Source organism: Dipodomys spectabilis, unplaced genomic scaffold (assembly GCF_019054845.1).
Source record: "Dipodomys spectabilis isolate Male_0828 unplaced genomic scaffold, ASM1905484v1 ptg000175l, whole genome shotgun sequence".
Lineage (NCBI taxonomy): Eukaryota > Metazoa > Chordata > Mammalia > Rodentia > Heteromyidae > Dipodomys > Dipodomys spectabilis.
Window position 1 is genome coordinate 18,864,352 of NW_024870852.1, and position 69,978 is coordinate 18,934,329.

The 69,978-nt window shown below is 45.7% G+C and overlaps 3 protein-coding genes and 1 non-coding gene across 6 annotated transcripts in view; 2 read left to right on the forward strand and 2 right to left on the reverse strand.

Moving 5' to 3' along the window:
• Ift52 (intraflagellar transport 52) overlaps window positions 1-10,932 on the forward strand; it is a 28,151-nt gene extending 17,219 nt beyond the window's left edge. The window contains exons 10-14 of the mRNA XM_042694268.1: window positions 2,764-2,918; window positions 6,522-6,609; window positions 7,879-7,987; window positions 9,160-9,305; window positions 10,465-10,932. Of these exons, the coding sequence (XP_042550202.1) occupies window positions 2,764-2,918; window positions 6,522-6,609; window positions 7,879-7,987; window positions 9,160-9,305; window positions 10,465-10,512 (546 nt within the window). The 3' untranslated portion in view covers window positions 10,513-10,932. The remainder of the gene's footprint in view (window positions 1-2,763; window positions 2,919-6,521; window positions 6,610-7,878; window positions 7,988-9,159; window positions 9,306-10,464) is intronic.
• A 7,558-nt stretch (window positions 10,933-18,490) lies between these two features.
• On the forward strand, window positions 18,491-52,908 carry Mybl2 (MYB proto-oncogene like 2). 3 transcript variants are annotated; one of them, XM_042694779.1, is made up of 15 exons: window positions 18,491-18,675; window positions 22,606-22,699; window positions 28,940-29,011; window positions 29,805-29,897; window positions 31,648-31,868; window positions 34,582-34,763; window positions 34,952-34,953; window positions 40,925-41,215; window positions 42,773-43,186; window positions 44,849-44,988; window positions 47,743-47,842; window positions 49,355-49,471; window positions 50,390-50,491; window positions 51,809-51,955; window positions 52,454-52,908. In XM_042694779.1, the coding sequence occupies exons 1-15, from the start codon at window positions 18,656-18,658 to the stop codon at window positions 52,580-52,582; spliced, it is 2,124 nt and encodes a 707-aa protein (XP_042550713.1). In that variant the 5' UTR covers window positions 18,491-18,655; the 3' UTR covers window positions 52,583-52,908. The 3 variants fall into 3 exon arrangements, with proteins under 3 accessions (XP_042550713.1, XP_042550711.1, XP_042550712.1); XM_042694777.1 differs by lacking the exon at window positions 34,952-34,953 and having other exon boundaries at window positions 34,582-34,780; XM_042694778.1 differs by lacking the exon at window positions 34,952-34,953 and having other exon boundaries at window positions 34,582-34,780; window positions 40,928-41,215.
• LOC122120522 (60S ribosomal protein L39-like) lies at window positions 25,492-25,861 on the reverse strand. Its single transcript, XM_042694780.1, has one exon. It carries the CDS (start codon window positions 25,810-25,812, stop codon window positions 25,657-25,659), a length of 156 nt encoding a protein of 51 aa, XP_042550714.1. The 5' UTR covers window positions 25,813-25,861; the 3' UTR covers window positions 25,492-25,656.
• LOC122120558 lies at window positions 28,500-28,603 on the reverse strand. The gene has a single exon (XR_006149725.1). It is a non-coding gene; the product is annotated as a U6 spliceosomal RNA (small nuclear RNA).
• Window positions 52,909-69,978: the final 17,070 nt, after the last annotated feature.

The window sequence follows — 69,978 nt, forward strand, 5'->3', positions numbered from 1 at the left end:
TAGTGCAGAAGGGAGGGATTCACGAAATACCAGGAGAAGATGATGGTATTAAGGTCTTTTTCTCAAACTTTGCATTTACCTTCCAGATTTGAGACCTAGTGAAAAAAATGTACTTTTTTTTGGAGGCTGAGGCAGGAAGATCAAGAGCTCAAGGCCAGCTTGGGCTGCATAGAGATTTCCAGTCTAAACTGGGTGTGGTAGGATATACTTGTAATCTCAGCACTTAGAAGATGGAGGCAAAAGACTTGCAAGCTGGAGCCCTGCTTGAGATCCTGACTCAATGAAATGAAAAATAGGCAGGCATCAGGGTCCCATCCCTATAATCCTAGTTAACTAAGCAGGAGGCTGAGACCTGGAGGATAAAGGTTGAAGCCAAACTGGGCAGAATGGTCCAGAAGACTTCATTTCCAAAGATGACCCACACAAAGCTAGGTTGAAGTGTGGCTCAAATGATGGAGTACCAGTTGATCAAGCAAAACAAACAGGTGCTAGGCTCTCAGTTCAAACTCTGGTACCAGCAAGAATAAATGAGTACACATACACGCACGCACGCACGCACGCACGCACACGCACACACACACACACACACACACACGCACGCACGCACGCGCGCGCGCACGCACACAGTATTATAAGGCTTTGGAAAGTAAAATGCTAATCCAGTAGTATTGCAGAATGAGAAGTGCTGAAAACCTGAATTCCCTGGTTATTTCAGATTAAATCATGTTGTATCAGAATGGGTTTCAAACCAGGAAACATCTCAATTTCAAATGGTATTTAATAGAGTAAAATGGGAGCTCAATAAAGAGCTGTGGGAGTTTACCTAAAAAGTTGAGCATTGCTAGGTGTTGGTTGCTCATGCCTGTAGTTCTTGCTACTCAGGAGGCTGAGATTTGAAGATCCCAGTTCAAAGCCAGCTCAGGCAAGAAAGTCTGTGAGGTTCTCTCTTATCTCTAATTAACCACCAGAAAACCAGAAGTGGAGCTGTGGCTCAAAGCGGAAGAACACTAGCCTTGAGCAAAAGAGTTCAGGGACAGCACTCAGGCAAGAAAAAAAAAAGTTTGACATAAAAATTTGCCAGCAAATCGGAAGACCTGTGATCCCAGGAGCACACAGTTTTTTTTTCCTAGACGCACAAGGCCTTGAGGGCTTCCTGCACCAGGATTTTGTGGGAAGATCTCTGTGCAGAGGGATAGGAGAATCAGCCTCAGGACCTTTGGGACTGCTGGCCCTTACCTGGTGTCTGTGGTGTGAGGGGTATCCCAACATAGTTAAGTTGTTTTACTGTTTTCTCCCTCACCCCATGTTACATTAGAAGCTGAAGTCTTGGAAACTGCCACAGGAAATGTATTGATTTATGTTCTTTCCTTAATTCTTGTTAAAAAAAGAAAAAAAAATTTTTTTTGAGAATCCCCACACACAGTGACTCATACCTGTAGTCCTAGCTTCTTGGAAGGCTGAAAATGGAAGATTATGGTTCGGAGTCAGCCAAAGCAAAAAGTTTGTGAGAAACCTCATCTCAAGCAATGAAAAGCTGGGTGCAGTGGCATGCGCTTGTCACCCCAGCAATGGCACAAATAGTAAGATTGTGGTCTAGACCCACCAGGGCAAAAATGAGACTTTATTTGAAAAAATAATGACAGAACAAAAAGAAGATAATTTGAGGATGAGGAGAGCTTGTGACCCTTGGGCTGTTACATTACTTCTGTAATGCTCAGGCGTATCTTCCCCAGAGCCAGAGGTAGAAAATGCAGGGAACAGCATGTTTTGGGAGATTTTAAAGGACCAGTTTCTCAACTTTTCCCAAGAAGGCCCCATAGCTAAGTGCAGTTCAAAGGGCAGTAAGAAGTAAGCTTGTCAACATACACTTTTTTAGTTTGAGTAAGTAATACATATTCACATAGTGCAGGATTGGAAAGCATACACAGTGAATAGTCTTTCTTGTATCTTTCAGCCCAGCTACTTTGTTACCCTCCAGTGACAACAATCTTAGCAGTGTCCCGTATGTGCTTCCAGAGACATTTTATACTTAAATGAGCAAGTATGTGTATTCTCCTCCCTCCCCTTTTATACAAACTGTATAAATATACTGTGTTTGTATACTGTCCAGCATCTTGCTTTTGTGTATGTTTGTGCTAGTACTTGTGCTTGAACTCCAGGCCTTATGCTGTCACTTGGCTTTTATTTCTCCCTTTTGGTGCTATGTCACTTGAGTCACACCCCCACTTCTAGCTTCTTGTTAGTTGAAGGGGAATTATCTCAGATTTGTCTGCCCAGACTGGCTTTGAAACCTTGACTCTTAGATCTCAGCCTCCTGAGTAGCTAGGGTTATAGGCATGAGCCACCAGTACCTGGCTGTACTTTCTTTATGTTTGCCTCTGTTTTCTTACTAAAATAGAAAATAAAGTCAACCGTAGAGATTACATAAAGCAACTTGTCTTGGATGGTTGTAGTGACAAGTATGCCTTAGAAAGTGGGAACACGAGGGATTAGGGAGGTAGTATGAATTGCTGAGTACTCACAGATGAAAGTTTGTGAAATTAGACCAGTCAGCAGGGTTGTATGCAAGTAATTGGAGAGTTGTACTTAGCTGGCCTTGGAGTTTATTTAGCCCTGTTTATTCCTCTGTGATTATAAACAGATACTCAGATAAAGCTCTTGGCAAGAAGGTATAAATATTAAAAATTGAGACCTGAGAGGCAAAGACTAGAGGATACGCTTTCATTTCTGCTCAGCTAAAAGGAACTCTCTTGTGGCTTTCAGATTTCTGACTACATGATGCTGCCGGACACAGCCACCCTGTCAGAGCGGCTCCGAGTGTGTTTTCAGGAGGGTGATGAGAACCCACGGGACTTTACCACACTCTTCGACCTGTCCATTTACCAGCTGAATACAGCCTCCCTCCCCAAAGTCATCAAGTCAGTACCTGGAGCTCCCTGAGCTGCACTGCAGTCCACTCTGTGTTTGGTGTGAAAACATGAGCCTGGGGGCAGTAGTTAGGGGCTGGAAACCTGTTCTTAGATCTGTGGTGAGGTCAACAGAGAAACGTGTGGGATGTGTGGTTGCTGTAGAGGAACTGCCAGTAGTTATTAGCCCCTGTGTGTTCCACTCTGCCCCCAGCCTTTAGGAGGAGCAGCCTTTTCTGTTTGACCAGGACATTTCTAGTTTTATTATAGAATCCTAAATCCCAGAACTCACTCAGTAAATCAAAGTTGGTGGTTCAGTGCCATTGTCTCTGCTTTAATATTTCAGTAGTGCTCTGAGCCTCATACTCACATGAGGAAACAGAGATTTAAAGAAGGGAAAATAGGGGAAAGATTTATAGTCAGGCCTGGATGACTTTCAGGCTTCTTCTATATTAGTGTTTACTTTTTTTTTTCCTCTCTGGGTGACAAAGTCAAGGAATAACATTTTGAAAAATTAACTAGATAAGCTAGAAGCCAAGGGTGCAGCCACAGACACTTTTTTTCCTACCCTTTACTTATGTTCAGAACCAACAAACACTGAACGCCTACAGTGCCAGGCACTATGCCTGAAATTTCCAGTTTTATGGGGGAGACAGACAAAGTTCTCATACAGACTTATTAGGTAAATCCTAAGCGTGGAAAAAAATAAAGCCAGGAGCACAATGAAGAAAGGGAGTTTGATTTGACTGAGATCCTTCTGAAAGAAAGGCTTTCTTAGCTACACACTTACTACTTCAACCAATACTTTAGAGTCTGTGTCTGCTGTGGATTGTGGGCCTTCAGGGCTGAGTGGGATTTCAGGAGCTGAGTGAGGGCATTAGGAGAGGGTGTTCTGCAGCACAACCTGCTGTGATTAAAGCCTCCCACCACTCACACTTGTGATAATGTTGAGGCTAGGGGTAGCACAAAGCTGAGGACCAGGCCAGATCTATGAAATGGGAGACTAGGAGAGTCCTTCAGGAGAGGGTCGTGGTTGAATCTCTGCTTTTCAAAGCCAGCCAATGCAATTTCTTGCAGCAGTTTGTATAATTCAGTTGGAATCAGGAAACAAGGTGAAAATAATAGTTAAGAGACTTGTGCAGATGAGGTGGTGGAAAGGTGGAGCTCTGGTGATCTCTCTTCCTCTTCAGTTCAGGACTTTCCTTGTAAAAACAGATTTTTCAGGAGGCTATTCCACTAGCCAGTTGCTCTTTGGGCCTAATTCTTTTCTGGTGTGTTCAGACCTGCCCAGGATAAGTGTTTGTAGTTGTTGAATGAAGGATTGCTAGAAACTGCGACTTTTTTAGTTTTTGTAGTCAAATAGTGGATGTTTTGGAGGCTCAGCCACAGCAGAGGGCAGTAATTACTGGTTTACAACCTTGATATGGTATCTTTGGGTATCTTTATTTGCTACTAACATCTTTTGAAAGCAAAATATCTCTTTTCTGCATTTTTTTTCCTTTGGCCCTGGGCTCAAGGCTAGCACTTTACCACTTGGGCCCCAGTGCTACGTCCAGCCTTTTCTGTGATTAATTGGAGATAAGAGTCTGATGGACTGCCAAGCCATGATCCTCAAATCTCAGCCTCCTGAGTAGCTAGACTTACAGGTGTGAGCTACCAGTGCCCAGCTTCTAAGTTATTTTTGTGGGCTTATGTAAACTAGGGGGTGTTTCTCTGAAGTAACCCCCTTCGTTCATCCCATACTTATTGATGCCAATGGGATATGAGGTCAAGACAAATAGTGTGGAATCCCACCCACCCAGAGTTCATGGTCAGGTAGGTAAGGATTGAGACCCTAGGTGGCAAAAGGACATTACCAGAGCTCAGGCTAGAATGTGGAAATTAAGATTCACAAATTTGTATTTAGCTCTTCTATTAATTCTTCCCCATTTCCATAAAGATCAGCCTTCTGAACTAGGCTTTGCTTGGCTTCAAGACTAGTTTCTTCATTCTATATGTGCTAGCTATAAGGTGGTGAGCTGAGTGGAGAAAGGGAAGACTTAATGGAACAAAGCATTTGCTCTCCATAGTCAGCTCCACAGGGGCAGAAAAGAACAAGTTCATGGCTAGATGGCTAAGACTAGTGCTCTGCAACAGAATTCTTTGTGTGTTGACTATGGGGACCATAGTTTACTGTCCCTGTGACTTTTGCTTACTGACTAGATTGAATTTGGAGGTTTTAGTTTTAGGCTGGTGAGATCCAAGCTCCCATCTTACCTCTGGTCCTTACAAACCATGTGGACCTGGAAACTTACTTTAAGTGTCTACACCTCAGCTTCCTCTTCCTGAAGACATTATACCCATGTTCCAGGCTTGTTTTGAGTATTTGAATTGAGTTTAGTACGTAGTACAGGGTTAAGTACCATGTAGTAGGTGCTAGAATAAAGTTACTTGTCTTCACTCATTGGAAATGTGCTCAGCTGATTGCCTTTCTGCAGTCACATATCTCACTCCTTTCTGAAATCATGGAACCTTCCCTGAGCCTTGTATACCCATTGGCATTTACTTTTCTAGCTTACATTTGAATGCCACAGATATGCATCAAATTTAATTTGGGTGAAAATATTTTAAGTTGCTTTACCATCAGAGTCCAGCCATCTTATAAAATTATATACAATGCAAAAACTATGAACAAATAAATGTTAGAGTGAAACAAAGAGAAGCCACCATAGCTCAATATCACAGGGTAAGATTAGCACTTACCTATAAGCTCCCTCCTCCTACCACTTTCCCTGTTGTTCTGTGACAAAATGCCTAGTCTCCTTTCTCATGCCTCTGCCTGGGACACTTTTGAAGACACCACATGACTTCTCTGAGGGCTCCTCTGACAAACCACCCCAGGCCCTTTCCTGTCTCCTGATTTGCTTCTTCTGAATATTGGAATGTTACTGGGTTTTGTATTTACTGTTTCTCCTCCCCTGGAATGTAAGCTTCATGAGGGCCTGCCCTGGTGTCTGTTTACTGCTGCTGTACTTGTAGTGCCTTCTTTGTAGTGGTTAGTGCAGTAGGATTTGCTGAGTGAGTGAGTGAACCAACAGATGTACACATAATACTTGCCAGAGCAGTCTTCAGATTGGATTCCTGTCTCTTTTTTTTTGGGTCCAGTAGTGGAGCCTGAACTCTGGGCCTGGGTGCTGTCCCTCAGCTCTTCAGCTCAAGGCTAGCACTCTACCACTTGAGCCACAGCACCACTTCCAGCTTTTTTTCTTTTTTTTGCTTATGTGGTGCTGGGGAATCGAACCCAGGGCCTCAGGCATGCAAGGCAAGCGCTCTACCACTGAGCCACCTTCCCAGCCCCGGATTCCTGTCTCTTGTTGTTGGAAACAAACAATGAGTCATGGGGATCTCATTGTGCCTCAGGTAAAACCCAGAAGCCTGGTACTTGAAAAGTTCTCCTATCTGTAGAATTGAGGTCTAATGGGATCATTACATTAGCTGGAACAACACATTTTGTATGTTTTATTAAGTAGCATTGAACCATCAACTCTGATGCAGAGCAATGTAGGGAACAGTCAGATATGCTTTGCCATGACACCTTGCCTTGATTCCTACATTTTCGCTCTATTATAAACACAGGGCTCATGAGCAGCTAAATGTGAAACATGAACCGCTCCAGCTCATCCAGCCTCAGTTTGAGACACCGCTGCCAGCCCTTCAGCCTGCGGTAAGCATGCTTGGGGAGTCCTGCTGCAGAGCCCCACCATATGTCCTCCCTGTGGGCCCTTCCAGACATCAATGTGGTGCTCCTCATGGAGTCACAGTTCTAAACTTAAACATGTTCTGGCACCACACCTGTGAGTACTCTGTACAGACTTCGATGTGGGGGTCTCAACTGATAAATCCAGGGCATGGACTTTCCTGGCTGTTCAGCTCTTCCCCTCTTGTGGGGTTAGAGGGCATGTGTGAGAATGCTTGGAGAAAGATGGTGAGGTAGGGGGGTGGGGGGGCTATATCAATAGAGTACATTAAAAAATTTTTTTTGATCTAGCATTAACCAAACCTATCTTTTTTCTTTTTTTTTTTGGGTCCGGTCGTGGGGCCTGAACTCTGGGCCTGGGCGCTGTCCCTTAGCTCTTCAGCTCAAGGCTAGTGCTCTACCACTTGAGCCACAGCGCCACTTCCGGGTTTTTTCTTATGTGGTGCTGAGGAATCGAACCCAGGGCCTTGAGCATGCAAGGCAAGCGCTCTACCACTGAGCCACCTTCCCAGCCCAACCACACCTATCTTATAATGTCCTATTTCAATGTATTTTGCAGTGCTATAAACTATCAGGCTACAACTTGCTAGCTTGAAACTAGCCACGTGGGAGTGTTTGCATCATAGAAAATGTCAAATCCTAGAGCTGATAGTTAAATGTTTACCAGTACCCTGCTGGTTCATGCCTATGCATTCTGACTCTTAAGTTCATCCTTTCTACATGAGTCTGTATTTGCTTCCCAAATAATGTTTGTCCCTGAAGGAGCTCATGATTGAGCTGTGTGTCAAGGTGCACATTATAATCCCAGCATTGCAGAGGCCAAGGCAGGAGGAACCCAGATTTGAAGCCAGTCTTGATTACAGGGTGAGATCCTATCTCAAAGACGAAAAACAACAATCCCCAAACCCCCTCATTATTAAATGAGAAACAGGTTTTATAATCAGATCTTCAAAACAAACCTAAGCCCCAAGCTTTGCATTGTTTGTGAGTTAACTGCCATCAGTATGCTGGCTTGGTTAGTTTGATATTGTAGTTGGTTCCCTTTGGTTGGTTACTGTGTGCTGATAGTCCAGTTTGCTCTACATCTAATGGGTGATGGATGGGGGAGGCAATGGGAATTTGGATAGTTCATCCCATGGGAAGGCCTGAGTTTGCCTTGTTTCCCATGTGTCTCTTCACTCATTATTAGTTATGGCTTTGAAAACATCTTTCATAAAAGACTGCATTTCCTTTTAGGTTTTCCCTCCTAGCTTCAGGGAACTGCCACCTCCTCCTCTGGAACTGTTTGACTTAGATGAGACATTTTCCTCTGAGAAGGCACGGCTTGCTCAGATCACTAATAAATGTGAGTTGGACTAATACATTTCTTTTATGAGGTTTATTTAATCACAACCTCTGAGATAGGCTATCTGACAAAGCTTAAAACAAAGTGTGAAGCCAGAGCTGGGGGCTCACGCCTGTAATCCTAGTTATTCAGGAGGCTGAGATCTGAGGATTGCGGTTCAAAGCCAGCCTGGGCAGGAAAAGTCTGTGAGAATCTTATCTCCAATAAACCACTCAGACAGGTGTGGTGGTGCATACCTGTAATCTCAAGTAGTAGGGAGGCCAGATTAGCTGGAAATATCAATATTTGTCTCAAAGTAAAAAATTTTAAGGGCTGGCAAATTAGTTCAGCAGTAGAAAAAAAAAAAATAAACCACTCAGAAAACCAGAAGTGGCACTGTGGCTCAAGTGATAGAGTGCTAGCCTTAAGCTAAAGAGCTGAGGGACAGCACCCAGGCCCAGAGTTCAAGCCCCACGACCAACAACAACATCAAAAAAAAAAAAAAACACCAAAAACCAAAGTATGTTTAAAGTTAAATTTTTATTCATTGTGCATGAATGATAATAGTTGTTTTTCTTGAGGGCAGTTACTTAGGTGAGTGATTATAGATAAGATATTAAGCAAAAAACCAAAGGTTTCAGCTTTGATCTCTGTAGGCCTTTAATTCTGACCTGTTGAATGACCTTGGCTTCCATCTAGCAAATCTAGATCATTGGTCTTGGGAACAGTTAGATTAGGAAAGCGAGTCAGGAAGTTGGGCGTTGGTGGCCCATACCTGTGATCCTGGATACTCTGGAGGCTGAGACCTGGAGGATCTAGGTTTGTCGTGTGCCCAGGCAGTAAAGTCCATGAGATTCCATGTACAAAATAAACAACAAAAAGCAGAGCCAAAGGCATGACTTAGGAGGTAGAGTGCCAGCTGAAAACAAAGCAAGCTGAACAAATGTGAGGCCCTGAGTTCAAACCTAGGTATCACTAAGAAGAAAGAAAAAGATCAGGGAAGGAAGGAGGGAGGGGAAGAAAAGAAAGACCTAGAATTTGTCAGTGTGTAAGTCCTGTGGTCATATCATTCTAGGAAGAGGTGATTAATCTTGAGAGATTCAGAACTTAACAGGGTATACCTACTAAAATACACTGTGTGTACTTTGAGGGCAGAAGTGAAGGGTTAATCTAACTTTATTTACTGTATGTAGGTACTGAAGAAGACCTGGAGTTCTATGTCAGGAAGTGTGGTGACATTCTTGGAGTAACCAGTAAACTACCAAAGGATCAACAGGATGCCAAACATATCCTTGAACACATCTTCTTCCAAGTGGTGGAGTTCAAGAAATTGAACCAGGTACAGAGTGCAGGAGGCTCACTGAAATGGGGCCATTGAAATGGCAGTACTGTGCATAAGCTGTGTTTTATAACATTCATTAGTTCTGTAGGTACTTATTAAGTATTACATATGTGTACACCAGACAGTCCTTATGCTTATGGAGCTGTAGGCTCCAGACAATGAACAATAATAGAATATATAAATACATCACCTAGCATGCTAGAAGATGGTAAATACTATAGTATACAGAAAGTAGCCAAGCCAGAGGGATCGGGTATGCTAAGTTGGCACTAGTGACTGGTGGTATAAAATAGAGTGATCAATCAAGGCTGGCTTACTGCACCATTGATTTTAGAGCAAAGACTTGAAGTCACTGAGGGATTTAGCCATGCAGATAGCCCAGCTGTAATCCTAGCTACTCAGGAGGCTGAGATCTGAGGATCGCAGTTCAAAGCCAGCCAAGGCAGGAAAGTCCTCCAGACTCTTATCTCCAATAAACCACTCTAAAACCAGAAGTGGCACTGTGGCTCAAGCAATAGAGTGCTTGCCTTGAGCTGAAGAGCGCAAGGATGGCGCCCAAGCCTAGACAGAGTTCAAGCCCCATGACCGACAAAAAAAAAAAAAAAAAGGTAGTGTCCCCTTCAGAAGAGCTATGCAGAGTCCCTAAGGCTGGTAAGGAGTCTAGCAGATCGTCTCCAACTATCTTTGCTAGTACTCATCATGGTGGGTGTGGACATTGGTCAGAAAACCTGTCCTGGTTGTAAAAACTTGATCCTCAGCTGGAATTCAGCCTTAAAGCTAAAGAGAAAGCCGGGCTGGCGCCGGTGGCTCACACCTGTTATCCTAGCTACTCAGGAGGCTGAGATCTGAGGATCGTGGTTCAAAGCCAGCCTGGGCAGGAAAGTCCATGAGACTCTTATCTCCAATAAACCACTAAAAAACGGAAGTGGTGCTTTGTCTCAAGCGGTAGAGCGCTCGCCTTGAGCTGAAGAGTGCAGGGACAGCGCCCAAGCCCAGAGTTCAAGCCCCACGACTGACAAAAAAAAAAAGGCTAAAGAGAACCTGTGTTCTACTAAATGATGATTGCAAATCTCGCATTAACATGCAAAACACTAAAGAATTCATATTTCAAGGTCTATACTGCTAAAACTAAAATTCTGTTTATTCTCTCATCCAGGAACATGATATTGATACAAGTGAAATAGGATTTCCTAACAATTTCTGAGGACTGCCTGTTGGAGCATTTCTGCCTCCTGATTCTCTTTGTATTTTTGAATCATTCCTCAACTCCTTACCAAAGGGTGTATATCCTTTATATCCTCTTTCCTCTATAAACTGTGGAAATCTGTGCCTCTTCTGCAGCAGCCATATAGGTAAGGTTTATAATCCTTATGGAAGAGACATTCCATTTTTTAAAATTAAATCTGTGTCAAACTTGTACTTTTACAATTTATGAAAGTCTGTCATTGAAGTCTTTTCTTCTGACTCCAGGATTTGTTTCTTATGAAAGACCTATAAAACTCTCAAGTTTTGGGAAATACTGCACAACTTTCTGGGCTAGTTAAAAAATAATACGAAATTTAAACTCAGTGTGTTTGCCCCACTGTACCTAAGGAAAAAAATAAATGAGCAGTTACCTTCCTTAGATCGCTCACCATATTGTCTGCCAGCTGTCCATTGAACTCAGCCATCTGCATGCAGGCTGTGGTCTCCATCCACATTTTCTCCCTCATGTGAATTTCTGGAGAACTTGATTATATCATAATTTTGGGTTATAATGCAGGGTTAAATGTGGTGTTCTGTCCCAAGGAGGCTCAAGAGCATTCTCAGGGAACAGTGAGAGAGATGGTTTCCATCTAGCAGGAGCAGTTGATAGGTGGAAATGCACAGTAGTGTATTTGAATATACAGAGAACCATCTCTGGGGGACAAATTGAAGGTGGCAGAGCTTCCAAAAGAATATTTGCTCCTAAGCCGGGCATGGTGGCTCACACCTGTAATCCTAGCTACTCAGGAGGCTGAGATCTGAGGATCGAGGTTCAAAGCCAGCCCGGGCAAGAAAGGCCATGAGACTATTATCTCCAATAAAACCACTCAGAAAACCAAAAGTGGCACTATGGCTCAAGTGATAGAGTGCTAGACTTGAGCTGAAGAGCTCAGGGACAGCGCCCAGGCCCAAAGTTCAAGCCCCACAAACAACAACAAAAAGAATATTTCCTTCTAATCTGGGTGCTGCTGGCTCCCATCTGTTATTTGAAGTTTGAACCAACTGAGGCAGAAAATTCTGAGATTCTATCTCCAATTAACCAGTAAATTGCTGGACTAGAGTGTGGTTCAAGTGGTAGAGTGCTAGCCATAAGCAAGAAAGCTCAGCTCAGGCACTGAATTCAAGCCCTAATATCTGCAAAATCAAAGAGCAACAAAAAAATGACAGGATCAAATTTATCAGGAAACAAAAATAAAAAGTTTTTTGTTTTTGTTTTTGCTGGTCCTGGGCTTGAACTCAAGGCTTGGGTGCTGTCCCTGAGCTGCTTGCTTTGTGCTCAAGGCTAGCATTCTACCACTTGAGCCATAGGGCCACTTTCAGCCTTTTCTGAGTAGTTTATTGGAGATAAGAGTCTCACAGACTTTTCTGTGTGGGCTGGCTTCAAACCACTATCCTCAGATCTCAGCCTTCTGAGTAGTATAATCTACTGGCGGCATAAGCCACCAGTGCCCAGCAATAACAAGGTTTTTTAAAAAAATTATTTATTATTTGTTAGCATTTATTAGTGGTATAAGGAAGGTTAATTGTGATATTTGTTTGTTTGGTTTTTTTTTTTTGGGTCCGGTCATAGGGCCTGAACTCTGGGCCTGGGCGCTGTCCCTCAGCTCTTCAGCTCAAGGCTAGCGCTCTACCACTTGAGCCACAGCGCCACTTCCAGCTTTTTTCTTTTTGCTTATGTGGTGCTGAGGAATCGAACCCAGGGCCTCATGCATGCAAGGCAAGCATTCTACCACTGAGCCACCTTCCCAGCCCTGGTTGTTTTTTTTTTAATGATTTTTTGAGATTAGGTGATTACATAAATTTCACAGTATTATGGAATAGTGATACTTAGGTAAAGTCACAAACACATTTTAACCTTCACAAGGCAAGTTGTCATTATCATGGTCTATAAGCTTTGTGAATTCTATGAGCTTTGACAATACAACTATTTCTTCCACATCAGGTGATACTTACATTTCTTGCCTTTTGGTTAGTGTAAGCTGTTCCCTCTTTCCCACTCATTCCCATCGCTGCCTTTGAGTTGCTTAGCTCATTTTCATCAATGTCCAGTGCAGCTGATGGGCCCCTCTGTTGTATCTTTTCCTGTTTCCCTCTGATTCTGTGTCCTCCTCCTACCTTCCCTCAGATGTGCGCATATATATAGATACCATATATGTGGTCAAGAACATGGACTCATTTAGAAATGAGTGAAAGTCCTTCGTTTCTCGGGTCCTCTTTACTTTGTCTTATATCCTTGCATTATGGCTTTAGTATCCACATATCAGGGAAAACATGTGCCATTTGTCTCTTTGCTCTTGGCTTACCTCGCTCAAAATGATTTGCTCTAGTTCCATCCATTTCCCTGCAAATGCCATTATTTTGTCCTTTCTAGTGGCTGCATAATAGGTACCACAATTTTTGGATCCACACATCTGTAGTGGGGCATCTGGGTTGTTTCCTTATCTTGCCTATTGTGAACAGTGCTGCAATGAACATGGAGGTACATGTGTCCTTGTATCCTGGTTCCTGTTGCTCAGGGTAGAATGCCTAGGAGTGGTATGGCTGGGTCATAGGCGAGGTCTAAATTTAGCTTTCTGAGGTATCTCCAGACTGCTTTCCAAAGTGGTTGTATTAGTGTACATTCCCACTGGCAATGCAGTAGGGTCCCTCTTTCTCCGCATCCCCTCCAGCAATAACAAGTTTTTGTGGATGTGTGTATGGGGCTTGAATTCAGGGCCTGGGGGTGGGGGACACTGTCCCTGACCTTTTTTGCTCAAAACTAGTGATGTACCACTTGAGCCACAACTACTTCCAGTTTTTTGGTGGTTAATAGAATGAGTCTTTTCTGGCCAGGCTGTCTTGAACTACATCCCCCAGATCTCAGTCTCCTGAGTAGATTATAGGTGTGAACCACAAGCCCCTGACATGGACAATTTATTTATTGCAATAAAATACATCTGTGATTAGATTCATTTCAAAATGAAGTGGAAATGACTAAACGCATAACTCAAGCAGTAGAGCACCAGCCTTGAATGGAAAAAGCCCTGCAAGGACAAAAGGCCTTGAGTTCAAGCCCCAGTACCCACTCTAAAAAAAGTGTTAAGAGGAAATAATGAGAAAGGATAATGAAGGTAACAACTGCTTTCTATAAGAATAAGGAGAAACATTTGTGGCATTTCATGATTCATATGTCTTTTTTTTTTTTTTTTTTTGTCAGTCATGGGGCTTGAACTCTGGGCCTGGGCGCTATCCCAGAGCTTTTCAGCTCAAGGTGAGCACTCTACCACTTGAGCCACAGCGCCACTTCCAATTTTCTGAGTGGTTTATTGGAGATAAGAACCTCATGGACTTTCCTGCCTGGGCTGGCTTTGAACCTTGATCTTCAGATCTCAGCCTCCTGAGTAGCTAGGATTACAGGCGTGACCACCAACACCCTGCTCATCTATCTTTTGTGTGGCTTTGCTAAGTTATTTCTCATATGAAACCCAGTATTAGCAGGATACAGGTGGTATACACTCCCGTAACCCCAGCAATATCTGAGGAAGGAAGATCAAGCTTTTAAGATAGCCTGGACTACATAGCAAGACACTGTCTCAAACCTTAAACCAGGCCTAGGAGGTGTGGCTCAAGTGGTAGAGTGCCAGGCTTGAGTGGAAATAGCCTAATGAGTTCAACAGCCAGGCCATATACACATTCACAAAACTAAACCAAAATCAACCAACCAATCAAAACCCTCTACACATTAGAGGGTAAGTGTGTTTTATGTCTTAGATTTGTTACCTAAAAGATTCTAGAGTTGTACAAATGCCTTACTGAGCTTAATGTTTATGTAAGATTTCATCATGGAATTAAAGAATGTTACGAGGAAAGATTTCTACCCTTTTACATCCATCCAATTTCCCTCTGCAACTGATGTGTATCTTCAAGACAGTTTCAGAACAATAAAGAAATCTCCTTGTTGATGTGATATTTAATTTTCATATGTAGCCTAATGAATCCTCTGGGTTTGAACTCTCCCCCACCCTGCACCCTAAGCAGCTCATAATCTAATTGTAGGAGGAAGTTAACCAACAGTCATAAATGGTGACAGATATCAGGAAGAAAACTTGGGTGCTATAGGAGCTGGTCCAGAGACTAGGACCAGGACTGAGCTGTGAAGTCCCATGACCTGTGGTCACAGGCTAGCCATGTCCCCATTTGGTGCTGTCATTGTTCTTTCAGAGACCCTCTGCATCGCCTATTTATAGTGGGAGGTGGGACCTTGGAGGTGCAGGCTCCCTCAGAACTCAGCACCCCAGCTACCAAGCCCACTGGGGATCTGGTACAGTGGCGCTCCCTAGGAACAACTCCTGTGATGCTCCTTGGGAGATCCCTGCTCCCTCCCTGATCCGTGGGCTCTAGCCCCGGCTTCTTGGGCCACTAGGACTTGTTATCAACCTTTTTACTGTTTAATTTTTGAGCCAGGCACTGCTACTCCTCCTTCTGGCTACCACACTTGTTCTGGGTCACTTGCAGGCAGCAAGACTGCTAGATTGACTCTGAGGCCTAATCTTCCCTCTCTTTCCTCACAGAGGAGGGTGAGAACGCTTCCACTTAAAGCCATAGGGATGGCCAAGAGGTGTATCTGGTGTCCACCTGGGTGGATAAGGCCCTAGTATCCAATGGCTATTCCTCCCTGAATTTGTCCCCAAGCTCTCAACCCCACAAGTCCTTACTTCAGTTGTTGGACTTCAAGTGATCATCATACAGAAGAACAAATGAAAATATTAGGGAAAACTGATGCCCCAGGAAGTCCAAGGTAGAGGTCTAGAGCCAGCCTGGGTGTGGTGTGTAAATAAAATTGTTTTCTTACCATTTGAATTATTCCTCTGGCCTTGCTTTCTGTTCATTAGTTTGGAGATGGCATCTCTCAGACTTTTCTGCCCGTACTTACACTTTTTGAACTGTAGCTTTCCAGATCTCAGCCTCCTGAGTAGGATTACAACAGTGAGCTGCTGGCACCTAGCAAGAGTGAGAATTTTTAATATTCCTCCTCTCTGCCATGCAGTGATTGTTCATTGTGCCATTCTTTATATTACTTGTTTTGCAAACTCCTAAATCATTCAGCTCTGAAGAAATCTCAGTGACCCTAACTGGGTGGGTACTCAGCTTCAGACCACTGGGCCAAGGCAGTTTACTTAAAAACTTTGCTCTGTCATCTTATCTTTAAACTGTAGGCTGGGAGTAGCTTTATGGTAGACTAATTGCCTGGCATGCCTGAAGCCAAGGTTTGATTGTTAGGAGGGGAAAAAGAGGGTGGGGATAGCAATTACTTTTATATGTAAAGAAGGTAGAGAAAGCTATAGGTAGATCCTATTATTTTTCATCTGCCAGTGTTAGTTTTGTGTTCAGTCTGTTGCTGATCTTTTTTTTTTTCCTCAGTCCTTGGGCCTGAACTCTGGGTCTGGGCGCTGTCCCTCAGCTCTTTACCTCAAAGCTAACACTCTCCCACTGAGCCACCTTCTCAGCCCTAGGTCTTGATCTTTTAACACAAGGACTAGCTAGTCAGGATCCTGGGGCAGAGCAGATGAAGTGCCTATGTCTAGAGCCTCTTCTACCTCACTCCCATCCAAAGAGGGCATGTTCCAGATAATATTCCCAGCAAAGTTCAGGATGTATGTTACCTGCCCAGAGCTCAGAGGCCACTACCAGGTATGGTTATTCTCTGGATGTTAGGATTCCTCTAAGATTCTTCTCCCTCACAGGTGTCTGTTGGGTAATGGAGAGGAAATATTCCCAGACTCTTCTGGTTAGTGTATTGGGGTTAACTGACCTAGTTCCAGGTTCCAGATGAACTCTCTACCTCCTTGCTTCTTACCTTCAGCAGATGCCTTGCCTAAGCTATGTGCATCATGTAAAGTGGCTTCTTGGACCTTAGAAGACAAGGGTGAGGGCATCTAGGTTCAGAATAGTAATCATAGTAGGGTTAGCAGTGGTAAGGGCTGAGGGTATTACTAAGTAACAGTATGTGGGAGGTCCTGAGCTTAAATCTAGCACCGAAACCCCCAAATTCCTACTAGCAATACAGTACTTATTGCTGGGCCAGAGTCTTCTCTGCTTTTACCTATTCATTTATTTAATAATACAGGCATCCAACAAAGTAGATCCAATAACCAGTATAATGGTTAAGAGCATAGTGTTAGAGCTTATGACACACTACCCCACAATTTGACTAGAGGGAAAGCTCAGTATATCACTCAAAAAACACTGGTATATTTTGAATCAGGTTATTCTGAGAAACTAGACATGTGAATAGCTCCACAAAGCTGTCATTATGCAAAACAAAAACAAGACCTTCCTTTTATCCTGGCACCAATTGCCCATATCTGTAATCCTAGCTACTGAGGAGGCTGAGATCTGAAGATCAAGCCTTGAAGCCAGGCTAAGCAGACAAGTCCATGAGAGTTTCAACTCCACTTAGCCAGCAAAAAGCCAGAAGTGGAAGTGTTGTGCTTAAGTAGTAGAATGCCAGCCTTGAATGAAAAAGCCAAGCATGAGCATGAAGACCTGAGTTCAACCAGTACTGGCATCTACAAACAAAAATCCACATACTTGTTGGGTGCCAGTGGCTCACACTTGTAATCCTAGCTACTCAGGAGGCTGAAAGCCGAGGATCTCAGTTCAAATCCAGCCTGGGCAGATAAGTCCATGAGACTCACCTCCAATAAACCACCAGAAAACCAGAAGTGGCGCTGTGGTCCAAGTGGTAGAGTGCTCAACCTTGACTGAAGAGCTCAGGGACAGCACCCAAGCCCCACGACCAGAAAAAAAAACCCAACATATTTTTACAGATGAGGAAACTGAGGCACAGAGGAGTTAGGTGGTTTGCCTAACTAGTGCAGGGTAGGCTGGGAAAACTTAGGAAGTTAGTCTACTATGTATGCATTACCTTGTGAGGGGAGTGGGTGGGGGAAGCCAGAACTAAGTCTTTTTCTCCTGTGCAGAGAAGTTTGTAGAGGCTGGCTGGACTGTCCCCAGGTGGCCAACAGTTTCTGGAAGAGCCATAAATTGGAGCTAAGAGGTTGAGGTTTGGCCTAGCCTCCCCAGGGTTCCATCTTACAGTTACCTTCCAATCATTACTCCTCCCTGGAAGCTGTGGCGACGCTCAGTGGGGACTTAATAGATGACAACCTGAAGGAGAGAATTCTGCTTAGGAGTTTGAACTCTGAGTTTAATCCATTGGTAAACTCTATTTAGGTCAATAAACCTTTACCTGGGGCCTTCTATATAAGATCTTGTGATGGCTACTGGGAGGAATTAAGAGACTGCTTACGTGGTGGGGGGGGGGGGGGCGGCGGACGTGCAGTGAAGCCAGCAGGTGGGCCTAGGATGCAAGATAAATAAGAATTAGCCTGGTGGTGAAGTTCCAGCTTCAGGTAACGCTTGCCCATGCAAAGGAAGGGAATCTAAATATCCCGAGGGCTCGAGTGGCAATTCAGTTGAGCCCTAGACATTTGATTATGGAGCAAGGGATTTACCTCCAGGAACAGGAGAGAAGTTTAGGTTCGGGAACCATATTTACGTTTTTAGAAAGGGTCACTCGGAAGCTGGAGCCCAAGCTAGAAACGAGCTACGTGGGCAGCTGCGGAGCCGCTCTGGCCTCAGTCACGCAGCAGACTGGCCGCGGACTGCAGCAAGCACGGCGGTGGCGGGTCCCGACGCCTCCCGTAGATGTAACAGGACACCAAGCCCGGGCTGCGGCCCCGCCTCTCCCCGCAGACCCGCCCCAAGCGAGCCTGTCAGCCCCGCCCTTCCACCCTCCCTCAGGCCCCGCCCTTCCCTCCTTAGGCCCGCCCTAGCTTGGAGCCCGCGGACCACACCCCCCGCCGGAGGCCCCGCCCCCCGCAGGCCCCGCCCTCACGCTCGCGCGCCAGGCTCGGGCGGCGCCGACCCGCTTGGCGGGAGATAGGAAAGTGCTTCCGAGCGCGCCCGAGGTGCCTGCAGTTCCTGCGAGCGCGCTGTGGGACCTGCGGACACGCTGACGCCTCCGAGCGCGGCCTGGGGCCCGGAGCGGCGGAAACAGCCGGCGTCCCGTCCCCGGCCCGGCTCCCTCTCCCGGCTCAGCGCAGCCCGGGCCGGGGGGGATGTCTCGGCGGACGCGCGGGTAAGCGGAGCGGGCGGGTCTGGGGTCCCCCCTTCCCCTGCTCTCCTTGCCGGGCGTCTGAGCGGGACCTGGGGCGGGGGTTCTGAGGGAAAGCTGGGTCCTGGGCCTCGCGGCATTTCCCTCAGGGAGACCTGAAGGGCGCGCGCAGCCCGGGGCTGGTCGGGCCCCGGCTCGGGTCCCCGGGTCCGGGTCCGGGTCGGGGGGGGGGGGGGCGCGGGAGGGCCTTGAAGCTGGGGCGGGCGGGCTTCCGGAGACCCAGACCTAGTCCTGGCTGAGGTCACTTCGTCTCCCGCCTAATTTCGGGGCGGGGGTGGTCAGGCGGGTGTCAGCTGGAAGGCCCCCCGCGGGGCGGGGTGCGGCCCCCAGGCGCCGCGGGTGGGAGGCCGCACCCCGGCGGGCCCCGCTTGCCCCTCAGGCCCGGCGGTGGGTCCCGGGTGCGGGTCGGCATCCTGGCCGGTTCGTGGCTCCCCAGCCCGTCGTCCCGCGGAGCCGGGTGCCGGGGTGGGGGCGGGGGGCTCCTTTGTCTCTCCCTCTTGGCTTCTGGGACGACTCGGCCTGCCGTGATGGGGACGCTGGGGCCCAAGGCTCCGACCGACGGTAGGTCTTGGGACCGCCCTGCCAGTAGCCCCCGGGGCAAAGGCAGGAACTGCGGGCCCCATTTTGCTTGTTCCCCTGAGATCAAGACTCAGTCAAGCTTGGGCCATCCTTACACCTGTGTGTGGGGAGGGGGCTGATCAGCCAGTCCTGATCCTACCCTCTCCCAACCCCAACCCCACCCAGATCGTCTCCCTTTTCAGTTGGAGCTGGCTCTCCTAGGATGAGGATGCCCATCTCAGACACCCTATTGCTGGCTATTTTCAAGAGTTTCCTCTGGTCACTTGACACCTTGCTTTCCTATTTAACCTAAGTCAGTTCCAATGCCTACGGGGAAAAGTTCAGGAAGTGTTTGTCCAAAAGTGGCTGTTTCTAAACCACTTTCAGGTCCCAGGACTCAGTAGAGGGCTCTCCTGTGTACAGCATGGGCTCTGCACCTGCAGGCCTCCTCTCCTTTCTTGGCCACTTGCTCTAACTCCTCTGTGCCCCAATGCCCCACTTCCCGCCCAGCCTCTGACTCACCCTACCATGGAGCAGAGCCCAGCACATCCAAGGCCAGGAGAAAAGGGTATGTGCCCAGAAATGTGATCAACTGGCCTCTGCTTTTAAAGCTGGGATTACCAGACTTGAAGTTGTGGAGTTAGGGAAGTTCAGAATGTGGCTATGGATTTGGCAAGTGTCCTAATCCCTTTGTGCCTCAGCTTCCACATGTCAAATGGGCACACTAAGAGTGTGCAGGATGTGGGTGGCTAGCACAATGTGACAAAAGCTTTCCGTGCTGTCTGAGATGCCAGCCCCATTACACAGAGCACTGGAGCACCAGAGCTTGTCCATACAGTTACCTTTCTTCCTGGAACAGACTTTGGCTGAATTTCTAGTAGAAGCTGAGCCTGGTGCTGGATCTGGAGAAGCGCGCGCGTGCGCTTACGTGTGTGTGCATGCATGTGCCAGTCCAGGGGCTTGAACTCAGGGCCTGGGCACTATCCCTGAGATTCTTTTTGCTCAAAGCTAGCACCACTTCCAGCTTTTTTTTTTTTTTCCTTCTGTTTATGTGGTACTGAAGAATCAAACCCAGAGCTTCATGCATGCTAGGCAAGCACTCTACCACCAAGCCACATTCCTAGCCCAAGCCAAAACAATTGTGTCAAGGAGTCTGGGAGCTTTGGATTTTAAAAGCCAGTTATATTCTTTTACTAGGATCTTGTGGACTTTTGCCTCTTGACAGTGGTAGAAGACACATGAGTTAGATTTAAAATGACACAAGTTTGAATTACAGATCCTTCCATGGCTAATGTGTTGCTGGGTTTAGGCACGTCTACTTAGAAATTTTTTACTTAATAATTCTCATGTCTTACTAAGAGGCAGAAAGCTTTACATGTCCATTCATTCATGAATCCCAGTCATTCTCTAAGCAAACATTTCCTCAGGCCTTTCAGTGCCAAATTCCAGGATATGGAGGTGGGGTTGACCTTTGTGGGTACTGTCAAGAGAGCCTGAGGTAGGGTTTCCAGGGTGCTATGGGCATGTAGAAGTAACTGATAGATAGGCTTAGTAGATACCACAGGAAGCTTCTTCCTTTTGGCACAAGGCTTATTTGCCTTGCTTGTTTAGGACTCTCTAGATTTATAAACAGGAGGACTTTGGGGAGCAGCTTGGAAAATTACCGCTTAGTGAAAACCTCCACAATTCAGATAATTGTCCTGATTTTTCTCAACTGCCCAAATGTAGGCCAGGATTAAAAGAGGATATGCTAAAATGAACATAGTTTCTGAGAACATATTTTAAATGTTTTCCTTAGGTAATTAGTATTTCTTAAAAATTCCAATGTTTTACTTTTTTGACCAGTTCTGGGTCTTAAACTCAGAGCCTGGGCACTGTCCCCAAGCTTCTCTGGGCTCAAGGCTAGCACTCTACCACTTGAGCCACAGCACCACATCTGGACTTTTCTGTTTATGTGGTACTGAGGAATCGAACCCAGGACTTCATGCATACTAGGTAAGCACTCTACCACCAAGCCACATTCCCAGCCCTCTCGTGTTTATTAATTGCATATATTATCTTTCAAATATCCAGTGTAAATGTATGTTTGTTATTGGAAGCATAAAGTATGAATCTGGTTTTTAACTTGTTTATTTATATTTGTGTTGCTGGGAACCAAACCCAGGGCCTTGTACATACCAGGAAGGTACTCTACTACTGAGCCAACCCCCCAGCCCTTAATTCCTTTTTTTCTTAAAGCTTTTGAAATTATTAGGATAATCCTGAAAACAAGGGAAAAAGAAAGAATTGCTGGTGGCTTATGCCCATGATCTTAGTTATGCAGGAAGCTGAGATCTGATGAGCCACAGTTTGAAACCATAAAGTCAATGAGACTCTTATCTCTAACCATCAGAAAGCCAGAAATAGAGCTGTGGCTTAAGTGGTAGAATGCCAGCTTTGAGCGGAAAAGCTAAGGGACAGTGCCCAGGCCTTGAGTTCAAGCCCCAGTACTAGCATACAAAAAAAGAAAATGTAAATAGCTAATATCTCCATTTCATTAAAAAATTGTGTCTACTTGTTCTTTGCTTAAAAAACATTATGGGGGATTGAACTTCAGGTCTTGTTTTTATTTTTTGAGATAGGGTCTCACTAGTCTGCCTTCACCTCTTGGATATCCGAGGTAACAAGTGTATACTACCATGCCTGGCTACTTTTTTGTGGGGGTGGGGGTCAGTCTCTAGTTTGAACTCAGAACCTCCGTGCTACCTCTGAGCTTTTTCGCTCAAGGCTAGTGCTGTACTACTTTTTTTTGGTCGGTCATGGGGCTTGAACTCAGCCTGGGCGCTGTCCCTCAGCTCTTCAGCTCATGGCTAGCACTTTACCTCTTGAGCTATAGGGCCAGTTCTGGTTTTCTGGTGGCTTGTTGGTGATGAGTCTCATGGCCTTTCCTGCCCAGGCTGGCTTTGAACTGTGATCCTCAGATCTCAGCCTCCTGAGTAGCTAGGATTACAGGTGTAAGCCACCAGTGCCGGGCTAGTGCTGTACTACTTTGAGCCACAGCACCACTTCTGGTTTTCTGGTGGTTAGAGTCTCACAGACTTTTCTGCCTAGGCTGGCTTTGAACTGTGATCCTCAGATCTCAGCCTCCTGATTAGCTTTATAGGTGGGATTATATAGTAGGATTATAGGTGTGAGCCACTAACAACTTACTGGCTTTTTTTTTTTTAAAGTAGAAGACCTAGTTCTTCAAAGGGGACAAAGATAAGAATTGCTGGCCAGTTGGTTGGCGCATGGTCTACCATGATGTCGAGGTATGTGAAAATACTATCTTTGACCTTTACTTTGTTCTTTCTGAAGTGAGGAATTGGATGAGCTGCACTACCAGGACACTGACTCAGATGTGTTGGAGCAGAAGGACAGCAAGTGCAAGGTCAAATGGACCCATGAGGAGGTGAGCGTCACCTTGGTTCCATGGAATTGGGGAGGAGAGAGTAGCTGGCAATTGGGAGACTGGCCCCAGGTGAGCCTGAGTGGCTTCTTTGGGAAGAGGAGGAAGTGCCATTTTGAAGGCTAGTGAATCCTCTACCCCTCTCCCTGCCCCTCTTCAGCATTCTGGGGACTCCTAAATCTTTAGGTGGAGTAGGAGGTTGTGTTTTGGGAACTAGTCCCTGTGTATGCTTCTAGTCCTTTCTGTTCTAACAATACCAGAGACTGAGTAGTTCATCTAGAATGAGAGTTGATTCCCCTTGCCATTGTGGTGGTTGGGAGATACAAGGTTTGTGGGGCACTTCTGGAGAAGACTTCTTGCTGGCAGGAGAATGCTTGTCCCCAGGCCTCACCTGTGTAGAACATCATGTGGCACATACCAAAATATAGCCAAATTGGCTTTTACAATAGACCTGCCCTCAAGATCTTAACTCTACAATCCAGGAATCAGTAATGAAGGCATGAGGACAGAGGCCTCATGACCTAATCACCTTTTCAAAGGCCCACATGATCACATCTCTTAATACCTCACCATGGGTACTAAATTTCAACATGAGTATTGGTGGGAATATTTGAACAGTAAACACCTTTTTGACTAAAAGGAGTTCAACCAAATCCGTGACTTCCTTTTTGTGTGTGTGGTGGGGTGGGTTTAGTGTGTCAGTTTTCAATGTGGGGCTTGAACTCAGGGCTTGGGCATTGTCCCTTAGCTTTTTCTGCTCATGGTTACTGCTTGAGGCATAGTTCCACTTCCAGCTTTTTGGTGGTTAAGTGGAGATAAAGAATCTTACAGAATTTTCTTGCCCGAGCTGACTTCAAACTGCAATCGTAAAATCTCATCTTCCTGAATAGCTAAGGTTTCAGGTGTGAGCCATCAATGCCCTTTTGCCTTTTATTTGTGCTGGATCTGGACTCCCAACTCTCCATTCTCTTGTCTACTCCTGAGTAACTAGGATTATAAGTAAAACCACTATATCTAGTGCCTCCTTGTTTTAAAAAGAAAAAAATTAATTATATCCCTCCTAAGTTTACACTCAATTGATTTTTTGTTTTCTTTTTAGGTAAGTTTTCAATATGTAGCCCAAGTGGCTTCATCTATTGAAGGATTTATGACTATTATTTAAGTATAATTTACATATAGTCAAACCTTTTTTACTTTATTTAAATTAATTTTTTTTTTTTTTTGTGAAAAAATCTGGGCTTGAACTCAGGGCCTTGCATTCTCTGCTCTGCTCTATTTACTCATAGCAGTCATTCTACCAGTTGAGACTGACCTTCAGTTTGACATTTTGCTGGTCAATTGGAGATAGAATTGCCCCAACTTTTCTACCTGAGCTGATTTTCAACCATGATCCTCAGATCTTACCCTTCTAAGGAACTAGGATTATGGACAGCAGCCTGTTTATTTAAAAAATATTTATTGTTATTACAAAGGTGATGTAAGTCACCTTGCTACACAAGGTAAGGAATACATTTCTCTTTCTCCTCCCTCTCTCATTTTCAATGCACCTTTTTACAATGAGAACAGTTACACTGTCTTGACAAAGGCATAAATTCATGTAAACACTGCTGATCATTCCTGAAGTTCTTTAGTGTGCTTCGTGTTTAAGTGGCTCCAGCTCCAGGCAATTGATGAACTAAACTCTCAGATTAAGTTGCCTGTTCTTGAATGTAAATGGAGTTAAATAGTTGTTCTCTTTGTGCCTTCTTTTGCTCAGTATAATGTTATATGATTGGTCTCTTTGGGAGCACAGTACTGGAGTGTGAATTCATCACCTCAGACAGGCACTCTTCTACCACTGAGCCCTTTCTTGAGTGGTCATTTTTAAGGGAAGTTCTCTCAGGCTTCCTTCCTGGGTTTCCTCCTGGACTTCAGTTTGACAGTTCATGGAGTTTCATTAATTTTTACACCTGGATTAGCCTGAAACCATGATCTTTCTCCCAGTCAGCCTCCCACACAGCTGGATAACAGACATGAGCTATTGATAGAGAAGGGGTCTCTGATATATGTATGCCTGGGATGATGTCTAGTTGTGATCCTCCTAATCACAGCCTTACAAGTAGCTAGGATCACAGACATGAACCACCAGTGCCCAGACACCAATTTGTCCCATTTTTATTACTGGAAGATACAAATTATATGGCTATGCCATCATGTTTTACCTCTTTATAAAAGTTACTAGTACTGTTAATAGACTTTGGCAGTTGTGGATAGCCTAGGTCTTTCTGTTTGTTTTTCTTAAGGGTTTTTTTTTGTTTTTTTCTTTTTGCAGACTTATGTTTCCATTTCTTTTCAAAAGATTCTTGGACATTGTTATGGGGTGGGTGAATGTTTGGGGACAGCTTCTTTTTTTTTTTTTTTTTAATTTAATTTTATTTTATTTGAGAACATACTGTACAGAGGGGTTACAATTACATGGGCAGGATAATGCATACATTTCTTACCAAGCATTGCAGCCTCCTCCTTTGTTTACCCTTCACCTCCCTTCCCAGCCTCCCCCCTCCCTCCCACCCAATCATACCCCCCCTCCCCCCCCCCCCCCGACATTGTAAAGCTGGTTTTGACATGACATTTTGTACTTCTCATTGTTGCAACAGGTCCACCTGGCTTCTTTTTTTTTTTAAGCATAATTCATGCTAAGCACTGAGCTATCTCTACAGTAAGACTTTTTTCATAATTGATGGTTCTATTTTAAGACTCCTACTGGCCTTTTTATTCCACCTCATATTTTTCCTTATGTATTTAGTGTTCTTTTTATTCAAATGTAATGTTTATTACATGTTTATTACTGAGCCCATTATTAAAATAACCAAAGAAAAGTCAATTTAAAAAATGCCCAACTGTCAGTCCAGGCAGTATTGACTTTTCAGCTTGACTGGTTCATGGTAGAGAATAAATATGTGGGCATCTGAAGCAATTCCTTAAAGACCCAGCTTGGTTCTCCTCCAGTGTCTTCTTTTGGAGTTGTACCTGATTTTGTTACCAGTTTTCATATGAATCCACTGGGGAATGGGACGATTTTGCTTTTGTTTCTTGGCCAGAAACCGCTTGATTCTGAAAGTCTTGTGAGAAGACATGATGAGAAGCTCTGGAAGGCACAGTAACCACAATGGCGAACAAAAGCTGAAGAGAGCTTATGTATTTAGTTTTAAGTTTAATTGTTTATGTAAAACTTGCTATATGAGCCAGATACTATATACTTGTCCAAACTACTCAGGAGGCTGAAGTAGGAGAATTGCTTCAGAAGTTGGAGGCCAGCCTGAGCAGCATGGAACTTGCCTCAGACAAACAATCCCCCAAACTTTGCTTTAGGAATTGTAACTCATTCTTCAATCATTAAATTTTTGTTTTGTTTTTAAACTCAGAGCCTGAGCACTGTCCCTCATGTGTTTTTTGCTCAAGGCTAGCACTACCACTTGAGCCATAGCTCTACTTCCTGCTTTTTTAGGGGGTAGTTTAGTGGAGATAAGAATCTCATAGACTTTCCTGCCTGGGCTGGCTTGAAAACTAAATAGCTAGTGTTACAGGTATGAACCACAGTATCCAGCTTAAAGATGATATTTTTTAGACAAATACTAAGCAGACTTTTTCTGTTCATACCATTGTGGTAACTAGGGATTATATTTGGCTCTGGGTTACAGGTAGGGAACATCCATCCTTCTGGCCATAAAGACTTATGAAGTCATTGAGTACATTTGGATAGACAGTGCGTTTCTCCATATGCTTCTGGGTAGTTGACCCAGGTCTGTGTGCCGGTCTTGATAATTTTGCATGGCTTGTGAGTAATGTTATAAATATCCTAGTGGTTCTTGGCAAAAAAAAAAAAAAAAAGTTCCCACCCGTGGTAGAAGAATAAACAAGACCAAATTCCGACCCTTCTGGCTAGAGAGAAGGCTGATTACAGGTCCATGTAATGTTCTGAAATTGTCACTGGGTTGGTGTCCAGCTGCTGACCACTGTCTCCTGGCACAAAGGCTCCTGGCACATGGGGGCACTTACTGTCTGTTGGATGAGGGGATGTTGACATAAAGAAAAGCTACTTTTACCTGAATAGGTAAGGGAAAAGTAAACTGAGAATGTGGCCTTTGAGCTTAGGATGAGGACCTAGAAATTCAGTAGTGAGGAAAGACAAACTGTAGTAAGCCAGATGAGTCACCACAGGCAATGGCTGTAGGTGGAAGAACTTGAGTACAGGAGTCCAATTTGTTCTTGAAGTGGAAAAGTAGGTGATGTGGGCAAAAAAGCAGGTGGACCAATTCCTAGAGGGCCTTAAGTGTTGAGCTCAGAAGATCTAAGGGTATGCAGTTTAGTATTTAGCCAGGGGAGGTTATAAAGCCTTGGAGTGACTACAGGAGCCTGATTTCAAGAGTGCTGATCTGCTGTGTGGGCTGAGGAAAGGCTTTGGGGACAGCTCACTGAGACCAGTGCAGAGGAGTGGAAAGAAAGCCCAACTATACCGTGCTGCTTTGCCTTATGAGCCACTTTTCAGTTAATTGAGTAGTGTGAAGTATTTTCCCATTAGTGTGCACCAGCACTCTTACTTTTTATGTGTGTGTGTGTGTGTGTGTGTCAGTGTCAGTGTGTCAGTCGTGGGGCTTGAACTCTGGGCCTGAGTGCTGTCCCTGATCTCTTCAGCTCAAGGCTAGCACTACCACTTGAGCCATAGTGCCACTTCTGGTTTTCTGGTGGTTAACTGGAGATAAGAGTCTCATTGCCTTTCCTGCCCAGGCTGGTTTTTTCTTTTGTGCAGGTACTGGGGCTTGAACTCAGGGCCTGAGCATCCTTTAGTTTTTTTTTCACTTAAGGCTGATACTCTGCCACTTGAACCACAGCTCTACTTCTGGCTTTTTAGTATTTAATCGAACATATGAGTCTCATAGACTTTTCTTTCTGGACTGGCTTTAATCCCCAGATCTCAGTCACTTGAATAGCTAGGATTATGGAAGTGTGCCACAGGCTTGCAATAGTCCTTTTTTTTGGTCTGAGACTAGGACTCAAACTCAGTACCTGATCTTTTCTTATTGGCTAGTGCCCTACCAACTGAGCCATGACTCCAATCCTTCTTTTTCCTTTTAAGATTGAACAATATTCTATTGTTTTTTGTTTGTTTGTTTTCTCTTGGCTGTACTGAAGCTTGAACTCAGGACCTTGCACTCTTAGCTTTGGTTGCTCTGCTGGTGTGCTACCACTTGAGCAATGCCTCTAACTCTGCTTTTTGCTGGTTATTTTGAAGATGGAGTCTCAGTATATTTCTTTTTTTCGTTGTTGGTAGTGGGCCCTGAAATCGGCCTGGGCGCTGTCCCTCAGCTCTTCAGCTCAAGGCTAGCGCTCTACCACTTGAGCCACAGCGCCACTTCTGGCTTTTTCTGCTTATGTGGTGCTGAGGAATCGAACCCAGGGCCTCATGCATGTGAGGCAAATACTCTACCACTGAGCCACCTTCCCAGCCACGTCTCAGTATATTTCTGTCTAGACTAGCTTCAAACTTTAATCCTCTGTATCTCAGTATCTTCAATAGCTAGTGTAAGCCACTGGCCTGGCTCTTTTTTTTTTGGCCAGCCCTGGGCCTTGAACTCAGGACCTGAGCCCTCTCTATGCTCAAAGCTAGAGCTCTACTACTTGAGCCATAGCATCACTTCCAGCCATTTTCGTTTATGTGGTACTAAGGAATAGAATTCAGGGCTTTCATATATGTTAAGTAAGCACTCTACCACTAAGCCACATTCCTAGCCATGGCCTGGCTCTTAAGATTTTTTTTAAATTAGAAAATATGGAACACTTCATGTATTTGCACATCATCCTTATGCAGGAGCCATGTTGATCTCTGTATCATTCCAATTTTAGTACATATGCTGTGGAAGCAAGCACAAGACTTAAGTTATCAGCATATTCAGAATACAGAATATTTTCTATTTCATGTATAAACCACATTTCTTTTAAAATCAATTTGAGGAGTACTCAGTAAAATTATCACAACCAACATATCTCTAGCAAGAAATGACTTTTTCCCTTGAAGTTTCACTTAGTACATTCCCCTCTCCAGACCACAAATTCTGAAAGGTCTGAGCAGATTTCTTGTCTGCTTCTGTGACTCTCACTGTGCACATAGTAAGTGTTCAGTTTTTGTGACTGAATAGTCAAACAAAGCTGGTGTCTGTATGGCATTGCACACGTATGAACCCTCTGTTTTTGTGACATTGTCAGGATGAGCAGCTGAGGGCTCTGGTGCGGCAGTTTGGACAGCAAGACTGGAAGTTCCTGGCCAGCCACTTTCCTGTGAGTACAGCCCCTCTGTGGTCCCTCTCCCAGAGCAAGAACTGCTAAGAAGATATGGAAGTTCTCCCACAACACCATCTATGTGGGACCTTTCCTCTCACAAATCTGATTCGCCTTGTTGGAAACATCATGCAGCTGCTTCAGCAGTTTTGGTAGTCTAGGCTTAGAGACTACTTAGTCTACTTAGAGCATGGATCCAATCACATGTTGGTATTTCTTCCTGAAAAAGAGGTACACACAGATACTGTGTTTCTACACTGGGCCTAAAGTAGCAGACCTCCTGGTCAGCCCCCTGAAATGCTGACAGTAGGACCACACCTGAATATTAACTTTCCTGACAATGAGGGGTCTCCACACTCCAAAGCTGCAGGTGTCTGGGAGAGTGTATAGCCAGAGCCACCTATCTGGCTAATTCCCTGGGTCCTTGAGGCTTCTCAGGGGTTAAGTCACCTAATTCCTTTGCCCCACTTACCTCAACTCCTTCCATATAATTTCAAAGAATATTTATTGCACTGGAAAATGGGGATCCCTAGCATTTCCCACAGGCTTTTATAGAAATTAAGGCAGTGACCTAGCTGGGTTTGGTGGTAGGAAGTGACTTTCTGTAGGGGAGGGGATTGCCCTTTGTTGCAAAAGGAAAGCCTCCCTGTTTTGGCCTGTGAGCCCTTGTCATGTTGTGTGTGCATGGGACAGAATACACCCACTGAGGTGTGCCTGAACTCAGTGCTCAACCAGAATCTGATCTCCTGGTGTCAGAAGTTGTCACAGATTACTGTTCCTGTTTTCGTTGCAGAACCGCACAGACCAGCAATGCCAGTACCGGTGGCTGCGGGTTTTGAATCCAGATCTTGTGAAGGGTCCATGGACCAAAGAGGAAGACGAAAAGGTAAGAAGAGAAAGAAGACGAGTGGCATGTGGCTGCACACAGAGCTCACCCACTACAGGTGAAGTAGGCACTGAAAGGCTGTACTTCCGCTGGGCAGAGGTGCTCCACTGAATATGGAAGTGAGTCATCCCAATGGTCGGCCTTCATATGGCTCATGCCACTCTAGTCTCAGGTGTTTCCCAGGCTTTCCCCTTATGGGCCAAGAGCTGTTGGGCTTCTAAATCCCTGCTCTTTAATTGGTAACAGCACTCGCCACATAAGAGTTGCGAAAGGTAATAAGTGATGTATGTGTATAAGGAGCTGCCTCAGCCAAGAGCATCTGGAAAGTGTGTATGTCTGTGTGTGTTTAGGGCTTGAAGTCAGGGACTAGGCATTGTCCCTTAGCTTTTGTGCTCAAGTCTAGAACTCTGTTGCTCGAGCCACAGCTTCACTTTCAACTTTTTGGTGGTTAATAGGAGATAAGAATTTCATGGGCAGGGACTTTCCTGCCGGCCTAGCTTCAAACCATTATCTTCAATTCTCAGCCTCCTGAGTAGGTAGGATTGCAGGTATGACCCACTGGCACCTGACCTGCTGTTCCTTTTAATGGTATGATAAGGATCACACCACATGTAATCACAGGATTTAGAGCCTCAGGAGACCTTGCTTCAGTTGGTCCCCATAGTCCTGTGAGGTGGGCAGAAGAGTTGTTATTCCCTTTATATAGGTGTGGAGACCACGGTGCAGAGTTAATCATGTCCCAAGCTAGAAAGGAGCAGCATCATAACCATCCACAGCTGCTTTTCCTGTGTTTCCTAAACTTCCCAAGCCAGCCCAGAATATGTCATTCCACACTGGCAGACAGCCTACAGGGAAAAGGAGGAGATGAAGAGTACTAGCTATTTTTCAGATCTTTTTCTTTCCCAAATCAGAATGATAATCAGTTGCTGTAAAATTTTAAACTGTACAATAATCTGGGCACAGCAGCACATACCTGTAATCCCAGTTCTCAGGAAGCTGAGGTAGAAGGATCACAAGTTCACGGCACCCTGGGTTACATAGCACAATTTTGTTTCTAACCCTAGAGTATTTCCTTTTGCATAGAAGTGTACACGCCCTTTAGTTTGCTGTGGCCTGTGTGCATATGAGCTTGTGTGTCCAGAATTGAGAGGACTCTGGTTTGGCTTGGGTAACTGTTGTGGTTTGTGTTCTGAGCAAGGGTACTTGGCAGAGGGGCAGTTGGTAATTGAAATCCAACCCTGGATAGCCATAGTTCTGAGCCTTTCTAATTTCCACAAAAGTGCTGGAAGGGTTCATGGTGCCCTGAAGTGGGGCTGGGCTAAGAATGTCTTATCTGTTGCCTGCTGTCTTTTAGTTTATTGTGGTTCCATATTGAAAAGTGAGCCATGGGTGTCCTGGATAGGGAGCTTTGTAAGTAGATCCTCTTCTGCCCTTCTCAAAGAGGGAGGCAAGATGCTGGCACTTGGCTTGATCTTTACTCAAAGATTTTAATTACCCTTAGCCTTGATTTATTCTAGACAATGTGTTTAAGATCCTCAGTCACGTAGGCCACACAAAGTCATCCCCAATAACAACCACAGTGGCTCACATGTTGCCTATAGACTGGGTCAGTGGCACCTCAAAGAGGATACCCACTTGTATAGTCAGTGGCATCTCCCAGGGCCACAGTGACAACCCTCTTGGATATGAGGGTGCTAAAGTGTAGTGTGGAGGGGCAGGCCCCTCTGGTTCATACAGGCTCTTCTTCAAGGTCATCGAGTTGGTCAAGAAGTATGGCACGAAGCATTGGACACTAATTGCCAAGCACCTGAAGGGCCGGTTGGGGAAGCAGTGCCGTGAGCGATGGCATAACCATCTCAACCCTGAGGTGAAAAAGTCCTGCTGGACTGAAGAGGAGGACCGCATAATTTGTGAGGCTCACAAAGTGCTGGGCAACCGCTGGGCTGAAATTGCCAAGATGTTGCCAGGGAGGTAAGACCTTCTGAAGGCTTGGAGATTGGAGCAGACAGCGTGAGGTTCCAAGAGGTGAGGGCCATGCCAGGCCTTATGATAGGAATAATCTATTCCCTACTCTTCAGCTGTTTTTCCAGAGAAGGCTGAGTGTTCCAGAAAGGTTCTTACCTTAAAAGAACAGTGTCCAAGGGAAGTTTTAGCTAGAAAGAAAGGCAGGCTGTAGTGTAACCTGTTATTAAAAGAGTTATGAAAAACATCAATCTTTTGTCCCCTTTTCAAGTTCCTACTAAAACATAAAGAATCTTGATAGGTATCCCAAGTTGGCCTTACAAGATCCTCTTTCCTCAGCCTCCCAAGTGCTGGGAGTGTCCCACCACACCTTGCCAGACCCATTCCAAGAAAATTCTGATTTTATCTCCATAATTATAAATAGTTTTTTAATCTTAGTTTTCATCTAGGAGATTTAGTTTTTTTAGATATTACTATTCCTCTTACCTCCCATTGCCCTAATATACTACTATAATTTTTTTGTTATTGTTGAGCTCAAGACTGAGCACTGTCCCTCATCTTTTCTCCTCAAGGCTAGCACTCTACCACTTTGAGCCACAGCACCACTTCTGGTTTTCTGGTGGTTAATTGGAGATAAAGAATCGCATGGACTTTCCTGCTCAGGCTGGCTTTGAACCTCCAGTCTCAGCTCTCACCCTCTTCCTGAGTAGCTAGGATTATAGACATGAACCTCAGCACATGGCTTATTTCCTTTACTGACATTTAATTTTTTTTCCTGGAGTTAAACATTGCCTTGTTTTTTGCTTTTTGGGTTTTTTTTATGCTGGTACCAAGGCTTGAGCTCTGCATTTTGGTGCTATCCCTTTACTATTTGAGCCGTAGTGCCATTTCTGGCTTTTCTGTGGCTAATTAGAAAAGTCTCACAGACTTTCCTGCTTGGGCTGCCTTCAAACCTCAGCTTTTAGCCTTTAGAGTAGCTATGATTATATAGTATGAGCCTCCAGTACTCAGTCTTTCTCTCTCTCTCTCTCTCTCTCTCTCTCTCTCTTTTTGTTGTTGGTTGTGGGGCTTGAATTCTGTGCCTGAGCACTGTCCCTCAGCCCAAGGCAAGCACTCTATCACTTGAGCCATAGCACCACTTCTGGTTTTCTGCTGGTTAATTGGAGATAAAGAGTCTTACATACTTTCCTGTCCGGGTTGGCTTTGAACCCCGATCCTCAGCTCTCAACCTCCTGAGTAGCTACTATTATAGGTGTGAATCACTGATGTCCAGCCCAGTCTTATTTTTTTGTGGAGTAGAAAAACAGTAGGATATCAACTCACAGGACCTAGATATTCAAATACTTGAACCATGCTCCCAGCCCTTTTGCTTTAGTTTTTTCTTGAATAAGGTCTTGCTTTTTGTCCAGGTTGGCTTGTATTACAGTCCTCCTGTTTATGCTTCCAAATCACTGAGATAGGCATTCCTACATTCCTGGCTGTTCCTCTTTTTAGTCCTACAAGTTCTCCTGTCAATTCCTTACTACCTTGTGCCTGTTGTATACTTCATTGGGTCTCATTCTTTGGGCTTGCTGGATAGTCTGCTGTTTCTTCGGAGAAATTTTGTCTGTTCTTCCAGACCCCTGCATAGTGCTCATGCCTGCCTTCTAAGTGATGTGTATCCCAAATGCAAGTAGGTAAAAATGCCTAATTTTCTCCACTAGATGAGCCTATGTGACAACGTTTAACCTGCCTTATTTGCTAGTATATATCCAGCATCTAGGATAAAGCTTGGCTGGCAGTAGGTTCTTCATAAACATAAGTTGGCAAAAGCATGGGTCTCATTCCTTGCAGCACCTCAGATTCTGACCTTGAGGTCAGAAGGGCTGGGAAGTGATTTGGGCCAGACTTCCCTATAGAGGTTAGAAACCTGAGATGGAGAGATTCCGTTACATGGGATTTATAGAATGAAGACTCTGAGAAAACAATTGTAAAAAAATGAGAAGAGGCTAATGAGCAAGAGTTAGGGACTGTAGTAAAATCTACCCTTGACTAGAAACAAAGCCAAAGTGTTTGTGTGAGTGTGTGCCCACACACATGTGAAGCATGTGCATGTGTGAAGCAGAGGTATCTTCGATGTCTTCCAAGGTCTTCTCTGCAGAGAGCGTCTGACTTATGTAGAGGCTGTCAGCAGCAGCAAGCACTTAGAACAGTGGGGGCTTTGGGCATCCTATATCTATGGAGAATCTCAGCAAAGCACCAGCAGCAACCCTTGTCTGGTCAGCACCATATCCTGAAAGTCTGGCATGCAAATGACCAGAAACAGATCCTGTTAGAGACTTACTCAAGCTATTACTCTGTTCTTTCACATTTCAGAGGGAAAACACTGAGCTAGTTCCAAAGAAGTCTGGGTGGAGAGTAAGATTTGAATAGGGGCATTGTGACAGGTGGGCTGGGGGTCAGCATTTGTTCCTAGATGCAGAATGGGCAGCAAGGGGATGGGAGTTCCAAACACATTTTCAGTGTTATCATATCTTCCATAGTCTGAGAAATGCATTGATGTCAGAGTTATGAGGGAGTTCTCTACAACTCATTCTGGGCTAGAAACAGGAAGACTTGATCTTAGAGCATCGCAAAATTGATGTGCCTTCATTTGTGGAAGTAGGAGAACAGCTGAGGTAGTGATGTGCCCAGACTACAATAGCCACCATAGCACATCAAAGGTCTCTGTTTTCCTCTACAGGACAGACAACGCTGTGAAGAACCACTGGAACTCCACCATCAAAAGGAAAGTGGACACAGGTGGCTTCCTGAGTGAGTCCAAAGATTCCCAGCCCCCCTTGTACTTGCTGCTGGAGCTTGAGGACAAGGACAACTGCCAGAGCGCCCAGCCTCCAGAAGGCCAGGTGGAAGGCCAGATGGAAGGTCAGATGGAAGGCCAGGTAAGGCAGCTACCACAGCATCCCTCTATCTCATCAAATACCTTATCAAGGCTACTCACTAGTTTCTACCACAGGGTCTTTGTTTTCTAGGGATGTATGACATACTTATACATAATTAACTCATAATCTGCCTGCGGGAGAATAGCAGATCATTTTGATAGGGACATTGAGACGTGGGTTGAGGAGGACAACTTCTGCCTCCTGTTATTTTCAGTAGAGATTTTACCTGTTGCTCTTCCCATTCCTAAAATTGAAAGAATGTTTGCCATTAAAAACAAGCAAAAGAAAAAGTGTTGGATGCTCACGAGACAGAATTTTGGCTCTGTGCCAGCCCAGCAAACAAATCTATGCCCATACTCTTATCTCCAAATTACCTTTATAAAACAGGAAGTTCCAGTAGGTCACACCTATAATCCTAGCTACTCAAGAATCTGAGATCTAAGGATCACAATTTGGAGCCAACCTGGGAAGGAAAGTCCAGAAGACTCCCAGTTAACCACCAAAAAAAGCCAAAACTGGAGCTGGGCTCAACTGGTAGAGTGCTAGCCTTGAACACAGAGAAGCTCACAGACAGTGCTCAGGCCCTAAGTTCAATCTCTGAAGCAGAACTAGAGGCATGGCTCAAGTGGTATAATGTCAGCTAAGCAAGTATCAGGCCCTGAGTGTAAACCCTAGTACTGCCCCACCCCCAAAAAAAAGATTAATTGGAATGTAATATGCATACAGTAAACTTCGTGTTCATTTAGTGCTCAGCTCTGTGTATAGTTGTTTTAGCCATCACTATCAAGATGTAGAATGTTGACCCTGAATTGTCTATTATGCTATTTTTGTTTCTCCCCTCTTTGCTGTTCTTAGCTCCCTGATTTTTTTCCTGTTTTATCTTTCTTCAAAAAGTCATGCAAATGAAATCATACAATATTATACTACAATTAAGAAAAAGAAGCCAGGGCTGGGCCTATGGCTTAGTGGTAGAGTGCTTGCCTAGCATGCATAAGCCCCTGGGTTTAATTCCTCAGAGCCAGGTAAATAAATTAAAAGATAAATAGAAGTCACATATTTTTTTAAAATAAAACTAGCCATAAGTAGTGTATGCCTGTAATCCTAGCTACTCAGAAAGCTGAGATCTAAGAATCACAGTTCAAAGACAGCCAAGGTAAGAAAGTCTATGAGACTCTTAATTAACCACCAAAAAAGCCAGATGTGAAGCTTTGGCTCAAAGTGGTAAAGTGCCTTGAGCACAAAAGCTGAGGGACAGCACCAAGGAAAGAAAGAAAACCAGCAGGGGCTGGGAAGGTGGCTCAGTGGTAGAGCGCTTGCCTTGCATGCTCGAGGCCCTGGGTTCGATTCCTCAGCACCACATAAGCAAAAAGAAAAAAGCCGGAAGTGGCGCTGTGGCTCAAGTGGTAGTGCGCTAGCCTTATGCTGAAGAGCTGAGGGACAGCGCCCAGGCCCCGAGTTCAGGCCCCACGACCGGACCCAAAAAAAAAAAAAAAAAACCAGTATATGCACACGTTAACTTCCCCATTCCACTCCTAAAACAAGCATTTAAAATATATCTCAGATGATTGACTTATTTTAAAAAATTGAAGTGGTAAGCAAAAATGGCAGATTATGAAGTTCTGATTGTGCTAAGCCCAAGATCGACAATAGACATATTGCAAATACCTCCAGCCTTTTTTTTTTTTGGGGGGGGGGGGGGGTCCGGTCATGGGGCCTGAACTCTGGGCCTGGGCGCTATCCCTCAGCTCTTCAGCTCAAGGCTAGCACTCTACCACTTGAGCCACAGCGACACTTCCGGCTTTTTTCTTTTTGCTTATGTGGTGCTGAGGAATCGAACCCAGAGCCTCAGGCATGCAAGGCAAGTGCTCTACCACTGAGCCACCTTCCCAGCCCCAGCCTTTTCTTTTTTTCCATCTTTGTTAGCATGTTAATGGTAAAGTCTATATTATATGTATAAGGGAAAACAAGGCTTGTCTTTTTGAGTCTGGCTTATTTCACTTAAAAGATGACCACCAGTTCTATTCGTTTTCCTGCAAATATACAATTTTGTTCTTTGTGGCAGCACAACACCCTACTCTGTATATATTTTCCAGTCTTTAGTAAATTTTTTTTTTTTTTTTTTTTGGGTCCGGTCGTGGGGCCTGAACTCTGGGCCTGGACACTGTCCCTCAGCTCTTCAGCTCAAGGCTAGCGCTCTACCACTTGAGCCACAGCGCCACTTCAGGCTTTTTTCTTTTTGCTTATGTGGTGCTGAGGAATTGAACCCAGGGCCTCTGGCATGCAAGGCAAGTGCTCTACCACTGAGCTATCTTCCCAGCCCTCTTTAGTAATTTAGAACAGCTTAGTTTTCCAGGTGTTTCCGGCCCCCCGTGCCCCCCTTCCCCCCCCAGTCTAGGAATTAACCTCAGCCCTGGGTGCTATTCTCTTGAGCTTTTTTTGCTGAAGGCTAGTGCTTTATTACTTGAGCCACAGCTCTACTTCTGGCTTTTCGGTATTTATTGGAGATGAAAGTCTCATGAACTTTTCTTCCCAGGCTGGCTTCATCAAACCATGATCCTTAAATCTGTTTCTTGAGTAGCTATTGTTAGAAATGGCTTGGGATAATGGGTATTGTCACATACTAATGTAATAAGGACACCAACTCAAAAGAAACTCAGCAAGGCAAAATTTACTTTTGTTTGTCACATACTAATGTAATAAGGACACCAACTCAAAAGAAACTCAGCAAGGCAAAATTTACTTTTGTAGAAGGGTGGGGTGTGCCATCAACCAAAATTCTTTTTTATCCCTAACCTAGCAGGCCCTGCCCCTCTGCTGGCAATTGGCTAAACTCAGATTCACAGTCTGCAAAAGGATATGGTGTAATTAATAGGATTTAACTAAAATTCAAGGAGCATCTAACAAGATGTCTTAATTAAACTGTAGCAGGAAAAGGATGTGATGTAACAAGTGCAATTAACCAAGGACCAAGCCAACCGGTCAAAGCAGGAACTTTTCAGAAAAACAATTCTTACAAGATTAGCATAAAAGTAACAAACTACTTTGATAGAAAAGACTATTTTTTCACACTAGGATTACAGGCATGAGTCACCAGTGCTGCCAAGCCCAGCAAGAGCTATTTAGTTTTTAGTAGTAGTGGTTGTGGTGGTGGTGGTCATTTGGGACAAGGTCTTACTAGAATTTCTCAGGCTAGCCTTAACCTCCTGCTCCAAATGGGATTACAGATTTTTTTTTTTTAATTTCCTTTTCACTGATTAGAGTGAGTTCTTTGTACTACTTCTCCATGCCCTACTGGAGGACAGCATAGTGCTTTTGCCTATTTCTTAATTTCCCATCTTGAGGGAGTTTCACAATTCTCTAATGTAAATGTGCCTTTGGGCAAAATGAAATGGAGGCGACCCTTCAAGATGAAAGTATAATGTTGCCTTCCTTAAGTCTTATCCTCCTGCTGTGTGCTTTCACCCTGAGACTTCTGGAGAGGGGAAAAAAATACCCTTTCTACAAAGCAGAGTGGATCAGCACACTGCAGTCTTTCAGCACAGGGTGGAATTCACAGATATTCCTTAGCATCTGAAAACCCACTTTGCTCAGAGTTGGCTATTGACTTGGCCTTTGTCCCCAGCCATTGTACTGTCTGCAGTGTACTGCCTTATTGGACTGAGGCTGAACCCCACACAAGGGCACTGGGCATTCATAAGGCCTTTAGTCCACCATGTGTTTTCAGTCTTACCCACCCATTCATCTCCAGTTATTTCAGTTATTTATTTTTCATTTAGCAGATTCCTTACTGATGAGTATAAAGGTTATTTCTCATTTATTATTTGAAATCAAACTTGGTTATTTTTGTGGCTTTTATCACTACTGTTTTGCTCTATTTCAAGAAATTTCTAAACTTGGACAGAGAATTTAAAAGAAAGAATAGATACATTTTGGCCCATTGCCTGGTATAGGACTACAACCACGCCCAATTTTCCCCACACACTGGTGAATTTTCCTGGGCTTCAAAAGCCACTGGTGGCTCACACCTGTACTCCTAGCTATTCAAGAGGCTGAGAGCCCAGCTCTGATAATTCACGCCTGTAATCCTAGCTACTCAGGAGGCTGAGATCTGAGGATCACGGTTCAAAGTCACTCTGGGCCGAAAAGTCTGTGAGACTCTTATCACCAATAAGCCACTAGAAAACCAGAACTGGCACTGTGGCTTAAGTGGTAGAGCACTTGCCTTGAGCTGAAGAGCACAGGGACAGCGCCCAGGCCCAGAATTCAAGGCCCATGACTGACCAAAAAAAAAAAAAAGAGGCTTAGATCTGACGATTGAGGTTTGAAGCCAGCCTAGGCAGGAATGTCTGTGAGACCCTTATCACCAATTAACCCCCCCTTTCCCCCTATCCCTCCCCCCAAAAAAAGCTGGAAGTGGAGCCTCAAATGGCAGAGCCCTAGCCTTGAGCAAAAAAACTCAGGGACAGTACCCAGGTCCTAAGTTCAAGCTCTAGTACCAGCACACACAAGATAATGAATTTTTTAATTGTTACTATAAAGAGATTACAGTTACATAACTCAGGTACTCAGGTAATGAGTACATCTCTTTTTGGATAGTGTCACTCCTTCCTTCATTTTCTCTCAGTTTTTCCTTTTGGTCCTCCCCCCCCCCCCCCCCCCCCCACACACACACACACACAAGTTGTATAGTTTTTCAACATAGTGTCTAGCATTGGTTATCATTTGGGTTTTTTTTGGGGGGGGGGGGGTTGGGTCTGGTCGTGGGGCCTGAACTCTGGGTTGGGTGCTGTCCCTCAGCTCTTCAGCTCAAGGCTAGCACTCTACCACTTGAGCCACAGCGCCACTTCCAGCTTTTTTCTTTTTGCTTATGTGGTGCTGAAGAATTGAACCCAGGGCCTCAGGCATGCAAGGCAAGCGCTCTACCACTGAGCCACCTTCCCAGCCCTTGGGTATAGTTTTAAAACAAAGAAAACAACAGGATGTATTTGCCAAAATTTATTGCTAAGGTTCTTAATTTGAAATGGGTTATATGTTATAGTCCCTTTTTTCTGCCTCTCAGATCTTTCCTCCTTTTTTGAACTTGTATCTTCTTTAACCATTTTCCTATTGTCACTTGTTACCATTTCCATCAGTTCTGCAATGAATGTCAGATTCTTCTCAGATTAGCATGTTGTGTGGTTAATTTTATGGATGTGGAGTGGTTGAGTCATGCTGTGTGGACAAATGAAATATTCAAAGCATGGTGAAATCAACACCTGGCTGACTTTCTAGTTTTTAACATTAGCTCAGAGGTTTTTTTTTTTTTATGTCTTAAACCATTAGAGATTCTATTACTACATTTTTACTTGTTGAATTCTTTTAGCATGGATTTCCTAAGAATAAGGGCATTTAGTTTATATACCTATATCGCTATGGTACAGCTATGTCCAATTCAGGGACTTGAACAGTGATTCTTAGAAACAGATCATCTTGTTTCATGCTCCATTTTTCCTCATGATCTATCAAGAATCAAGCTCCCCTATTTGATTGTTTTGTTTTGTTTTTGGGTCCGGTTGTGGGCCTAAACTCTGGGCCTGGGCGCTGTCCCTCAGCTCTTCAGCTCAAGGCTAGTGCTCTACCACTTGAGCCACAGCGCCACTTCGGGCTTTTTTTTTTCTGCTTATGTGGTGCCAAGAAATCGAACCCAGGGCCTCATGCATGCAAGGCAAGCACTCTATCACTGAGCCACCTTCCCAGCCCCAACCTCCCCTATTTGAAAGCTGCTGAAATCCATTGCCCTTTCCATGCTGGTACCCTGTGTGGGTATAGGTATGGATATAGATGTGGGGTGGAGGGAGCAAAGGAAGGAGGGAGGAAAAGATCAGAGGTTGAGATCAGGGTCAGGAACTGTTGCTCAGCTTTCTTGTCCACCAGCACTCTACCACTTGAATCATATATTAAGCATCTACCTATTGTGTTATTTTATCTCTTGAAAGTTACATTTTTTGTAGGGTAGGTCGTGATGATTTTATAGAATCACCTCTCAGTTTGGGTTTGTCTGAGTGTCCTTACTTTTAACAATGATTAAGGTATGTTTTTTACCTGGAAATGATTGCCTAGCCTGTAATTCAGCAAAAATGTACACACAGTGTCCTTGTGTGTTAGCAGGGAAGTCTTGTGACCAGCTGGCCCTCAGAGCCCATTGAGATCAAGGAAGAGGAGGTCAGCGAGGAGGAGGCTGCCACCACTGCCCCTAGTTTGAAGCAGGAGCCTGTTCCTGCAGAGCTGGATGGAGCAAACACACCGGAACCCTTGGAAACGTTCCCCAAGTCTGAAGACCAGGAAGATTCCTCCACAGAAACAAGCCTGCCCTACAAGTGGGTGGTAGAGGCAGCAAACCTTCTCATCCCTGCTGTGGGTTCTAGTCTCTCTGAAGCCCTGGACTTGATCGAGTCGGTACGTTGGTTACAGCACTTCATAATGGGCACCCGAAGCCTTTGTTCCCTCCCCAACATGGAGTACTTGTCATCCACTTCTGTTTACTGACCAGTGTGTTACCTGGTCCTGAGCAGGGCCCACTGCATGCTGTTGGCCCTCAGAAGTCCCCAGTGTGAGCAGCAGGGGTGTGCAGAACAGTTCTGATCCATGAGTACAGCACAGGATGAGGTGGACAGCCTGGCATATGAGGGCACTGCACTGTTGTCAAGGGTGACAAGCTGTAATAACACTGCAGTATGTGATGCCACATGGTTAGATTTCCCTGGAGAGGGACCCAGGAAGTGACCGGTTGTGACTGGTTCTACAGTGACAAGTGTTTTGCTACTTAGGGTGAGTAGCCTGTGTACTGACCATTGCACACAGGGTAGATTGTGCCCCTTTGTCATGGGCACTCCATGGAGCTACCCCCTTAGTGTAAATGACATCCAGCTCCTTGCTGCACTAGCTTGGAGTCAGACCTCCCTGTCTGGCCCAGAGCTCAGACTCTTTTCATAATTACCTTCCATCCCTACCACTGAAGGTGGTTGCTTCATTAGCAGAAACTTGCTTTCTCCCCCATGGCATCTGCTCTAGGCAATCTTTTTTTTTTTTGTCGGTTATGAGGCCTGAACTCTGGGCCTAGGTGCTGTCTTTCAGCTTTTCAGCTCAAGGCTAGCACTCTACCACTTAAGCCACAGTGTTACTTCTGGCTTTTTTCTGCTTATGTGGTGCTGAGGAATTGAATCCAGGGCCTCATGCATGCAAGGCAAGCACTCTACCACTGAGCCACCTTCCCAGTCCCTGCTCTAGGCAATCTTTACAAGATGTGAGCTGTGGCCAGCTCTGGGCAGGCCTTAACAGTGCCCTGCTCCAGGGTCTGGCAAGTCCTGAGGACCAGTGTCACCAGTAGAATCCACTCATGGCCACACTTCCAAGACCAAAGTGGATCTCTGTTTTCAGCAGCCTTTGGGCTTGCACTGTGATTTTCTGCATAAAGTTGAATGACTCTCAGGTTTGTTCTTAGAAGCTCAGTGGAGGTTCCGTGGTTAAGAAGCTGGAAAAGGGCAGGGAAGGTGGCTCAGCGGTAGAGTGCTTTCCTCTCATGCATGAGGCCCTGGGTTCGATTCCTTAGTACCATATAAACAGAAAAAGCCGGAAGTGACACTGTGGCTCAATTGGTAGAGTGCTAGCCTTGAGCTGAAGCGCTCAGGGACAGCACCTAGGCTTAGAGTTCAAGCCCCATGACCAAAAAAAAAAAGGAAGCCGGAAAAGCCATACTGCCCAAGCAAGACTGGTATTAGAATGAGAAACAGCTTATAAAGTGTCCTCTGGAGGAGGCACCACATGGGCAAGCACCATTTCTTCCTCTGTGCTGTATCTTGACCTATTAGAAGCATAGGTGGGTGGGTAGGCCCAAAAACTGAGGGAGTTCCTAAGTGATTTACCCTGGGTGGGGGGACCATGTTTGACACTCGTATGTTTCCTTCAGTGTTTGAGCCTGAACTTTGAATATTTCTAACTTCCTTCTCTGGGTAGGACCCTGATGCTTGGTGTGATTTGAGTAAATTTGACCTTCCTGAAGAGCCCTCTGCAGAGGGCAGCATTAACAGCAGCCTGGAGCAGCCCGAAACGTCACAGCAGCAGCAGGTACTGCCGGTTCGGCAGCCCACCACACCAGGGCCCAGTGTGACTGAGTACCGCCTCGATGGCCACACCATCTCTGACTTAAGCCGTAGCAGTCGTGGTGAGCTGATCCCCATCTCCCCCAACACTGAGGTTGGGGGCTTGGGCATCGGCACACCACCCTCAGTGCTCAAGCGGCAGAAGAAGCGACGTGTGGCCCTGTCTCCGGTCACAGAGAACAGTGCCAGCCTGTCCTTCCTGGACTCCTGTAACAGTATCACCCCCAAGAGCACACCTGTCAAAACCCTGCCCTTCTCACCCTCCCAGGTATGTGAGCCTCCCACTGTTCATTGGGTTCTATTTAGACACCTAGTGCCCAGCACATACGCTATGGGCCTGTTCCTGCCTCCTTTAACTTACACTGTGACAGCAGAGTAAGAAGGCTCAGATAAGTGTGATAGATGGTGTGAGGGGAGAGGGTTATGATGCTGTGCATGCTACTAGCTGGGACTCAAGTAGGGGAGAAAAAGGCAACTTGCACTGAGCAAATGGTCCCTGGACAGTGAAGGGGGCAGAAGGCTTGGCTACATTTTTCTGAGAGAACTCTTTCCACAACCACTTGTTTAAAGATGGAGTTGGGACAGGCTTGCCTGCCCTTGAAGCAGTGGCCAGTGCTGGGAGAAGGCTTCTGATAACTGGCCAGAATGGAGTGCAGAAAGCTATGGGGAAAGCAGGCCCTGCATCATCCATAGCATCCTGGGCTCTGGGTCCAACGCTGGAGCTCTGTAGTACATGTGTAAGAGCTAGGCAGGCCCCAGGAGGAGCTCAGTCTTCCTGGAGAGCTACATGGAGCAGGCTCTCTTTTGCCTTGGGCAAAGATAGGGGAATTAGGAATACTGAGTAGGGGAGTGAAGTTTGGCAGAGTGGATGGGGGTGGGGCACATCTTTGAGATATGGATAATTTAGGGTCACGTACTGCCCTGAGTCTGTGTGAAGATTGCTGCAGCCTGGTCCTGCTGCTCCCGTGTCCACGTGGAGGCTTTGGTTCTTGTTGGGTTTGTTTTTCCTGTGTTTCTCCTGGCTAGGGCAGAAAACAAGCCTCAAGCTGGCATGTTGAAGATGAAGGTATCTGCGTGGAATGATTGAGATAGCTCGTGGGATATCTGAGAAGACTGTCAGTTTGCTAGGGCCACCACACCGGTACCAAGGTCTAGGTGACTTGGGCAACAGGAATGTATTCTCACAGCTCTAGAGATTAGAAGCCCTGAGATCAAGGTGTTAGTAGCCTGGAGTTCCACAGAAGCCTCTTTCCTGAGGCTTCACTTGGTCATTCTTTAAGTAACTTTGTCCTAATCTCTTACCTTTTGTAAGTACTTCCTGGTATAATCTCATAAGGACTTTAGTTAATGGAGTTTGGGCCCACCCTAATGATTTCATTTCCAAATGTCTACCTCTTAAATTTTTCCACACCTCCACCCTGAGATTGATGGGAGTTAGTACTTCAGTGCCTGAAACTGAGAAGGGCATTGCAGGTTCTGGGCTGCTGGTTAAAGAAGGAACTCAGCTCTCAGCTGCTCTCTTTGGTTCTGAATGGCGGGTGGGGGTGGCTGACCCATCTCAGAGGCCTGCCTTGGGTGATAGGCCTGAGGCAGTAAGCCTGAACCCTTGGGTACCTCGCCTTCCTTCCGAGCACTGTGTCTTACGTTTCCATAGGTCAGTTAAAAGGTGCTTTTATTTCATTTGATCAAGAGCTGTCTCAGTTTTTTGTTTTTGTTTTTTTGTTTTAACCACCCTGAGGCAAAAGCTAAGTGCTAGAATTGACAACCCTACTTTGGTGGGCTCCTGTCCATCTCTCTAGCTGTTTGTTCGTACCCCACACATCAGGAGAGACCTCAGCCTCACAGAACAAATGTATTGAGAGGGACACTTAAGGGTCTCTTCTACCCTTACGTAGGCTTCTTTGTCTCATGTTGCCTCTTTGTCTGGCAGTTTCTGAACTTCTGGAACAAACAGGACACCTTAGAACTGGAGAGCCCCTCGCTAACGTCCACTCCAGTGTGCAGCCAGAAGGTGGTGGTCACCACGCCCCTGCACCGGGACAAGACGCCTCTGCACCAGAAGCATGCTGCGTAAGTGCAGTGACCCCTGCTCTAGCCCCAGTGGGGAAGAGTTCTGGGGAAAACAACTGATGACGGGTTCAGGAGCACATTCTCCTTGCTATCCACCACAACTCTTCATTTCTGTCAGTATTCTACTACATTACCTTCTTTGTTTTCAGTTTTTAAGTTAATAGATTTATAATCTTAGGAACAGAGTACAGATTGTCACACAACAAAACCCCATAATCTTCCCCCTTTTTATAAATGCTTAGTGCCAGTCCATTCATTTTGAGCCGGAAGGTAGTTCTGGCCTATTGGCCCTTGGGTTTTGATCCTGCCTTGGGAGTTAGAGCACACAGATTCTCCTGTGGCCTGCTGGCAGCCTGCTTTTTGAAAGGTTTCAGTAATATGTTTGCATCCTTGTTTGGGTATGAGACTGAATTTCAGATAGTTGCTTCACTGCTCCTCTACTGGTTTTGCCGCAAGAGAAGCATTGCTGTTACTCCATGAGTATGATCTGTGTTCGGGAATTTATTTAGCCCCCTGCAATGAAGAATTAATGTATATATACAAAATTAAGAAAAGTGAAGGAAGTGGTGGATTGGGAGGGATAGGTGAGAATGAAAGAGGAGCCATTGATAAAGGTGCATTTTATGTATTCATCTACTGCTTTGTAAAATGGCAACTCCTTTGTATAACTAATTAAAGACAATAAAATGTTTAAAAAAAATAAAAATAAATTTAAAAAAGGAAACAAAAATAGTTAGGCTCCAGTGGCTCATTCCTATAATCCTAGCTACTCAGGAGGCTGAGATCTGGTTCGAACCAGCCTGGACAAGAAAGTCCTTGAGACTCTTATCTCCAATTAATCACAGAAAAAGCCTGAAGTGGAGCTGTGGCTCAAGTGGTAAGAGTGCTAGCCTTAAGCAAAAGAAGCTCAAAGACAGAGCCCAGGCCCTGAGTTCAAGCCCCAGGACCAGCAAAAAATATAATTCTGGCATCAGCTAGGACGCTGTTTGGAATGAATGGAGTGAAGAGCACAGAAGGACATAGTGGATGAGAGGAGCTTCAGTAATATCACAGAGCTCCAAAGTTCCCGCTGCTTCAGAAGAGCAGGCGAAAATAGATTTATTTTCTGGGTTGGTCAGTTTTCCTGAGTTCTTCTCAGCATTCAGGTGAGACTTCGCTTTCTGTGGTCTGGTCTTGTCCCACGGTTTCTTAACAACTAGAGCTAGATACAGAAATCTGGAGGGAAAATAGTTGTGATTCAAACAGTAGTCAAGGCTTTGTTTTCTCAGAAGCATTTATGTTGTGTACAATTCCCTTATCTATCCAGCAGCTTTCTTAACAAGAGGGTTTTTTTTTTTCATTTTTTTGTCTGTCTGGATCCTTGTAGATTTTTTTTTCCCTTTTAGTTATTTTTTCACATTTGTCAAGCTATTGCAGGTATGGTATTTCTATTAACTTTTTAACTCCTTTCTCCATCTTCATATTCCAGTTTACCCATTTTAAGTCCTTTTTTTGACCTCTGCAAAAAAAATCATGGGATTTTTTTTTTTTTTTTCCTTTCTGCCAATGCCTCTCTAGCCCTCTGTCTTCCAGGATTGTATTTTCCTTTTCCAAGAAATCTTCCGTGTTCCTTTTCATGACATGTTCCTGAGGTTTGTTTTCAGTGCAGGATATGGAGCCTTGGACCTCATACACACTAGGCAAGTGCTGTACCATTGAGCCACAGCCAGCCTCTTCCTGATTTTGTGATGTTATAGATAAAAGGCTCTGGAGTTTCCTCTTGTCCCCATCCCCTACCCCCAGATGCTTAATGGAGGTTCATATTCTCCCTTTGAACTGTGTGTAGTCTGAACTGAGGTGTTTACATTTACTTGTGTTTTTCTTTGCTGTTTCTGCCCAAGGGGAGGGAGGATCCCTATGGGAGATAACAAGGATTGGGAGATTATAATCTGTGGATTACTACTTGGTCGCCAAGAAGTAAAATAGTCTGCATTTGTTCCACCTTTTTTATCTCCCCACGGAGATATCTGGACTGCTAGGTATCTGGGACTTTGTCTCCACTCCCAGTGACCCTTTCTAGTGCTTTGTCCCTTCACTGTTCTAGTGATGCCTTGAAAGTCAGCTGAGAAGCATTTCTAGGTGACCATGCCCAATTAGACCCTTACAGGGGTCATGCTTAGGGATCTGACCTCGGTTAGTAGAGCTAGGGTTTGCCATAACCCTAAATCCTAATGCTCTGGTACACTGTTCCTGCCTCTTCCTGCTTCTGAGTCAGCTTTTCCAGTGCAGGCTAAATGCTGGTGAAGGTTTATATCTGCTTTAGAAGAGGCTCTGGTTCTGCTTTTGAGCCATGCTGCTTCCATGTTTCACATCGCTAAACATTCCTTCTGCCTTTCTGCCTATACTGGGGTGATTTGAGGAGACTTACTTGGGAGATCTTCCTGGATCTCCCCTGCCCCATACTGGCTTCTGGAAGATGTCTTTGCTTCTGGAAGATGTCTTGTTGAGTCTGACCATGACTGAGCAGCATTCTCTTTCACCATGGATGGGTGGGCTCCTCTTAAACCCTTTCTTGTCCTTTCTGTTACTGAGGATGGCCCTTTCTGTGCCCATGATCTGTATCTGGGAACAAGGCAGAGTTGTGGGCTGTTTCATTAGTGCAATGGGAAGAGTTCTCATGTGTGATGCTTTCTAACACTGGGCCTGGAGTTGGGAAAGGAAAGCGGGGAGTCTGCCCTCTCCTGTTGGTGAGCCACTTCCTTCGGTGCCTGGCAGGTTTGTAACCCCAGATCAGAAGTACTCCATGGACAACACTCCCCACACGCCAACCCCGTTCAAGAATGCCCTGGAGAAGTACGGACCACTGAAACCTCTGGTATGTGACTCAGTCACTATGTAGGTCGCTGTAGCAGGCTCATCCCACATTGGTGTTTTTCAGAGCCTTTCCTCTGGATTTCTCTCTCAGGAGAACATGCAGACATCTCATTTTAATAAGTGGGCACCTCAAGACTGGTACTTGCTACCACCTAATTGACATTTAAGTGTGACAGGCAGGCACTGGCTGGTGGTGGAAACAGTGGTATTCTGGAGCAGCAGCATGTAGGATGTTGGAAGCAGACATTAAACACATGACACAATACTCAGCTGAGAGGGAAATGGAGGGTGCTGGGAAAGGGCTGCTGGCTGTCTCAGTCCTTTGGTGGCTCCTCACACCAGAGCCTTTTGACCAACTCCAAACTCTTAGAGAACGCAGGGAAGCCACTTGGGGTCTGCAGTGCCCGGTGAGGACACCCTGGGGCATCTTGCTCTGGCAACACACTTCCTCCTAGATGATGGGATGACTGTGCTTGCCTGTTGTCTCTGACACAGGCAGAACTGGGGTGTAGGTGGAAGAGGAGAACAGCAGGGCTGCAGAGCGAGTTTCAGTTGACTGCACAAGCCTCCGTGGTGCCTCCTATCTCTGCTGTGTGCAGTAGAGGGGTGGACTGGGTTTCTGGTACCACAGGAGTGGACTCAGTTCAGAAGGGTTTTAGGGACTGCTGTGGGTGACCAAAAACTAGTTAGTGCAGGCGGCTCTTTCTTGTCAGAACAGAGGCCTTCATGCTATCCAAACTTGGGCAACTGAATGTAAAGTTACACAGCCTTTTTGGATGACACTTGAGATGTCACTTTGCCCTAAATATTTCACTCAGGAGCCTCCTACCTCCCCTGCTCTCCGCTTTCTGTGGCTACAGAGGTAACTTGGAATTCCCAGATCTCGTCAGGGCAAGTGAACCCCTGCGTGTCCCTGTTAGGTGGAACTGAGGGAGCCTGAGCTTTCAGCAGCTCCAAGTTTTTTGTTTTTATTTATTTATTGTTTGAAACTTCCTCTGAAGTCTCATGTCCTTGAACTTGCTATGTAGCCCAAGCTGGCCTTGAACTTAGGATCCTTTGGCCTCAGCGTCCCAAGTGCTTGGATTTCAGCTACCCTTTTTTGAGATAGAATCTTAAACTACTGGGCTCAAGTATTTCTTTTGCCATAGCCCCTCTCTCACCCCACTCCCATACATAGATGGAATTTCAGGGCACAGAGGGCTTGAGAATTTAGATTGCCAGGACAGCTGTGGCCTTGGGTAGGCTCTTGGTTTCTGAGCCTGAATTTCTACTCTGCAAAACCAACAGTTATTGCATAGAGCTGTGTGGGGTTACTGTGTGTAGGGGTCTGCTGACCAGGCAGATCCTTGTGATCAAGTCTACTTGTCCAGAGCTGGACAGTTAATTTTGTGAATGATGCACTAGAGGTCAGCAACTGGCACATGCCTTCCCCCTGGCTTGCCCAGTATTGCCCAACAGTGACTAGTCTGCCCTGAGTCCTACACCTACCCAGCTTCACATGCACTGCCCATAGCCCCAGACCCCACACCTGGAGGAGGACTTGAAGGAGGTGCTGCGCTCTGAGGCTGGCATGGAACTCATCCTGGAAGACAATGTTGTGAGACCTGAGAAGCAGAAGAAGAAGCCCGGGGTAAGACTGCAGAGCTGGGGAGCCCCTATTGCTAGTCAGGTCAGTTCAGAGGGGAGACATTGGAGCCATGGGGAGAGGCATGGCCTGGGGAAAGGAGATAAAAGTGAGGTGCCTTATTGACAAAACTGACAGTCAGGCCCTGGTGTCTTACCTAGACCTCTCTTCTTCCCCCTTGGATAGTTCACTTAGGTATCCAGCATTGTGATTAGGCCTTTAGAGTGGCCCCTAGGCTGGGTATAGCCAGTGCAACCATGATTAGGACCCAGACAGTCCCTCTTAGAGTTAAGCAGGTAGAGACAGACATATATGATAGACATCTTTGACCATCTGAGTCACATGGGATGAAAGTTGGTGAAAGGGCTTTCTTTACCTGGAGGAAGAGCTAGCCATGTGAGTGGGTGCAGGCTGGATGCTTAGACTGTGGGAATGGACTTAGGTGGGAAAACTCATTCACCTGAGGTAAAGTTGATAAGGACATTGGGATTAGAGGGGCAGGAAGGGACTGGCACAGATGCCAGACTTCAGAGTTTGCTTTATCTCTCCCAGTCTGGGTGGGCTCCTCATTGGCTCCCTGAGTGTTACAGATGTCACTAGGATGATTATCTGCAGGCATCTCAAGGGGTATGTTTGTGATAGAGGCTTTTCAGGGGTGAAGAGCGGTTTTCTTGGTGAGTGGACATTTGTGTTGGGTCCTGCTTGCTGCTGCAGTTGGACAGAGCAGGAGTCTGTCAATAGCAGAGTTTAAGGGAGCTGAAGTACCCTGAGTCCCCCTGACCCAAGAACAGTCTCGAGCTAGGCTGTTAAGTTTCCACTGCTGCAGGGCCTGGTTCTGAGATCATCTGCAAGCATGATCATTGGACACTGACCACAGGAATCCCCAGTGCCCTGTAAACAGCCTCCTTCTTCCTCAACTCCCAGGTACGGCGGAGCCCCATCAAGAAAGTCCGGAAGTCTCTAGCTCTTGACATTATGGATGAAGATGGGAAGCTGATGTCCACACTGCCCAAGACACTGTCCATGGTAAGGGGCCAACTGTGACCACCCTGCCCCAGGACTGCTGAGCCATCTTCTGCCCTGGGGAGCATGGCTCCCTGAGCTATCTAGTTGTAGAGAGGATTCTGGTTCTCCAGCTGCTCTTCAGAAAGTCTGGGTCCCTACCCCAAGTTTCATTCCTCAGTTCTGCTGTATTTCTTTCGGCAGTTGTATTGCTCTAACCATGGTTTAGAGACTCAGGTGATGAGCCTCCAGACATAGCTTGGTGGTTGGGTACCATCAGATCCACAAGTGTTTGCAGTGTGGGCAGGAGGGCACTGCCTTCACAGAGTAAGGGTACCAAATTCCGAGCTGTGCGGCTTCTAGGTGCTGAGCATGGCTGTCCTGGTGCTGCTCAGTAGGGAGAAGTGAGGAATGATGGGGTCATGAACAGGGGTGTGGATTGCATGATCAAATTTTGAAAGTAAGACCTGTGTCCTCAAGCTCCTTGGATAGAAACCTCTGTGTCTAGTGACCTGACTTGTTCCCCCCCCTTTTTTTTTTGAGTATTGAAAATGGAATCTAGGTGTCATACATGGCTACACATACACTCTGCCACTGAGGTGAACATGTGAAGTAATGATCAGAAAGCAAAAAAGTGGTGAAGAGGATCCTAAACTGGATTTGAATCTGACATCACCACTTGCTGCCTAGAATCTTAGATCCAAGTTTGTTGGCTGTAAAAGGTCACTGAGCATAAGATGGTATAGGCTTGTAATTATTCCAGCTACTTCCTTCCAGAGAGAAGGAGGGTCTTGATCTAAGGCTCGCTCTGGGCAAAAACAAAAGGACTCAGTATGGCTTGAGTGGTAGAGTTGGTCCCTAGCAACTGTGAGTCCCTAAATTCAATCTCCAGTATCCCCAAAAGGGGAGAAGGAAAGTCACCAGTGTCAGCAATGGAGGCTGGACAGGTGTGAGCTGTGACTCCTCAGGATTTTGGGTCCATACTACATCCCTTTTCGTGTATGTGGATGCTTCTAGGATGGACTGAGCTAAGGAGCACCCTGACTCTGGACTACATGTGAAAGGAGTGGACACTGCTAAGTGTGTACTAGGAGGTGCTGGGCTCCAACTCTTAAAAAATATTTACTTAATTCTTTAAGAAATAAAGTGATCTTGTTTAAAATCCTTTAGCATTCTGCCCAAACTTCAATAGCCAAGAGGTAGTACTGAGAAGTGTTTTGTTGTTCCCTCCCTACCTCCCTTCTGTACTTCTCTCTGTACTTCCCTCTTTTTTCCTTTTCCCTCTCTCCTTTCCTCTCCCTCTTAAAATGTTGACTGACTTGATTGTGATTTTGATTTTAGCCAGCAAATGTCCCATCTAGCTCTTCCAGCCTTACTCTGCCAGGTATCAAAGAGGACAACAGCCTGCTGAATCAGGGCTTCCTTCAGGCCAAGCCTGAGGTGACACTAGTCCAGAAGAACCGGAGCCACTTGCCAATCCCTGCCCCTGTGAGTACTTTCTTAGAGTTCTGCTTTGTTGTCCATTTCACCCCAGGCCTTGGCACAGGCTTTTCTGTTGCCTTCTTGCGACTGTGTTTGTGTGATTAACTTTCCTATGATCTCAGTTCAAAAGCCACTAGGGAGGCCTTCCCTGACCTCACTCTGGAGAGATGCCCCAACCCTGGTTCCCTGGCTGGGTCTCAGTTGTTACTAAATCATTGTCTTTGGTTTGTGTGTCTGTGTGAATGTTTGCTTTGGTGCTTTCTCAAGGGTGAGGGCAAGGGCTGGCCTAGGCCATTCCCATCTCAGCATGCTCACAGGTGCCACCTGGGGGCACAGTACATCTCCTGGCCCAGCCTCCTGTTTCACAGTTGAGGCTCAAGAAGGGAACACAGATGGCTTCCAGCTGGGGTGTATCAGAGAAGTGGCCCCTATTCTTCTCTCCCACCGGGGTTTATTGGGAGCATACAATCCCTCTTAGATAGTCACCTTCTTGCCTCCCCCCAGATGACCAGTGCCTGGAAGATGGTGGCCTGCGGAGGGACCAAGGACCAGCTCTTCATGCAGGAGAAGGCCCGGCAGCTCCTGGGCCGCCTGAAGCCCAGTCACACATCTCGGACCCTCATCTTGTCCTGAGGGGCTCGGAGGGGAAGAGCCCATGTCTCATGTTTACAGGGGCAGGGGTAGGAGCGGAAAAGGGCCTGAGCTAAGAATCTCTCAGGTGACCCCTTGTAGGAGTGTTCTGTTGCCAGCCCCTCCTCAGACTGCTCAGGTGGTGGCGGAAATGCCACACACTGACCTTTCACCAATTCTAGTTACAGGCAGCTCTGGTGCTAACAACCCAGTCCCACTCCTGGGCTTGCCTGCCCCCCTCCCCTTGCCATAGGAGCCTTGTTAACATTTCCCAAGTTTGGATCAAGCCTAGCCTCATGACAGACCCTGCTTGAGACAGGGGACGTGGCCAGGATACATCTTCCCTCAAGCCCTGTTGTGTTCATTCTCTTGAAAGAATAAAGTTGCCTTTTTTTGTGTGTATGCAGCTCCAGACTCTACCTTTTGTTTTTTTCTTTTTCTTTTTTTTTTGTGCCAGTCCTGAGGTTTGAACTCAGTCTGGACTCTGTCCCTGAGCCTCTTTGTGCTGAAGGCTAGCATTCTACCACTTGAGCCACAGTGCAACTTCCAGCTTTTTCTGAATAGTATATTGTCTTGAGATAAAAGTCTCACTGACTTTCCTCTCTGGCTTTGAACCACGATCCTCAGACCTCAGCTTCCTAAGTAGCTTGGATTACAGATGTGAGCCACCAGTACCTGGCGTTTGGACTCTACTTTTCTTCTGGGCCCCATTCCAAGTTTCCTGGTGAATGTCTCCTGGGATGTGGGCACATGTGCCCTCAGGCATTTCGGAGACTGTACCCTTTTCTCCAGAGAGACCCAGAGTATAAGGGAGCAGTTTCCTTGACTCTACACTTGGTAGGAATCTCTGCAAAGATCCCACAGCTCTGCCATGGTGTGTGTAGAGATCCAGTTCAGGAGAAGGGTGGTAGAGTAGTGCATTTGGGCTTTGCTTGGGGCATTAGTACCTTTCTTGGTTCTCACTCACCTGGCCTCCAATAAACTACTTGCTTAAGCTGAGCCAGCCCCTAGGTCAGACCAGTAACAAGAAAAAGCAGGCAGGAGCTGCTAGCCACAGTGGCCAAGGCTGAGCAGTAGGCTGGGTTGCTCTAGTGGCCCTCTGGCAGTTGCATGTACTGTATCTTGCCTCAGCCAGGCCCATTGGGCAAGTTGTAGCCCATGGCTGGTGGTGGAGTCACTGGTTTAAGCCAGAGGCTAAGCAGGAAGTGATGTTCTCAGCAGTGCAGAAGGAGGCCATTTCTGGTGTGGGTAGAGCCAGGTTGACCCATTCCTAGATCTCGCTTGAGTTCCTCTGCTCAATGGAGGCACTAGTTCCTCTCATCTGGGACAGGAATGGGTACTTCACTGAAGAGATGAGGCCTCATCTAGGCTTGCCTAGGGTAGTAGGCCCAGCTTAGAAGTCCCATCAGCCATACTAGTTGTGCTTCCTTTATGCTAAAGCTAAGGCGACAGACTCCACGCTGCCTTCCCTTAACCTATGTGGGCTCCACTGCTGAGCCTGGAACCCATCTAGGAGATCCTACCAAGGCCCTTCACCTAGTGTATTCTCTCTGGTCTCGTTCTCTTAGAGACCAACCCTAGGCCTTTTCCTCACTAAAGGAAATGAATTGAACCCAGATTAAGCATTCTACCACTTGAGCCACATCCCCAGACCTTCAATGTTTTTGAGAAAGTCTTAAAGATGATATTTTGTTCTAACTGGTTTCAAATTGTCAGTTCTCCCATTTCTACCTAAGGCATGGCTGGGGTTACAGGAGTACACCCACTGTGCCCAGGGAGGTTAGCAGGATGTTTTATGTTGTGGTAATACCAGCTTAGCAGGAAAGTGAAGTGAGGTGAGGTGAAAGAGAGTGAGGTGAGGGGTGTACTTGGGGGCCAGGTGGGCTTCTTTGAGGAGGAAGAGAGGGTCAGGCTTGTGTGAGGTTTGGCACAGCCTCCCCCTCCCCCATCATGGTGTAAGGAATGAGCGCCCACCTAGCATGGGTACTACTGGCCATTTGGTGATGTCCAAGACCCAGCTGTTTGGCCCTGTTTAGGACACCTCAGCCCCAGTGGAGCCCTTACAGGCCTTGGGAGATCAGGATCGCATGACTGACCCAGGGTTGGTGCTTCCTAGGCTGGTGTGATGAATATGAACTGGAGAGGTCAGCCAGAGAGTGCCAAGGGCAAGTAGGGGCTCAGAATTGAGAGGAGGGGTTTAGTTGGATGAGGGCAAGTGTTTGTTGTGACAAGAGCCAGACAGAGTCTGGCATTTGGTATCTAATGTCCTGAGGTGAAGTTAAGCAGCAACCGGAGGCTGTTGTGGAATATTCCAGTAATGGCCCCAAGGAATCTCTCTTCCTTGTTACCTAAAGTTGGTCACATGACTTTTTTTTCCTTTTTTTTGTCCGTCGTGGTGCTTGAACTCTGGGCCTAGGCACTGTCCCTGTGCTCTTTAGCTCAAGGGAAGCACTCTACCTCTTAAGCTACAGCACCACTTGCAGTTTTCTGGTGGTTTATTAGAGATAAGAGTCTCATGGACTTTCCTGCCTGGGCTGGCTTTGAATTATGATCCTCAGACCTCAGCCTCCAGTGTGGCTAGGATTACAGGTATGAGCCACCAATACCTGGCAATCACATGACTTTCTTTGTCCAATGAGACTCTAGGGGAAGACTAAAAGAGGCAAGCATTCCTTCAGCTCTTAGTGACACTCCAGATATGGAAGTGACTATCCTAAACCAACCAGCCTGTCATAATGTGGCTCAGATGAGACAAATTGTCCAGTTGTTCCCAGTTATGAGAAATAATCAACTGGTATTTTAAACCCCTGATGCTTTTTTACTTTATGTTTAAACTTTTCATTTTGAAATCATATTAGGTATACAGAAAAAGTTCATATATATGTGTACACACATACATACATGTACACACACACATTCTTTTCTTTTTCCCAGTTTCCCCTAACATTACAAAATGATACACTTAAAACTAGGACATAGCATTGGTACAAAACTGCTCACTAAACTCCAGACTATGGATTTCACCATTTTCCACACATCTTTTTCTGTTCTAGAATGCAATTCAGCCACAACCTGGCTGGCCTACAATTTACAGATGTGTATACTCTGCTTCTCTTCACATAAAGTTGGTTTTTGGTTTTTTGTATTTTTTTCCCCTGCCATGGGGCTTGAACTCTGGGCCTGAGTGCCACTTCCAGTTTTCTGGTGGTTAATTGGAGATAAGAATCTTACAGACTTTCCTGCCCGGGCTGGCTTTGAACCACGATCCTCAAATCTCAGACTCCTGAGTAGCTAGGATAACAGGCATGAGCCCCCTGTGCCCAGCTTCTTCACACAAAGTTTGAGCTCAAGGCCTCATGCTTGTGAATTAGGGGCTCTACTATTTGAGCCATGCCACCACCCTTTTTGCTTTATTTTATGGGTCGTGTGTCACAGTTTTGCCAGTCTTCACTGGTCAGCCCTGAGAAATGTTGGCATGCCCTGTAGACTGCTCTGAGTTTGGCTTTTGTCAGTTAAACTCGGGAGCTGCCACATGATGGCCCACCAGTCAGAATCATCTCACCTGTTTATGTAGATAGTTTTATTGGCTCACGTGTCTGCTTGTTTAAATACCTGCTTTCATGGTAAAGATAGCCAGAGACAAAGTGGAACGAAGCCTCAAGTGTTTACTATCTAGCCCTTCAAACAAGATTGTTGACCTCTGAGTTAAACATACATTCAGCCTTTCCACACCATGGAAGAAGCTTCCTCACTTTGATTCATGGCCACCTTTCCTTGCAAGGTTGCATCTTAGTCCACTTTGTCAGGCCTACCAAATATAGCTATTTTGGATTTCGGTCCTGTTCTGACTTTTTGCGATTGCAGATAATGCTGCATTGAGTAACCTCAGGCTGACTTCATTTTCTGCCTCTAGGGTTTGCAGCTTGGAGTTCTCCACGAGTGTGTTGCCCAATCAAAGCCCAGGTGCATGAGATGCACATACAGAGCCCGTACAGAGATGGTCAAACCTCTCCCCTAAACCTCCACTAAATTCTCCCCTGTGTGACAGCCCCAACTTTTCCTTTCCTTTTGAGATGTAATTTGAAAGCCAACATCCCAGCTCTTACTTTACATTGCCTCTTTTCTGCAGAACTGAATCTGTCCATGCATCTGAACTGTGTGTTCTTCCTCCTAGTAGTTTACTCTCCTGGTCTGAGGGTCTTCTAGAGTTTCTCCCCTCTCTTTGACTCTTTTGTGTCATTTCCACAAGCAAGCTTTTGGGGGGTGAAAATTTTAAGGACAAATACAGAGTGGCAATTGAGGCCATTGACATTCCAGATACCAGGGTTGGAAGCCAGGAAGAGACCTGAAAGGGGTCTTTTTTTCTGCTCCAAAGTTGGAATGCCTGCTTTTTTGTTGTTGATGTTGTTTGTGGGGCTTGAACTCCAGGCTTGCTCTTCAGCTCAAGGTGAGCACTCTACCACTTGAGCCACAGCACCACTTCCAGTTTTCTAGTGGCTTGTTGGAGATAAGTGTCTTTCCTGCCCTGGCTGGCTTTGAACTAAAATCCTCCAATTTCAGCCTCGTGAGTAGCTAGGAATACAGGAGTGAGCCACCCCTGCCCAGCAGAATGCCTACTTTGAGAGGGTTCGAGGTGTCTTCTTTCTTCCTTTTCCTTTTGCTTTTCATCCACAAGGCTTCTGTTGATACAGCCAACCTCAAATTCCTCTAGCTTTTATGATGACCAGCGCTGTATTTGCAGGTGATTTATTTGGCTATCTCATTGTGTGTATGTGTGTGTGTGTGTGTTTGACTCCATGGGCTTGAACTCTGGGCCTGAGTGCTGTCCCTGAGCTCTTCAGCTCAAGGTGAATGCTTTACCACTTGAGTCACAGCAGCACTTTCCAGTTTTCTGGTGGTTAATTGAAGATAAGACTCTCATGGGGGCTGGGAAGGTGGCTCAATGGTAGAGCGCTTGCCTTGCATGCATGAGGCCCTGGGTTCGATTCCTCAGCACCACATAAGCAAAAAGAAAAAGTGGTAGAGCGCTAGCCTTGAGCTGAAGAGCTGAGGGACAGCACCCAGGCCCAGAGTTCAGGCCCCATGACCTGACCCTAAAAAAAAAAAAAAAAAAGTCTCATGGACTTTGCTGCCCAGGCTAGCTTTGAACCGGGATCCTTAGATCTCAGCCTCCTGAGTAGCTGGAATTACAGGTGTGAGCCACCAGCACCCAGCCTCTTGGGGTTTTTCTCTCTTGCATGATGCCAGATGGTGCTTGAATCTGCTCAGTGGGATGTGAAGGTAGGGATCATCAGGGAAAATTTCTAAGACTTGTGGCTCCATGAAATTGAATATTTAGATACTGCCCAGGATCTGCATTGAAAGAGCCCCTAGGGGAAAAGCCCTATTGTAAGAATAGAGGTATCCTCTGCCCAGCCTTGGCTCTTGGGTATCTGTGGGTGAAGGTCTTAATTCATTAGGCTCTGTTGGCAGCAGCTACCCAGAGAATAGAGCTAGCAAACAGCACATGAGGTAGAGTTCTCTAACACAGATACAAGAGCCCTACACCAAGCAGCCTCAAGGGAGGGAAAGAATTTCTGTGGCTGCACCCCTTAGTGCAGAGGGTTGGGGTACATTGTGTGACTTCCTGTCCATCACTTGGGAAGGGTGGCTTTGGAGTGAGCTGCTATTCAAGATGGTTCATGACATAATACGTTGTCACTTAAGTCTTGACCATCCTAGTTTGATAAAACTCCCGATATACTGGGGTTTAAATCTATCATCTTATTTTTGTGGTTTCTAATCCATTCTTTGGTTTACTTTATCTCCTTTGCTTACTTTATTTAATTTTTGTGCTGGTCCTTGGGCTTGAACTCAGTGCTTGGGCACTGTCCTTGAGCTTTCTGGCTCAAGGTTCTAGCACTCTACCATTTGAGCCACAGCTCTCTACATCTGGCTTTTTGGTGGTTAATTGGAGATAAGAGGCACAGGTTTTCCTGCTTGGGCTGGCTTTGAACCAAGATCCTCAGATCTCAGCCTCTTGAATAGTTAGGATTATAGATGTGAGCCATCAGCACATCTTTTTTTAAAAAGAATCTTTGCATTTCGCTCCCCTTGTGGTAATTGCTTAGCGATTATAGTTACAAATATTTAAAGATAACTTACCAAAGTTTAATGCTTTATTCTCTTCCTGGCTTATAGAGAGCTTTTCTTCATTTATTTTCCTCCCAATTTTTTGTTGCTTATACTTTAAACTTTATTTAATAAGCATCTGGCCACACACCAGTGGTTCAGGCCTGTAATCCTAGCTACTCAGGCTGAGATCTGAGGATCGCAATTCAAAGCTAGCCCAGACAGGAAAGTCTGTGAGACACTTATCTCCAATAAACCACCAGAAAAACCAGAAGTGGTGCTGTGGGTCAAGTGGTAGAGCGCTAACCTTGAGTTGATGAGCACAGGGTCAGCGCCCAAGCCCAGAGTTCACAACCAAACAAAAAAGCATCACTGGACTCTTATTAGTATTGTCATTTGGTATAGTGGAAGTGCATTTACATTTTCCTCGTATTTATGCCTTTTTCCCCCTTTGTTTTGCGTTTGGTGCTGGGGCTTGAACTCTGAATAGAACCTTGCATTCTCCCTTGGATTTCTGGCTCAAGGCTGATGCTCTACCGCTTGAGCCACAGTTCCCCTTCCAGCTTTTTTGCGGGCTTACTGAAGATAAGAGATTTGAGATCTGTCTGCCAGGGCTGGCTTCAAACTCCCACCCTCAGACCTCAGTCTCCTGAGGAGTGCAGTCCTGAGGGGCTTTCAGTGTTTCTTTCTCCTTCCAATGGGCCACGTTGTTGGGGCCCACTCTGACCCTTTGATTGACAGTTGTCAGAGCACACCCCTGGGTCCAGCTGCCTTGAACACTGCACATGCGCCTCTGACAGCCTGCACCAGCTCCAGGAGATGGCTCTTCAGTCAGGGCAGACCCAGTGACCCCCGGATGACCCCACCTGCAGCCACCCCGGAAGGCTCCGCCCTGGCCTGCTCTGGTAACAGCAGACCTCCTTGAGGTCCAGAGGGAGAAGGGGGAGCACCGCCCCCAAGTGACTCAGCATAAAGTTTGTGATTGACAGGAAGGAGGCTGTCTCCATGAGAGGCTTGTGATTGGTGCGTAGAGGAGGCTCCTGATTGGTGGAACTAGAAGTCATGGGTAAGGGAGGCTGTGATTGGTGAAATTACAAGTTGCGGATAAGCGGGCTTCGCCCTTCTGTGACTATATAAGTAGGCTGGTGTTTACCCCCTCTTCAGTTTAGGAGACTTCACTCTTCAGTGAGGTCTCCTTCTCTCCTGCTCCAGGGCTTGCCGCTTTATTGCCTGTCCTAGCAATAAAGCGACATGCCATGGAGAGAGTCTGCAAAAAAAGATCCTCATAGATTTAGCCGGAGCTGGACAAGCCTGGTGCTGGACAAGTGGAGATGACAGGAGCCTCTGTGGCACAGAGAAGGGCAGCATGGGGAAGTCCTCATGTGTAGAGTGGGCTGTGTTGGTAGTACTGAGTTGATAGTAGTGAGTTGGTGGTACTGAGTAAGACTAACCTTCCTGATATCTGGGAGCAGCAGCTAGAAGGGAGCTGGACAGTGACTCCCAAAGCCATAGAAGTGGAAGTAAAGACAGTAACGAGGCCCTGAGTCACCCGGCAGCTATGAGGTAGCCTGAGGGGTCCAGAGAATGGCTGAGAGCTGGCTGGGAGTGAAGGACCATGTGGGCCTCAGAGGTCCAGAGCTAAGAATGCTGACCCCCTTCCTTATTCTAGTCTTGCAACACTAGCTCCCTGGGGGCAGAGCTTGCTGACCTGAAAGAGCCAGGGTTCACTCTGACCCAAGCACCAGTCTTGCTGGCATCTTGACCATGGACTTCCAAAACGGTGAGAAAACATATTCATGTCATCTAAGCCACCACCCAAAGCTGCAGGGTTGGTTGGTTGGTTGGTTTTGTGATGTGATTGCTGCTCTCACCGTCAGACCCTCCAAACGAACCTTAACATACGTTCAGTATTGTCTTTTAATCTGAAAAGTCTCCTCTGCATGTAGGGTTAAATGTCCTTTGCTTTTATCAAGCTATGTTTCTCTACTTTCTCCATTGCTTGTGCCTAAACCCCTCCCTTAACAGATTATTTTATTTTAAATGCTGGCATTTTTCAGCTATTTATAAATAGACATGTCTTAGGTGAGCGAGAGCTACCGATTTTTTTGTCAGTCACAGGGTTTGAACGTAGGGTCTGGGCGCTGACCCTGAGTTTTTTCACTTAAGGTCAGCACTCTACCACTTTGAGCCACAGTGCCTGCTACTGTTTTCTGATGGTTAATTAGAGACAAGAGTCTCACAGGCTTTCCTGACCAGGCTGGCTTTGAACCAGGATCCTCAGAGTTCAGCCTCCTAAGTAGCTAGGCATGAGCCACTGGCACCTGGTGAGATTTTTATGTTTTTATGTTTCCTTTTTCATTAATTTTTACCTTTACGCTTCTTCTCTAGGTTTATCTTGTTGCTTGTTTTCTAGCTTTTCTGATTGGATGCTTCATTTACTTGCAGTCTTCCCTGTTTAACAACCAAAAACACTTAGAGCAATGGGGAGTACTTTGGTTGTATTCCCTAAGTTTTGCTCTGTGGACTTTCATTTGTCAGTACATTCTGAATGGCCTATAATTGTACTTTTCTTTCTTTGATTTGAGATATTAACAAATAAATTTCCAAGTGATTTGAGTTCTTAACATTCCTCTCTTGGACTGGGAAGTTGGCTCAATGGTAGAGTGCTTGCCTCGCACGCTTGAGGCCCTGGATTCGATTCCTCTGCACCACATAAGCAGAAAAAGCCAGAAGTGGCACTGTGGCTCAAGGGGTACAGCACTAGCTGAAGAGCTGAGGGACTGCACCCAGGCCCAAAGTTCAGGCCCCACGACTGGCAAAAAATAAATTAAAATCTTTTCTGCTTAGACATAGCCTTCAAATGAAGTACATTTTTCCAAGCTGGCATTTCTCAGAACGTGAGTCCTATAAGTCTCTGTAGGAATTGGCACACTCCACCCTCTTGTAGAATTACCACACAGTGCGGACACAAGGCTTCCAGGATAAAACAAATCCTGCTTTAGACCAGCTTGACCTAGCATGTCCTAGTTGTAGCCTCTGCTCCTTATGCTTGACCAACCATTAATTTAGATCTGAACTGGCCCCCGAGGCCTATCTGTGTGTTGAAAGTCTTGGTTCTCAGCATGTTGTGTTGTTGAAGGTGTTGGAGCCTTTTGGAGGTGGGGCTTAGTGGGAGGAAGTTAGGTCATTGGGGCATGCCTTTGAATGTGATATTGGTACCTCAGGCCCTCCTTCTAATTGCTTCTTGGCTGCTATGAGGAAGGCAACTCACTTCACCATTTAATTCCACCAGGATGTCCTGCCTCACCACAGACACAAAAGAAACAGGCCATCAGTGGATACCTGGAATGAGTTGGCTCCTTCAGCATCACTATCACTAAGCCAGTGCCCCTGGGTAAGCCAGGACCTGTGCCCCATCCAGAGAAGCCCAGCACCATGTGGTGAGGATATGCAAGCATGCCACTTCTGGAGCTCCCTCTATTCAATAACATTCTGGACCAGCACCAGTAAATAATAACATGGTACTTCCTCCAATGGCTCCTAGCCTAAGGTAATTGCTTGAAGATCAAGCTCTCTACTTATTGGCCAAAGCTTGAGAGTGTCTCAGCTAAACTAAAGAAGGCAGAGACAGCTTTGAAAGACTAACTTTGACCTCTCATTACTGCCATTCCTGTTTCTGGCACCAGAAAAATCACACATGCACTGAATACTGTGCTTTTTTTTGTTTGTCCTTGCCGGTCCTGAGGCTTGAACTCAGGGTCTAGGCACTGTCTCTGAACCTCTTTGTGCTGACGGCTAGACTCTACCACTTGAGCCATAGCTCCACTTTGAGTTTTTTCTGAGTAGTTTTTTAGAGATGAGAGTCTCATGGACTTTCCTTTGAGTGCTGGCTTTAAACCACGATCCTCAGATCTCAGTCTCCTGAGTAGCTAGGATTACAGGCATGAGCTACCAGCGTCTGGTTTGTTTTTTAACCAATTCTGGGGTTTAACCTTAGGCCTTCAAGTTCTCACTTCACTTGCTTATTGACAGTTGGTGCTTTACTAATTGAGCCACACCCAAGACGTAGAGCACCTTGGTCCGAGGGTCCCTTCAGCTCCTTGTTTAGTGACATAGAGTAAGCAATTCAGTAAATGTTTAACCACCAATCAGCATTAAACAAAAAACAAACTCTTGATTTGTAGCACCCACCAATTCCTGTGATGTAAATTTCCCACAGCCATTGTTGACCTTTAGCATTTCATGGGATGTGGACTTTTTGTAAACAGCACTGCTTAGGGAGACTGCTGCTGCCCTCTACTCTAACTTCTCTTCCAGAGGAGCTACTGACCTCATTGCCCAGGTTCCAGATCGATGAGTATGTGTGGAGTCACCTCCTCTACACAAGGCTAGGTGGGTGCCATCTTTCTTTTTCTTTTGTTCCCATTTTTCAATACGTGCTGTAATGTGCTGAGTTGCTTTATAAATCCAAGATACCCAGAGAGATTTGAATTTCAGATAAACAAATGCTTTTTTTTCTTTTTTTTTAAAAAATCACCATGTCCAAAAATTTGCTGGGGTATGCTTATGTTAAAAAAATTTATCCAGTGTCTAGCTGAAGTTCAGACATAACTGGGAATCCTATATTTTTTTTTGCTTAATCTGATAAACCAATGTCTATTTGGTCATGGGATGGGTCTCCTGGGACAAATAGCTAGCTGTCAGAGCTAAGTTTGGGTTCCTGTGGAGACTCTGGTTAGGGTTCTGACCTAATCTTATTAATATGAAAACTTGCTTCCTCATTTTTATTGTTGTCATTTCTTTTGAAAGATTATCCCTGGGGAACTTCATGAGGAAGGGTGGGATTGAATTATTCCTGTGTCTTTCAGTAAGCTATCATCAAATATTTTCAAAACTTCACTTTTCTGCCTGAAAAATTAAATTTTACTTTTTGGAATTGACTCCAGAGTTGTTAATGAATTTAATCTGTGCCTATTTACTGTAATTCACTATGACCTCACATCTGATGAATTTAAACTCTGAATATTTATTGTGGTACTAGGATGTTGGTCTCAGTCTTGATAAATTTAACCCATGTATATTTATTGTAGCACTTACATTTGGTTTCAGTTCTGTTTGTTTCTAGAGTCAAGTTTTTACTGTTGTATTATTTTGTTTTTTTTTTCTTTTTTTCTTTTGGTTGGCCATGGGGCTTGAACTCTGGGCCTGGGCGCTGTCCCTCAGCTCTTCAGCTCAAGGTGAGCGCTCTACCACTTGAGCTACAGTGCCACTTCCGGTTTTCTGGTGGTTTATTGGAGCTAGGAGTCTCACAGTCTCTCCTGCCCGGGCTGGCTTTGAACCGCGATCCTCAGATCTCAGCCTCCTGAGTAGCTAGGATTACAGGTGTGAGCCACCAGCGCCCGGCTTACTGTTGTATTATTAAACTAGCTTCTTCTGGTATATTATCAGAGGTTATACTGGTTGTTTTTGGTGGTAGGGGGTAGTTTGGACCAATGGTGTAACTCCTAGTTCAGGAGCAGAAGAGGAGATGAGACGTCCCTGTTCAAGCAGTGAAGAAGGAAAAGGGAGTAAATTCTTCTGCATATTGCTTTATTCAGGCTCTCCATGTATCAGAGTGTGGCCCATCTACATTGGAGAAGGTTATCTATTTCACCCAGTCCTCAGATTTAAGTTCTGGATTTAAGTTCTGATCTTCTCTGGAAACTTCACTAAAGAGGCACCAAGAAGTGATGTTTTATCTGGGCACCCTGTGGGCTAGTTGAGCCAACATTTACATTAACTAACTCAGAGGGTGACAACCCAGAAGTTCTGCTCCTACTTCCAAAACACAGGTCTAATGCACAACCAAGTCCTGTCACTTAACTTCCAAACAACTGTGGCCTCTGGGTCTCCCAGAGTGGATTAGCAGGGGTCATCACTAAATTATAGTCACCTCTGTAGAAGTTCTAGAGACCAAAGGGACTCAAACTCCAGGGAGAGTCAGTGAAGACTAAGGATCACCCTCAAATGGAAGACACCTCAGGTGCTGGTATGGGAGTTTTTCCTTCACAGATAGATCACATCTGGATGGTGTGTGTGTGTGTGTGTGTGTGTGTGTGTGTGTGTGTGTGTGTGTGTATGTGTATGTGTGTGTGTGTGTGTGTGTGAGAGAGAGAGAGAGAGAGAGAGGGAGAGAGAGAGAGAGAGAGAGAGAAATACCAATGCATTCACCTAAAGAGGGGTTTAGTGAGCCAGTTCATAGTACATATCAGTGATTTGAACACCTTAGGAGTCTGAGGCAGGAGTTTGAAGAGAGCCTAGACTACAGAGTAAAGCCTTGTCTTAAGAAAAAAAGAAAGAAGTGTTTTGTTAAGGAGCTTTTCTACTTTGTCTTTGCAATTTTATTTCCCACTTTTAATGGAAATGGATGATAAAAAGCTCAGATGAGCTCAGTATGAAGGAATAGAGCTGTTAACTGATTCTTATTCCTGCAGATATAGTCTAGGATATTTTTTTCACTTGTTCTAAAGACGAAATCTCTGTATTACTCAGTGTTCCAGCAAGTAACTGAATCTGACTCAGATTTCATGGAGAAGGATCACAAGGCCTTGCATATGCTAGGCAAGTGCTCTACCTCTGAGCCATACTTCCAACAAGGTTTATTTTGCTTTGTGTTTTTGAGATTAAATCATACTATATAGCCAATTTTGGCCTGAAACTTCAGATCTTCCTGCCTCAGCCTCCTAAGTGCTAAGATTACAGGTATGTACCATCACTACTGGCTTTTTTTGGGAGGGGTCATGGGGCTTGAACTCTGGGTCTGGGCGCTGTCCCTGCACTCATCAACTCAAGGCTAGTGCTCTACCACTTGAGCCACAGTGCCACTTCTGGTTTCTAGGTGCTTAATTGGAGATGAGAGTCTCATGGACTTTCCTGCCCAGGCTGGCTTTGAACCATGATCCTCAGATCTCAGCCTCCTCAGTAGCTAGGATTACAGGTGTGAGCCACCAGCACCCAGCTCTCCTGGCTTTTTTGAGATGAGCTTTTGCTAACTTTCTGCCTGGGTTAGCCTCAAACTTGATCCTCCCAATCTAGCCTCCTGAGTGCTAGGGTTATAGGTATGTGCCACCATGTTGAGCCACATATATGCTTATGTTTTGACAGTACTCAGTTTTTAACTAAAGGCTTCATGCTTGCTAGGCAGCAACGTATCTACTACCACCAAGCTATTTGTTCCCCACTTACTCTGGATGTTCAAGTTTGTCTTTAAAATTGAATTGTTCACAGTTAGAACACAGTCATTGAGTTAAGATACAATGAAATGGAGGAAAGTGATCATTCCTTGCAGTACCCAAGGAATTGAAATGCTGGAAACACTGATTTTGGATACCGGTACTCTGACCCCACACTGAAACCTGGACAAGAATGTTAGAGAGGACCAGGCCACAGGCACCAATTTGCATCAGTTTAGGAAGCTGCATGCGGCAATGTGGCAACACACCACCAGAGGGCAGCACGGCCCCAGCTTTGGACTCCCACCGGCTTCTGCATAGATGAGCATAGATGGAGGTATGGATTTGCCCAGAATCACCCTCGTCTAGGGACCTTGAAATGGAGATCTGGAACACAGAATTACCTGGGTACTTATTAACTATGTAGATTTTTCTCTCTTCCTGGACTCCCTTGTCAGCATCTTTGAAGCTCCAGGTGTGTGGTTTGCACAGCAAGGTCATGGGGAGAGTTTTCAGACTGTACTCTAGGGGGTGAGCTCTGGCTTCCAGGGCCAGAGGTGTGGGACAGGGGCAGTTTAAAGCTCCTCTCATCCTTTGATCACTTCTTACTTGGATAGTGTCAAGTCTTTTTATGGTTATTTTCTTTAGGAAGGAGCTTAACCGACCTGGGTTTGTTTTCTTTAAAACATTATTATTATTATTATTATTATTTTGCCAGTCCTGGAATTCAAACTCAGGACCTGAGCACTGTCTCTGAGCTTGCTTCTTTCCTTCTCTTTCTTTCCTCTCTCTCTCTCTCTCTCTCTCTCTCTCTCTCTCTCTCTCTCTTTCTTTCTTTCCTTCATCATGGGCTTGAACTCTGGGCCTGGGTGCTGTCCCTCAGTTCTTCAGCCCAAGGCTAGTACTCTACCACTTGAGCCACATTGCCACTTCCTGTTTTCTGAGTGGTTAATTGAAGACGGGAGTCTGAAGACTTTCCTGCCCAGGCTGGCTTTGACCTGTGATCCTCAGATCTCAGCCTCCTGGGTAGCTAGGATTACAGTTGGCCACCAGTGAGCCAACAGCACCTGGCTCCTCTGAGCTTCTGTTGCTCAAGGCTAATGCTCCACCACTTGAGCCACAGTCTCACTTCTGGCTTTTTGTGTTTATGTGGTACTGAGGAATCAAACCCAGGGCTTCATGCATGCTAGACAAGCACTCTACCACTTCCCAGCCCTAAAACGTTTTCTTTTCTACCCATTGTAAACCTATCCTCTATCTATCTGTTCATCTACCTTTCACCCATCATCCTCCCATCCATCATCCACCCATCTATCATCCATCTGGCTACCTATTCCCTACCCATTATCTATCTATCCATCTATACACCCATGATCTATCCATTATCTCTCCATTTATCATCCATCCATCCATCCATCTATCCTCTACCCATCATCTATCCATCCATCATCCATCCATCCATCATCCACCCATCTATCATCCATTCATCTATCCATCCTCTACCCATCATCCATCTGTCCATCTTCTACCAATCTATTCATCATTATCCATCATCCATTCATCATCCATTCAGTATAGAGTAATGAAGCCCTTACTGTGTGTCTTTCTAGGTGGGAGGAAACAGATATCAACCCTTTCCTTCTAGAATCCTGTCTGTAGAGGAGCCAGAAAATAGAGGGAAAAAAACCAACAACAAAACAAAATGTTACCTTTTTAAAAAACTACCGTACAGCGGGGTTACAATTACATGAGCAAGGTAATGAGTACATTTCTTATCAAGCATTGTTGCCTCCTCCTTGTTTCCCCTTCCCATCCCTTCCCATCTCCTTCCCCTGCTCCCCAGCCCCCCTCACCCCCCCCCCCCGCGCCAAAGTTGTAAAGTTCGTTTTTTCGACATTAAAACATCACCTTAAACATGAAATTACAGTTTATGGAGGCTGCCTGGAAGGATGAGGGAAGGGGAGCTACAGGAACCCAAGGAGGGGTGTGACGGGGTTTCCCTTAGGAATTTTTGCTTGATCCAAGATCTGAAGTGTGAAAAAGAGTTCACTAGGCAGAAGGAGCTACAAGAGAGGAATAGCATATGCAAAGGCCCTGAGGTGAAAACGAGCTTTCTCTATGGAGGAAGCACAAGAAGAGAGGGGGGCGGAGGGGGGGACGGGGTGAGTGACGGAGCTGGGCCTGGATGGAGTAGCAGGGGCCAGTACCCCTGCGCTCTCAGATCGCCTGTCCTCAAAATGGGCAGTAAAATGTGCAAAGGTGAACCTGAGTATCTAGAATAGTACCCCCCACGTGGTTTTGGTCTATGAGAGGGTGACCCCAGATGTAGCCAAGTGACATCTGAGAGGAGGCCTGGGAAAAGAGTGAGCATGAGCCTGGGCCAGGCAGTGCCGGGCAGGTGCAGGCAGGGACCAGCGGAGAAGCGTGTTTGAAGCAGGGTGAGCATTTCTGTTGACATTGGTCCCTGGCTGGAAAGGAAGTGAAGCCGGGGGCACATCCAGCCTGCTCTCACTAGGCCAAGATGACTAACGATGGGACTCATCTTGAAAGCTTCCTGAGTGCAGGCTGCGGTGAGGTGGGGAGAGGAGAGTTGGGGACCCTGATTCATTCCGAAACCTCTCGAGTTGGAACTCGTGCAGTTTCCGTAATGACTGTGAACATTTGGTTTGACACAGCTGTCACCAGCCGTGACACGCAGCAAAATGCGGTGCAAGAACCCCAACCCCACCCCCACTCAGGGACCAGCAAGGGCAGGCACAGGAGGCTCAGACCCTGCCAGGCTGGAAGAGGGGGCACCTGGGAGGAGAGGCACCAGGAGGGGGACACACCTAGGTGTGGCTTTGCCACACACTGACTCATGGCCATGGCTTCCTGCTCATCCCTCTGGGCCTCAGTTTCCCCATCTGGCAAGTGAGGAGCCAGACCAGAAGGGCCTCTAGTTTTGTTGACCTCAAATATTTATGAATGGTATGTTTTGGGGGGTGTTATCTTCAGCTTTCTGAGATTTTATTTACCTTTTATTTTATTATATTTTTATTTTTTTGTTGTTGGTCATGGGCTTGAACTCTGGGTCTGGGCGCTGTCTCTGAGTTCTTCAGCTCAAGACTAGTGCTCTACCACTTTGAGCCACAGCGCCTCTTCCAATTTTCTGGTGCTTAATTGGCTGTAAGAGTCTCAGCCAACCCAGGTGCCGGTGGCTCACGCCTTTAATCCTAGCTACTCAGGAGGCTGAGATCTGAGAATCGCAGTTCAAAGCCAGCCTGGGTAAGAAAGTCCGTGAGACTCTTACCTCCAATAAACCACTAGAAAACCAGAAGTGGCACTGTGGCTCAGCAGTAGAGTGCTTGCCTTGAGCTGAAGAGCTCAGAAACAGTGCCCAAGCCCAGAGTTCAAGCCCCATGACCAACCAAAAAAAAAAAAAAAAGAGTCTCAGCCAGCCCAGGCTGCTTTGAACCATGATTCTCAGATCTCAGCCTCCTGAGTAGCTGGGATTACAGGTGTGAGCCACTGGCACCTGGCTTTATTTACTTTAAATCCTTCCTTCCTTCCTTCCTTCCTTCCTTCCTTCCTTCCTTCCTTCCTTCCTTCCTTCCTTCCTTCCTTCCTTCCTTCCTTTCCTTTCCTTTCTTCCTTCCTTCCTTTCTTCTTTCCTCCCTTTTTTTTTTTTGTGCTGATACTAGAACTTTAATTCAAGGTCTGGGTGCTGTCCCTGTGCTTTTTGCTCAAGGCTAATGTTCTACTTCCACTTCAGGCTTTTCAGTTGTTAATTGGAGAGAAGAGTCTCATAGACTTTCCTGCATGGGTTGGCTTCAAACCTTGATCCTCACATCTCAGCCTCTTGAGTTGCTAGAATTACAGGTATGAGCCCCTGGTGCCAAGTAAAATGCACAGACTTAATAAAATATCAGTTGTGCTGTACAGTTTACAATGAAAATCAGCCACCTCCTGTCTACTTTCCTCCATTCTTGGCACTCATACACACACAGAGATGTGGACATGCGTGCTCTCTCTCTTTAGTTCTAAATGACTTGGCCAGTTTACCAAAGCATCTTTACTTTTCCCCACTTGGGGCACTAT

Bases quoted from the DNA above. Each gene is read 5' to 3' on its own strand.
- Mybl2 (XM_042694777.1), top strand. From the start codon at position 18,656: ATGTCTCGGCGGACGCGCGG. The intron at 22,700-28,939 runs GTGAGCGTCACC...TGACATTGTCAG, and splicing joins TCAAATGGACCCATGAGGAG to GATGAGCAGCTGAGGGCTCT. The intron at 43,187-44,848 runs GTATGTGAGCCT...TTTGTCTGGCAG, and splicing joins TGCCCTTCTCACCCTCCCAG to TTTCTGAACTTCTGGAACAA.
- LOC122120522 (XM_042694780.1), bottom strand. From the start codon at position 25,812: ATGTCTTCTCACAAGACTTTCAGAATCAAGCGGTTTCTGGCCAAGAAA.